General features: G+C 45.5%; 16 protein-coding genes across 16 annotated transcripts; 9 read left to right on the top strand and 7 right to left on the bottom strand.

Annotated features, from left to right (window-relative positions):
* Positions 1 to 186: 186 nt before the first annotated feature.
* F5147DRAFT_588718 (uncharacterized protein) lies at positions 187 to 690 on the top strand (the record flags this gene model as incomplete). Its single annotated transcript, XM_041432109.1, has 1 exon — positions 187 to 690. A coding segment is annotated over one exon (504 nt), but the record flags the coding sequence as incomplete, so codon positions are not given.
* A 402-nt stretch (positions 691 to 1,092) lies between these two features.
* F5147DRAFT_748650 (uncharacterized protein) lies at positions 1,093 to 3,532 on the bottom strand (the record flags this gene model as incomplete). Its single annotated transcript, XM_041440092.1, has 11 exons — positions 1,093 to 1,142; positions 1,478 to 1,499; positions 2,269 to 2,418; positions 2,484 to 2,591; positions 2,720 to 2,863; positions 2,921 to 2,924; positions 2,948 to 2,984; positions 3,065 to 3,081; positions 3,138 to 3,188; positions 3,289 to 3,382; positions 3,526 to 3,532. 11 exons carry the CDS (start codon positions 3,530 to 3,532, stop codon positions 1,093 to 1,095), a joined length of 684 nt encoding a protein of 227 aa, XP_041284816.1.
* A 1,522-nt stretch (positions 3,533 to 5,054) lies between these two features.
* On the bottom strand, positions 5,055 to 5,705 carry F5147DRAFT_659339 (uncharacterized protein; the record flags this gene model as incomplete). The annotated part of the gene is made up of 4 exons (XM_041434577.1): positions 5,055 to 5,282; positions 5,346 to 5,440; positions 5,496 to 5,623; positions 5,686 to 5,705. The coding sequence occupies 4 exons, from the start codon at positions 5,703 to 5,705 to the stop codon at positions 5,055 to 5,057; spliced, it is 471 nt and encodes a 156-aa protein (XP_041284815.1).
* A 2,185-nt stretch (positions 5,706 to 7,890) lies between these two features.
* Positions 7,891 to 8,642, top strand: F5147DRAFT_659338 (uncharacterized protein; the record flags this gene model as incomplete). Its single annotated transcript, XM_041434576.1, has 5 exons — positions 7,891 to 7,977; positions 8,033 to 8,081; positions 8,230 to 8,382; positions 8,470 to 8,512; positions 8,555 to 8,642. 5 exons carry the CDS (start codon positions 7,891 to 7,893, stop codon positions 8,640 to 8,642), a joined length of 420 nt encoding a protein of 139 aa, XP_041284814.1.
* A 2,381-nt stretch (positions 8,643 to 11,023) lies between these two features.
* Positions 11,024 to 11,841, top strand: F5147DRAFT_588714 (uncharacterized protein; the record flags this gene model as incomplete). Its single annotated transcript, XM_041432106.1, has 2 exons — positions 11,024 to 11,374; positions 11,413 to 11,841. 2 exons carry the CDS (start codon positions 11,024 to 11,026, stop codon positions 11,839 to 11,841), a joined length of 780 nt encoding a protein of 259 aa, XP_041284813.1.
* Positions 11,842 to 18,902: 7,061 nt separating this feature from the next.
* On the bottom strand, positions 18,903 to 19,338 carry F5147DRAFT_659336 (uncharacterized protein; the record flags this gene model as incomplete). Its single annotated transcript, XM_041434575.1, has 3 exons — positions 18,903 to 18,958; positions 19,028 to 19,188; positions 19,235 to 19,338. 3 exons carry the CDS (start codon positions 19,336 to 19,338, stop codon positions 18,903 to 18,905), a joined length of 321 nt encoding a protein of 106 aa, XP_041284812.1.
* A 4,371-nt stretch (positions 19,339 to 23,709) lies between these two features.
* F5147DRAFT_729582 (uncharacterized protein) lies at positions 23,710 to 24,187 on the top strand (the record flags this gene model as incomplete). The annotated part of the gene is made up of 1 exon (XM_041439367.1): positions 23,710 to 24,187. A coding segment is annotated over exon 1 (367 nt), but the record flags the coding sequence as incomplete, so codon positions are not given.
* Positions 24,188 to 25,644: 1,457 nt separating this feature from the next.
* Positions 25,645 to 26,572, top strand: F5147DRAFT_792349 (uncharacterized protein). The gene is made up of 3 exons (XM_041443096.1): positions 25,645 to 25,957; positions 26,150 to 26,246; positions 26,292 to 26,572. The coding sequence occupies exons 1-3, from the start codon at positions 25,730 to 25,732 to the stop codon at positions 26,537 to 26,539; spliced, it is 573 nt and encodes a 190-aa protein (XP_041284810.1). The 5' UTR covers positions 25,645 to 25,729; the 3' UTR covers positions 26,540 to 26,572.
* A 502-nt stretch (positions 26,573 to 27,074) lies between these two features.
* Positions 27,075 to 29,734, bottom strand: F5147DRAFT_659334 (uncharacterized protein; the record flags this gene model as incomplete). The annotated part of the gene is given in 11 exon segments (XM_041434574.1): positions 27,075 to 27,508; positions 27,557 to 27,732; positions 27,818 to 27,862; positions 27,911 to 28,116; positions 28,172 to 28,381; positions 28,401 to 28,879; positions 28,933 to 29,272; positions 29,311 to 29,403; positions 29,445 to 29,475; positions 29,513 to 29,615; positions 29,671 to 29,734. The coding sequence occupies 11 exon segments, from the start codon at positions 29,732 to 29,734 to the stop codon at positions 27,075 to 27,077; spliced, it is 2,181 nt and encodes a 726-aa protein (XP_041284809.1).
* A 969-nt stretch (positions 29,735 to 30,703) lies between these two features.
* On the bottom strand, positions 30,704 to 31,459 carry F5147DRAFT_781800 (uncharacterized protein; the record flags this gene model as incomplete). Its single annotated transcript, XM_041442701.1, has 4 exons — positions 30,704 to 30,916; positions 30,965 to 31,238; positions 31,289 to 31,348; positions 31,395 to 31,459. 4 exons carry the CDS (start codon positions 31,457 to 31,459, stop codon positions 30,704 to 30,706), a joined length of 612 nt encoding a protein of 203 aa, XP_041284808.1.
* A 776-nt stretch (positions 31,460 to 32,235) lies between these two features.
* On the top strand, positions 32,236 to 32,949 carry F5147DRAFT_781799 (uncharacterized protein; the record flags this gene model as incomplete). Its single annotated transcript, XM_041442700.1, has 3 exons — positions 32,236 to 32,688; positions 32,749 to 32,841; positions 32,890 to 32,949. The coding sequence occupies 3 exons, from the start codon at positions 32,236 to 32,238 to the stop codon at positions 32,947 to 32,949; spliced, it is 606 nt and encodes a 201-aa protein (XP_041284807.1).
* A 280-nt stretch (positions 32,950 to 33,229) lies between these two features.
* Positions 33,230 to 35,381, top strand: F5147DRAFT_781798 (uncharacterized protein; the record flags this gene model as incomplete). Its single annotated transcript, XM_041442699.1, has 9 exons — positions 33,230 to 33,469; positions 33,520 to 33,630; positions 33,680 to 33,820; positions 34,106 to 34,213; positions 34,270 to 34,327; positions 34,369 to 34,403; positions 34,449 to 34,684; positions 34,859 to 34,880; positions 34,941 to 35,381. The coding sequence occupies 9 exons, from the start codon at positions 33,230 to 33,232 to the stop codon at positions 35,379 to 35,381; spliced, it is 1,392 nt and encodes a 463-aa protein (XP_041284806.1).
* Positions 35,382 to 35,685: 304 nt separating this feature from the next.
* On the bottom strand, positions 35,686 to 37,081 carry F5147DRAFT_659330 (uncharacterized protein; the record flags this gene model as incomplete). Its single annotated transcript, XM_041434573.1, has 7 exons — positions 35,686 to 35,856; positions 35,946 to 35,989; positions 36,047 to 36,188; positions 36,233 to 36,349; positions 36,408 to 36,448; positions 36,660 to 36,711; positions 36,974 to 37,081. 7 exons carry the CDS (start codon positions 37,079 to 37,081, stop codon positions 35,686 to 35,688), a joined length of 675 nt encoding a protein of 224 aa, XP_041284805.1.
* Positions 37,082 to 43,865: 6,784 nt separating this feature from the next.
* On the top strand, positions 43,866 to 44,297 carry F5147DRAFT_588717 (uncharacterized protein; the record flags this gene model as incomplete). The annotated part of the gene is made up of 1 exon (XM_041432108.1): positions 43,866 to 44,297. A coding segment is annotated over one exon (432 nt), but the record flags the coding sequence as incomplete, so codon positions are not given.
* Positions 44,298 to 44,887: 590 nt separating this feature from the next.
* On the top strand, positions 44,888 to 45,181 carry F5147DRAFT_588715 (uncharacterized protein; the record flags this gene model as incomplete). Its single annotated transcript, XM_041432107.1, has 1 exon — positions 44,888 to 45,181. The coding sequence occupies one exon, from the start codon at positions 44,888 to 44,890 to the stop codon at positions 45,179 to 45,181; it is 294 nt and encodes a 97-aa protein (XP_041284803.1).
* A 2,645-nt stretch (positions 45,182 to 47,826) lies between these two features.
* F5147DRAFT_781792 (uncharacterized protein) lies at positions 47,827 to 48,258 on the bottom strand (the record flags this gene model as incomplete). Its single annotated transcript, XM_041442698.1, has 1 exon — positions 47,827 to 48,258. One exon carries the CDS (start codon positions 48,256 to 48,258, stop codon positions 47,827 to 47,829), a length of 432 nt encoding a protein of 143 aa, XP_041284802.1.
* Between the last annotated feature and the right edge of the window lie 2,693 nt (positions 48,259 to 50,951).

Below are 50,951 nucleotides of genomic sequence, written 5' to 3'. Positions count from 1 at the left end.
TGGCTGACCTACTGCAAAAACTTCAGTGAGGCGAGCAACAGCAACTAAGCTCCGAGCAGAACCAACACATCACAATGTGCATCAAACTCCCACAGATCTTGAGAATAGTCACGACCCTCCCCGCACAGAGCACTCAGGACCAACGAGGGATCATCAACCTCACCGTGTTGTCTCGGACAATCTCTTGTCACCGAGATACGGAGAGACATGGTACGTAGCGAATTGCCCACGTGGGTTAGCAGAGCTCCCAAGGCCCTCAGCTTGACAGTGCAGGGTAAACTCAGTGCGGATCAGTGGCGTGCCGCATGCACCATTAACATGACCATAACCCTTGTACGACTCTGGGGTGGTAAGAATGGTGTAGCCAAGGCTATGCTAGATAATTTTATGGATCTAGTCACTGCCGTCGAGCTTGGTTGTATGTTCATCATCTCCCCTGGCCATATTGACCAGTACAAATTTTATATGCTGCGCTATCTCGAGAACTTCAAGGACCTTTACAAAACCATACGACTGGTTCCGAGCCATCACATTGCTCTCCACCTCGGCAAATTCTTGTGTTCCTTTGGTCCTGTCCATGCTTGGAGGGCTTTCGCATTCAAGCGCTATAACTATCTCCTCCAGCGTGAGAACACGAATGGCAAATTTGGTACCTCTCTCTCTCTCTCTAATCTTTATATCTCAAACTAAATCACTGAGTACTACAGGCGAGATCGAACTTACGATGATGAATCACACTTTCCGAGTAGCAAATGTGCGCACGCTCATCCAGGAGGAAAACATCCGCACTGTTGTCTCTGAGATGGTCGAGGCATACAGCAACTTCACAGGCAAAGATAGGAGAGGCACTCTCGCATTCGCGATGTGCTTCAGTGGGACAAAACTGTCACTGCACAAGGTCAAACCCACCCGACCTTGAAAGAGGTCATCCTTGAGGATAAAATATATTCTGCCTTGCTCCGGTTGATCGACGCTACCAGGGAGCATTGTTATGTTGCTGAGGGCACACCTCATTCGTCAGAACAGCTTTTTCTCAGGCGCAAGGCGGTTCTATCAAATTGTATCCTTATTGGCGGCATTTCTTACCGGCCCTCAAATTTCTCCCATTGTGATAGCAACATCGTATTTCGGAGCGCCTCGGACTCAAAACCACAGCCTGGTCGCATCATCAAAAATTCCTTCACCATCGGTATTCACTAAGTGACTGTATTGTCGAAGAGACTTTCTTAGTCGTCCATCCTCTGATTCCATTGTCAGACATTGATGTCCCCATGATCCCTACCATCAATACCCTATCCCAGGGGGTTTCTTTGTTACAACCGGTATCATAGCGATTACTGTATCATTCGACCATCTGGTGTTATTTGTCATTTTGCAAAGACAACCATGCACGTTCATAATATATGTGAGCCCTGCGTACATGTCCTCCCGTTAGACCGTGTAGGTGCACCAGTGACAAGTGATTTTTACCTATTACTGATTGGACTAGTTGTTGAGGTCTGCCGAGCTCCCAGAGCTAGAAGTCCACAACGAACAAGGTATCGACATGTCCGAAGTGTCGCAATGAATTGAAGGCGAACGTGTTTAGAACGAGATGACATGATGATGGGCACTGTATAAGCCATTTTGCTCAATGTCTTTTGAAACAGTCCAGAACGCGTACTCAGCGCTGCATGTCCAGCAGAAATAAGCAGTAGGCAGCTAGAAAATATGAATTCTTTGCACGAAACAAGGACAACTAGTCGGGTATTCTGTGAATTACAGTCGATTTTACTTAAAATGCGCATCAAAAATCTCATACCTCCTACTCGATGCCTCCGGTGGTCACCAAACTGTCCACCAGCGCTTCATATGAAATCAAAATGCCTGCAAGACAGATCAGCCAGGCATAGGACGTGTCTGAAACACTAGAGATGAGTCAAAGCATCGATGTCTCGACAACAGAATGAGACAATTTGGAGAATGCTATGGTTGTACTGTCAATGTTACTTGTTCTAGTGTCAACTCCGATTGACTGACCTGTCGAAAAGACATAGGAGAACATCATCGTTCATGAACATGCATTGCCCTGGAAACATGTATGGTGCAGTGAGAAACTGAGAAAATGTTCTCCAATCTTATCTCTTGCAGTAATCAAATTTCAATTAGACACGTATAATCTACATCACTTGAACTTAGAGATCGGTACAAATGTCTCTTATCATGGTGATTCTTATGGACGCATCTTGCATAAAAGATGTATCTCCTTTCAACAGTGTGAGGTCGTACCGAAAATGCCCAGTTCAAGATCCAAATTGCAGAATCTAAGGGAATAAATCCCTTGACTCGCCAAACGCTCTCCTTGCTTAGAGAGGCAAGAGCACTCTCGAGCATACCCTTATCCACATCCTCCACCTCATATGTGAGGTGCATGATTCTCTATCATGATGTTCATGGTTGTGACAGGTCGGCAGGAATCCCCGGTATGCTGTGAGTGTCTTTACTTCATGATGATGATTTTCGATACCCTGGGGAATTAGGTCTCTGAAAAGCTTAGAGTCGATACCAAAAAGAACGTTTGGGTCCACACCGTTACGATCATTGCACTTGATCTTGGGAGTATCGAGATTTAGAGTATTAAGATTATCATCAGTATGTCCAGAGCTCGTTCATCAAGATGCTCGTGCTTGTTCTAGGCAGTTGTATAAGATTGCCTCATTATAACGAGGGAGATACGTACGATAAGAATAATATCCGAGTAGCTTGCCTGCATCTTGGCTGTGGGAGAGGTATCTTCGTACCTCGTAAAGTTCTTGGCATCAATAACAGTAACTATTGCGTCAAGTTGAAGGTCGTTGTTTGTCTGTCGCTCAAACTCACGGATCTGGAAATGCCAGGTGCGGCAGGAAAACGGATCCTCTGACTCCATGATAGTGAGTACCAAGCTAGGGAGATTTGGATAACTTACGAGCATTCAATGATGATTCGGTCAGGGCGGTATTTGTCTTATATAAGTGTGGTAAGGTTATGTTAAGTCAGACTGCAAATACCCTCGGGTCTCACGAAGGGCCCGTTTCCATCTGACCGACGAGTATGCAGCACCTACACATGATACGGTTGGATTAGGAAATGCAGTAAGATGATGAGTGTAGACATACATGCAAACGTTCAAGATCTCACTGACGGCAGTCAAACGATTGTTTAGCCGGCTGGCTATCCGCTGAAAGGTAATGTATATTCCCTAAATCTCCAGTGATCGCAGCAATTATGCACACCTTGGATGTCTCCAAACTCATTCTTGAGTAAGACCATTTGGGAAGTAGTGGAAAGAGTGACAAAATAATAGAAGTCTTTCCTGCGCCAAGAAATCCAGTGAAGATAGTGATCGGTATATGGTGGTTGTCTTGAATCCATCTTTGGCCCTTGGGTATCGATCGACAGAATGTGTGTTTATATTTGGCCGACATTTGATTAATCAAAACCACGTGACTGACGGAATATCGAACTAGTGACCTTCAGTAGACGCGAACGATGTTGAACTATTACTGGCCATGGTGGGTCGCAAGCAGCCGCCTACTAGCGTACCTGGTGTGAGAGCTCAACGACTTGTTATCAATGCATCCCATGTTGCTGCATTGCATACGTGCCTCATGCGTTCGGCCTTGCCTTGTTATTCGGCTGCGCACTGCACTACAAAAGAATGGGGTTGCTGGATACCCTGACAAGTGATTTCCATCGGTATCAGCCACGTATGTACGTTCAAGTTCTGTTAGCTCGAATATTGAACTCAGACATTTTTTTTCAGAAAACGCAGGCTGCACTTATGCTCTCTCGAGATGCACGAACAGTCATAGGTTTCATCTCAGATGTGTACTTGTGTGCGTGTCGTAGTCCAACGGATTACACAGTCATCGAATTTACCACCTTTACAGCTTACTTGTTTTGGTCCATCTTCACGTCCCTTATCACTACCCTGTTCTATTTCTCCACCTGGCGACTTGCACTTTCAGGCTCGGAGTTATCTTTGCTCATTCTGCTTTCCCCTATGCTTTTGGGCATCAAGCCGTTGTGCACTTGGGCGCTTATGCGCAGTGGTCAGGTTACGTTAAGGGCAGTGGCGATTCTGACAGACTTAGGGTCTTATGCCTTGAAGAGCCCCATGCAAAGGTTGATTGTAGTCGACTTTGCGAATGTGGTGCTCCTGGTAGGGCAGACCGCCGACTGGTCAGCTAGGAAGGATGGATATCAGGGTTTGCATGAGTATCAATTGCGTAGTGTAATAGCAGTGACGACTAACATGGTGTAGTCCTTGGTCTAGGACTTGTATTACTTTCTCTGGAAAAACACGCGAATCACTTCTTTGTGCCATCCAGTTCGACATTGCGTGTGTTATGAAACCCATAGGAGTAAAGTTGCACGCACATCTCATCATGTCGCACCACTGCTGCCCTGTAACAGAATCGAGTGATGTAGCCGGTGTCTGTTCGATGTGATTTGGAGGAGGATACCAGCTATGTAAAAGACATGCCTCATGGGTGATTCGGAATCAATTCAAACTTCAGCTTCATCCGTCAGGCCTTGTTGTCATGTCTATGGTGATGCAGCTCTAATAAGCTATGTGATCTTTCTGAACTCGGAAGTATGCCATTCTCTAATACTAATAGGACAGGAAGTTTATCAATTCATGACGCATGCAGGTGACCCTGTTTTGAACTTGTAAATGTGATGTACCAAGGATTCTCTGTCATCTAAGTCACGAAATGCCAATGCTGTATTCCAGAAAATTTGTTCTCTGACTTTGGGATTTTGAGCTGTATCTGAAATAGGCCTTTTTGTGAAGGAGCATTGCAAAGAATCCGTTCTAACAATGAATTCTCCATCCCACGTGCGATAAGTCCCTATGGAAACGACTACATGTTGAACCTCAGTGTTTTATGCACTCATTATCTCGCAAAGATATTGAAAGTCATCAGATTGCATCAAGCATTAATGTACATTCGGTGCGGCGAGAATCCATCACATTCATTGTAAGCAAAAGGCCTAAAAATCATCTGTGTAGCATAAGCTTGCGCCTCTTAAATATCTTCATATGAGAGCATTTGCCAAGGGCATTGAAATCCGAAGTTGCCAGGGACAGTAAAGTCCTTCCAAGCATCCGCGAGCATTTCCTCGGTGAGCCCAGAACCACGCTTGGGGTCGTAATACGACCCAGTCGCGATATGCATGAAGCACCAGAATACCGCAGGAATTGGGAGATAAATATGGAAAACTACTTCCTTTATCTGGAGAGATATCCCATGTGCCTGGAGGCAATAATATTTAATGTCATGGAGGGAAGTTTGAAGATCTCCAACAAAATCGCTTACCTCAGGCGCTTTTGATTGGTGGAAGGTGTCGTTGGCAAATCCAGCATCAAGTGAATGGACATGGACAGTGTCCCCAAACTTAATTAGCAGCCAAGCTATGACAATCGCGCATTGGTGAGAAATGGAGAAGGAAAGTTCAGGCACACTTACGATGCTGACCGATCCTTTCAGGAACAACCATGACAACTGAGGCAGATTGCGGGGGGCTTACAGGAACATCTGTATTAGCCCACATTTGAACAACCGCAGCATCAACAGTGGCAAAGAGGATATTGACACTGTTGGATATTGCGTCAAGTGATGCTGTACAAGTGAGTTGAAAAAGCAAGATAAAACTGACCGGTTGAGGAGGTCAGACATTGTCACTTGTCAGTGAATTTGAATCTCGCCGCAATGCTTATATATGCTTCTTGAAGTCATATCAACAAAGGCCTCTGTAATTTTTGAGGTGAATTTTCAAATGAGGTTGCATTAACTTACTTGAAGGACCCGAAATCAGGGCACTGGCATAGAGGCCAAATCGATTCCAATCGTAATCGCTGGAGTCGCTGCCCCTTTGTTTACTATCTCGATTTGAGATTCAAACTTCTGTGACCTGAAGGAAGGGTATTTTCGACTTGGAATCAGTAGCCGCTTCGCTCTTTGTATGACTGCCTCAAGCCTGCCAAACTAGTACACGTTTAACTGAAGCGAAGGCTGTGAACGTGCTGCATCATGGCTTGTGATTGATCTGGATCACTATGATCTGATGCAAGAAGCTGATTGGGAACATACAGATAAGCGTCCCAACGAGTTGGGTTGGTGGAATGTCTGAATTTTGAAGTACCTCGTTCTCACGCGGCGTCGGAGATGAAAGAATCCGAGTCGTGATGCTGGCATTATGCTGCTTCATCATGGGCATTGAGAGCTATGGCTCGTGGTATAATCCTGAGGGTTCATGAGTGTGTCTACTAAGTATGGTGATAATGGATGACACTTGTACAGAGAAGAGAGATAGCTCCGAGGACGACGATAAATTATATAGAACTTGGACCATCCATCGGACATGACCAATCATTGGGTGATGAAAAGATTTCCTAGAAAATGGATGCCATCCTAATAAATATATATATAGCAATGATCCAAAGACAGTGTCACAGAGGGCTATTCAATATTACAACTACATGTACAGGCCAGAATTTCGAATAATACTCTGTCAAAAAATGTGATCATTTTATCTGGGCGCATGGTGCACGTGACCATGTTACTCCAGCGGATTTCTCAACGAGGGAAAGACTTGCATCAATCCTTTGCTACTTTCAAAGCACATAATGAATTTCAAGTGTCGATTCGTTCATTCAGAGATGCCTGAGATGACGTGTGAATAATTCACTATTACAATCTAACCTCATAGCACTCACACCCCACTGGCACTATGAAGGTTCATCTCCCATAGCTTTGATGCAGACTCTATTTGAACATTATACTTATCATAGTTCGCCTATGTGCCCACCCTCTTGCGTCCATTGCTGGCCCCTCCATGTGTGCGGGGAGAGTTACACCCTGGCGACTTCAGATATTCCTTTGGACCAAGTTCCTCGCATATACGTGTCTTTTATGCATTTACTCTCATCCCAGGGCGACCTGGAAGCGGTGTGTATTGGTACTGAGAACGGGAAAGATAGAGAAAGCTGTGAATGAACTCGCACAATTATTGTGAACCTGCAGCCACCTTCTGTGTCATGTAACCTGTGCATCTCCATTCGTTATATGTCTTCTTTATCGTCTACTTGCACAGGTACGATACTCGCGGGTACCTCTGCGTTATGTGACCAGTGTGTCTCCATTCCATGCATATCATTACACGCCTTATTCATCATCCACTCGCACAGGTACGATCACCTTCTCAAGGCACTCTCACACATCCTATCCTCCAAGCTACCAAAACACCTCACACCCCTGAACAACTTTTTCTCATCATCAAGTTGTCAGTCACCTTTGCTGGTATAACTGACGCTGCAACTCTCGCAATTCTTGCTGCGTGGGCGTCATGAATATACACATGTCCTCCCTCTGTACGGCTGCACTAACATTTCATTTTATCATTTAGCATGCGCCTCTAGAGAAGGTGGACTTGAATTAGGGACTGTTTATAGTGCGTGATGCGCTAAGGTCACGTCCCACACGCATTGCACATGGGTATACTGTAGTTGCAAATTCTACCCACGATTAAATATTAAATGCTCATAGTCTAACAGATCATATCGGTCATGCTTTCTCCTTAACTTCCAGTAAATCAGCGGCCGGCTTGACAGCTTCGAAAAGGGTTTCTGTAAGTTGTCAATATGTGATATCCGAGGGCACGAAACTGACGTGAGAAATTTGGGTGCAGTGGCATTCATTTGGACCGGATGTCTTTCACTTTCTTGTCAGACAAATGGAGGTCCCATTGAGCTTGAGGTTTCCCCTTGAAATTGATGCGTACGGCCGCTCATTTTTCCATTATTAAATGAACGTGATGGCCAAGCAAACACGAGCATCAAGCCATCTATCGATAACTCACTCCATGTCTGTCAACGAGTCAGTCGTCTCTCCACATGAAAACGATAGTCGCTCAGCACTCCACCTTGAAGTAGAGCGTCCAATCTCATCTGTAAGTATGTGATTGCATGAGTCATATGGCCCCCCTGACGATGCTTTTGCTTCAGATTGAAATGCCGGTCAATGTTGGTGGTACAACGCAAGACATGAATGCAGGTCTGGTCACTCCTTTCATACTTGTATTGCTTGGGGACAACCCCATACAAAGCAGTTGTGGGTTTCACCAACGTTGAAATGTAAGGCCTTTCTGAACCTCGAGCTTTAAACTCATTCACAGTTTGCCCCTAGTGTTGCTTTGCCGTAGAGCAGTACCCTGATATCCCCTGCATTGCCAGAGCAGACCCCAATAGTAGCGACAGTGAGAATATGAGAAAGTCTCTTGCAGGCAATGAAGAACAATCGACAAAGAAATACGGTGATCGGCATGAGATCTGGGACCGGAACTTAGCTGTAGGCGGTGAAGTACCAAAATAGTCCTAGAAGGTTCCTGGAAGAGTATTGATCTAGTTCGATATATCACAATTATGTACATTTTTTGTTTGAGGTCGGCGGATGAAGCGAAAGTGTTCTCGATGTGAATTGGAACTGTAAGTCCTGCTGTTTGGATGGAATCATTGTTTTTTTCACAGTCAAATGATGGGGCAAGCCCATGGCCCAGAACCGAGTCACATTTGTGTCGAATATTGGGAAACATCTGTTGCATTGAGTCTACGGTAAGCATCCTTATTGCGGCGTTCACTTTTGTATACCATTGTGATCGACTTTTTTCAAGCAATAACTCTGCAGAGTTGACATAAATAATTTCTTGGCGAACATGATGGCTGCTGCCATATTTATTGTTTTCCGGCGAGCACTACATCGACATCCAAATCTATACGTCAAACACGAGGGAACACGTAGCACACTTCAAGGGCCAGATTTCAACCTTTCACTTCTGCGGACACCTGATGTGGTCCCTGATTGCCATGCGCGCCCTACCCATCATCCGTTTCAAAGTTTCAGACATCAGAAGTGAGCCTGCAGGCCCTGTGTGCTTCGTTCCCCAGGAGCCTAACTTGAACAGGAACAGATGGACCGAGCTATTTATAATATTAAGGAAAAACGGCGACGTCAGCGAGTTGTTTTCTGTAGATGGGTCCTTAATGTGATCATCAAAGGGTAGTTGCTTCGCCCTTTGTATGCGCAATCAAATTCCCAAACTTAGGGTCCCCTTCAATTCGGTGTAGGGATTCATTTCTGGCTAGGCTTGTGGAGACTGTTTTTACCTTACCTTATGTTGGCACTTTGTAGCTTACATAAGAAAGTTACCTTTTCACCAGTTACCAGTATGAGTCAGAGTCTTCAGCAGTTTTTATGACATTTCCCCTCCTCTGAGCCTTGAGCCTGGTCCAGAAACCCTTTAGGGTCGAATAGCAGCTAGGTTCTCAAGACCCAACATTGTTCAGACTCACCATCTGAATTGTTGTACCTTCATTGGGTCCTTCGACTCGTCTTCGCCGCCGCTCTCTCGGTAAAGGACATGTATTCCCTTCGGCTGATTGACTGATTCGGAGATGTGACCAAAACTTTCACAGAATTCTCGAAACTGTGTAGCACGTATCACGATGCATGAAAAAAAAACAAAGGATGCATACCACACTGCCACATATGGCAATTCATGCTGTATAACTAGTATCTATTGTGGCTACGGAGGATAGGAATTTGAACAATACCCGCGCAGTAGACTATCCTCGGGATCATGGCATCATCCAACGCGATTATCGACGAAGACGTGAATATGAATGATCCCTTACCGTTGGAAACCGATGAAAATTCAAGGATTCTTGGTAAGCGGCATCGAGACTCGGAGCGCGGAGAAACCTCAGAGGATGATTCGGAAGACCAGGTACGGTTCTGCTGCTCAAGTCATGATGGTGATTTACAATTGTTTGTTGCAGGAATATGTGTTGGCCATGACCAATCCTGATGCCAATAATTTGATGGTTGCGGAGTCCTCTGTATGTTGCCGAGTGGCATAACTCGATGCATCGCTAACCTGGATGATTATAGCGAAGTGGTTCAAAGGGTAAGCAACCGGAAGAAGTCCACCCTAAGAAGAGACCTAGGAGCACCGACGACAGCAATGTAAGAAGCATACTTTGGCTTAGCAGAATATTCAATGATTTAATGTAGGTTCTATCTACGGCTTTTTCCAGTGGTCCCAGGTGCGCTGTCTCTCAAATTTTCAGCAACATCTATGCCAGACAATTCTTTATCAGTAGCCCTTCAGTACTCAGTGGTTCTTCATCTCATTCTGATACCATCTTACATGATACACAACTGGCAAGTCGAGATTTCAATGTGCTTGGCGGTAGCTGACCATTTTGGTAGACTCGCCATGGACGACAGTCTGTGACATTCTCACCCCAGGTTCAAATCGTGTCTGAAGCAGGTCGCATCACTGCCACAGAGCCATTGGCCTCTGAGTCTGAAGCTACAGAAACTGGTGATGAAAGAGGCGGCGCAGTCCTATCAGATTGGCTGCCCACTACAGGTGACACCAACCTTCCTGCTGATCAGAATTCACTCGCAACTGTCGACGACCGGATTCATTCACAACAACGCCTCATATTGGCGCAAAGTGACAATGACCTTAACGACACAGATAGGACTGACAAAATCTGTTTGGAGACAAACGAGATGGACACTGACCCGCATGGAACTGGGCGTTATCCCTGGGATCAGCCATGCAGGCAGCGTACAGTGGGCTCAGTTGCTTTGATAATTGACTATAATTAATGTCCACTAGTTTGTTCCAGCGTCCAAGGATGATCTAGATACAATGAACACCTGGCTGGGTTGCATAGAAACTCAAATCACCAACTTCAGGACTGCTGTGGAGTCTCATCACAGCTCATCTCGCAATGAGACTCCTGATGACATTGCCAATGACACGGATACAGAAGAAACTTCAGCTCCACGGCCGTTTAAGAAAACTGGTCCCGTGAAGCATAGATCACAATGGTTAAATAGGTTTCATGTTAGTCTTTCATGTGGTGAATGGTATTGAGTAGCTAAATGGGCTATAGGAACTTATACGTGACCACACTTGAATTCTGATGAAACGAACTGATGATGAAGCACCCTTTACAGGTGTAATACTTCCACATGAGGCTTCTCTCGCCGACTTCGACCCTCGCTGCTGTCCTTGTTGTACTGCAGAGAACTTCAAAATTGACATATTAGGCACGCCCAAGTCCAAATGGAATATATCCGCTACCAAAGTGTTTGCGCGTGATTTTGTCGCTTACCATCCCAGTTTCAATATCGATTCCGTCCAGACTGTGTTTTCCACACATTTAAGATCATTGAAGCGCTCCTTTAAGCAGGCAGGACTCGACAACGTCGCATCGAGTGCACGTCAAAAAGAAGACCGGAGAAAGGAACACAAGCGTTCGGTATGTATTTGTGTTATGATAATTGGTTGTTATCTCCAACGTGTTTGCAGTTGTATCACAGACGTTTGGACACCGCCCATGCAGTTTCAGACCTACACCCACACATCACAATGCTCATGAGAATTGGTCCTGACGGGATGAGCAGCGACGAGACAGCCAATGAGAATAATGTCCCTCAATACCGTATACTTGGAAGGCACTGGCACAGTCTGGAAGTGACTGCTTGGCTACAGGTATTTGATGTGATGTACCGTCATAATCGCTGGGGCCCTGCGGGGATTGGTTCACGCGGCAACAATGCTCAAATGCGATTTGAGTCCATGTCCATGGGTCACCCACAGAGGGCTGTCCGTCGACTTCCTCGTAACACATACCGTGCTGAGTGGTATGATAGTCTCGATCAATATGACCGCGAAGAACTTGACAGGTGTGAGGCTGAGGTGTATGCCTTCACGCATGTTCCTGGCATTCAGCTGTAAGTTTTCGCTCTTTTCATGCAATTTCAACTTTCATAGCCTTATGCTATCATAGGGCTGCACAGAGGCCAACCAGCGAGCCAAGTCATCTTTGCCACTACACGTAAAACACACAGCTCTGCAGTGAAACATGACATTATAGAATATACATATTTACGCATGTAAAGTTGGACCTAGACCTCATACATAAACATTTTACAGGTCTAGATTATTGAGGGAAGGGTTGGACTTATTGTGGAATGTGCACTTTACATGGTCATATCTAGATCGAAGAGGAAGCGCTGAAGGTTCAACAATACAGATCATAGTGACGCTTCTGGAATAGACAATGACCAGGCAAAGGTTCACTACCTCACCAATATTTTGTTGATATTTGTTCTCGTTCTGGCGAACATGCATGAAGAACAAGGTGTTCTCTCTCAACAGAAGCCGTTCTTCAGATTCTTCTCCAGTCTCATTAGCGACCTGCACTCCATCGCAGAACATCTAGACTCAGCTTCGTGACCATCGCCTATACCCTTCTGTACCCAGCCCTCGCATTCTCCAGAGTCGTGTCACACAGAATCTCACTACCAAACTAGTCCACCACAGCTGGCCGTAGTGCTTCCGCCTCATTCCCGCCCCATTGGACCTGGCCATGCATCACATATCAGCCCATCCATTCCTATTGCACTTCCTCCTATTGCGACGCTGTCACCTACATCAAGCATCCCTTCGCCATCTGATGACCGTATGATTCTCGACTCGAACCATTCTTCTACTCCTCCATCACGAGGAAAGCTTTCTGAGGTCATGAACCCAGCAGCAGGCTCATCGATGCGGACGATGTCATGGTATAGAGTTTTACAATGCTGACCAATCATGGTTAAGCTCCCACGGTTGAATTCAACCAAGTGTGCAACTTCAAGTCCGCGTTCAACGATATGGACTACCCCCAGCCGCTGCTGTTTACCAACGACGACTCAATCAAATCTCATCTTCATGTTGCCATGTCTCTATGTTAAGCTTTGCAACTCGATTCTTGGTACCTTGAACCTTCGAAACCATAATCGAGTCACCAACAAGACACGCCTTTGACAATCGCCTCGACGTCATCTCACTATTTGATCCGGACATGTTTGCCTCGCCTCTCGTCATCTCTGCCAGCGCTCTCGTTGTAGAAGGCACATCATAAGTACTTGTTTCATTGTCATGATTTTTGATTTTTGATTTTTCTTGTACTCTACGCGGCTTCCATCTGATGTTGCCATTGTTTTGGATCAGGTTGATATCCCTCGCACTCAGGCAACAGTCAACAGTCTCATGGCCTGTTCTTGTGGCCGTCAACTATCATTTTCAAATTCATGAAAGTGAGTTTGTTCAATTACAATTTCCTCCGACTTTCTAACTCATCCTGTTGCTAGTCACCATTTGACAGCCGTGCTCCTGGTATCGACTTATGCTTGTGCGTCCGTCAGCTGTGAAATTCTATCTAATTGCATTAACATGTTCAGTGCCTAGTGCGCCTCACAGTTCTTGGGTGTGATTCTTGTTGGACGCGGTTTCCTAATACCAGTTGTGTATGTTTCACACTTTCAATTTTAAACCTGCTTCAACTATTTTCATTAGCGTCATGAAGAACATGTCGGCACCACAAGTACGGATGAGTTGTAGTGCGTAATACCATGAATATAAATATGATTGATGTTTTGCACTCAACCGAAAGTGACAGAATTCAACATAATCTTGATTTTTGGAAATTTTATTTTCAGGGTTCATCTCTTAAATTCTATTGTTCGTGCTCTGTGCATTTCTTGACATGATGATCGTGCTGTAAGGTAGGGCCAGGGCTTTGGAGCTTTACAATCGCGATGGTCTTGCACAGTTTTGAAACCCCGTGGCCGAAATGCCACCATGCTGTTGCTATCCTGTCGAAAAATCAGTCTTGAACAGGTCGTATGTTGACTGGATTTTGAGAATTTTCATCTTTTTGAACCGCACGTGAGTCAACTTTCTGAATGAACTGTAGACCCATATGACCTTGCAGTGCTGTCTCAGGCCCAAGGTGCAAGATCTAGAGCACCGATGCCTGCCTCAGATGCAACAATGACCAGTGGCGCAACATCCGTACCTGCAACTCACGAACAAGAAGTGATAGTATTGTGGGTGGGTGGTGATGAAAGGGAGATGTTATTGAAAACCATCAGGGCAAGTGGCCCCCTTGCATCACTCCTAGTCCTTGAGCTTGACCAAACATACAGAACCGTCCCTTCAATCGCCGGAGGTTTTCTGCTCAATTCCAACGCAGCATCAACCAAGAGAGCAGGAAAGTTGTATACAACGTCAAGCAAGTCGATGATTTTTTTCTTTACTTGACGAAGCTAATGTTGTGGTCATAGAACAACAAAGGCTACCCATCCATATTGGGATCAAGCAGCCTCGACATCACAGCAGATCTTGTCTACACCCTTAACTGTATTCGACAATGCACGGGAAGATCCATGACTAGTAAAACTTTCGCATCATCGAATGTCGCACCCCACCTCAGGTGTCCAACACTTTGATGCTGGTCCAATGGAACATCCTGATGCGAATTCCACAGGGGCACGGGTTCCGTTTAAGGTTTCCGGGACAGGATTTTTGAGTTCTCCAGGTATGTGGATGACAATACTGTTGTGAAGCTTGACAGGATATATTGCTCACAGAGTCTACACAGATTCTATAGACCGCAACAGTCTTCTGCCTGATTCTGATGTCGGTCAGCAGCCATCGTTCCACGAACATCCATTTTCCAAGGGCACTGGTACGGGAAGAACAAGATGGTTTCGCTCATCTTGTTACAGTAACATGGCATGAGTCCCCTGCCAGCAGACAGCCCTCTGCCACCGCACGGCTATAGACGATACCGGAGTCTCACCAGCTCTATGACGATAGATGACGATAGAAGATGATAGACGATAAGCGGCAACTGCTGGCTTAGATAAGCGGTCTGGACCGCATATGACGACACATGACGACATAGGTCTAGAAGACCTATTTATGTTATCAAGATAGAAGGCAAGCCTCATGCTGCCTCATGTACTGATAGAAGGATGCCTCATGGATCCTATCTACGATAGAAGCCCGCCTCATGGACGCTATCTCTGACTCATGTAGATAAGCAGATTAGAACCCAGCTTTAGGCTGAGCTTAGATACGAAGAGTAGCCTTATATAAGGTCGAAGATTAACAGTAGACGTTCCTTACTTTAATCTTACTAGGTTTACCCTTGAACTCCTTGTGCCGCTAAAGCTACCTGCCCAACATCGACTCGTACCTTCAGTGATGCCTCTCACTGTTTGTAAACACTGCTATCATCTCAGCGTAACCCCTCGTTAACCACCACGAGCTACGTTCGAGTACGCAACCTTTGCTTGTCTGTAAAGGCCGACGACTCTCAGCACTTGGTACCACTGTCGTGGTTGTCGCTGTTTAGATCATCCTAGTTGCACACGACCGTTTGTCATAACACATCTAGTGCACAACAGCTTCTCCATCCGAATGAGGACCTTCCCGCTGTAGTCGGAGACCTGTACTTACACACCAACACCCGCTCTGGAACCACATATATATGGATCCTGCATCCTGATGAGGGCTGGGTCCCTGTTAAACGAGGTTGCGACCATCCGGTTCAGACTGCACCTAGGAGGCGTTTACGAATTCGCAAAGATGGTGACCCAAGCTGGGTCACAATTCGATCATTAATTTCAATGCAGTCAAGAGAACACCATCGTTGATGTAAGGCTGATAGGAAAGTTGTTATAGTGGTAGAATTGCTCAAATGCTCCATCCTTACTATATGTAGATGTTCGAATTTTCAATTTATTCGGTTGCCTTGCTGGATTTTATATTTGTCTGGATCAGCCATGCAAACTTACACCGCAAACTGCCGCCAGGCTCTGGTATAGCTCTGAACTTCAGATATCTGCCACAGGGTTTTCTCGCAGCCTGTGTGAGAGGACTTGCTTACAAATGCGATTGGCTAGCACTATTCGAAAAAAGTGATCTGAGCAGGAATCGAATATGGTCCCTCATAGGCATTGCTGGTCCAAACCCTGTCCTCAAATGTTGGTAGTCTAATAAACAAGACATCCTTGCTTTGTTTTGAAGTTATCATCTGGAAAAAGCAATTCGGGTCGTAGTGCCACACCTGTAGGATTCAAAATTGAAATAGGTATGCAAGACAGGAAACAAACTGTAGTGACAAAACAAAGTTTGATTGAATGTAGAGATAATTTTTACTTTACTCTGTTAAAAAAACAAGCATAAAACAAAATCAGTTTCCTTTTTGTCACAAAATCAAAATTTGACCAAAGTCGACATTGACAGTCAACAGTCAACAAGTCAACAGGTCAATCAATATTGACTGGCACATAGATTGACTGTTGACTGTTGACTGTCAATGTCAACTTTGGTCAAATTTTGATTTTGTGACAAAAAGGAAACTGATTTTGTTTTATGCTTGATTTTTTTAACAGACTAAAGTAAAAATTATCTCTACATTCAATCAAACTTTGCTTTGTCACTAAAATTTGGTTTTTTCATGATGTATTAGAGAAAGAAAAGTGGGAGTGTAGGAAGAGAACAAGGTGATATAAATGAAAACTTGCCTAGAATTTGTTCAGAATGAAAGTAGCATGTTGCTTTCAATTACAGATACAATTCTCTCAGTTTAATTCTAATGACAGAAGAATACACACAGTGTTATTGCTGTTAAAATTAACTTACAATGAAAGCTTGAAAGTTATTAAAAATGTGATGACAATGGAGCTGTAAGGCAAAATGAGGTCAAAAACTTACAACAGAACAAATATAATATCTGATCACAAAGTGCAGACAGGCTGGACACAATTTTCATGTGGAAACACACCTCAAGTTGATATAAAGTAGGACAAATGTTGACAAAATTCTAATTGTTATCATAATTTTATGCAAGAATTAATGGTGATCTCAGTTTGTCTAAGATCACACTTTGTTCAACATTTGATACATGGGAAAATAGGTCTCTGCCCCCAGTGTATATCGGTCAGTACACCCGCCTGTCAACAAGCAGCCCGCAGGAGAGCGGAGCTCGATTCTCCGTCAGAGAGACATTTTTGCACTTCAATAAAGTGATAAAGGTATGTTTGCAGATGTAACTTGTTTCTACATACTTAAATAAATGAATACTAGGTTTATGATGGATGGTTTAGTAGCAGTCTGAGGAACGACGTATTGCGTAGGTTGTCGAACAGATGGATGTGGTCCCGATACGCATCAGCTTTTGCCGTCACTCTGGTACTATTGGCACTGGGTATCGACATGAGGTCCACTACTGTCATTTACTAGTAAGTGAGTTTACAGTTTTTCAATTTGCAATTTCGCTCTTGTGTGTCTTGGGTCCACTTTGTTGTTACACCAGTAGAATCTATACATATCTGTGACCTGATCCGGTGTGCACTGATAATAAGGGGAGATTCCGGACATCATACATGTGTCCTGGGCGTCTAATGATACACGAAGCACAAAAAGGTCCGGTACACGCACCTCTCAAACTTAGTTTAAGATTCAGGACGCCCGCATTTTCTAGCAAGTTGTGCTCAACACCATCCACCTCGAGCAGAATGACGGAAGCAGAACACCCCATCATTCGAATCACCACCCCCGGTCAAACATTTCAAGGTCATGGAAATAGTCTCTTTGTAGTCGCAGTCTTTCCCAATAGACGCCGTATGGTGACGGCCTCGTATGACAAGACACTTCTGTTGGAATCCAAGACAGCCGAAGGACGGAAGGCCAAAGGAGGGAAAGCCGAGAGAGAGAGAGAGCAAGCGGCCGAAGTTTAGGCACAGGGGGAGAAGTGGATAGCGAGCGCATCCAAAATGGGCAATGGCGAGCGACGTGTCGACGTCGGCTCGAGCCCTACAATGTTTCAGTTTATTTTTTCCTTTATATCAAGTTCCTGGCGCACTCACCTTATAAGCGCCACCCCAAACGTTGTAGCATCTCAGTCTTCAATCCAAATACTGAGATGTAAGTGATTAGAGTTGTATATCGTTTACAAAAGGCTAACGTACCGTAGTCGTACCTTTTGTCTAGGTAGATGTTCCGTTAACGGAGTCTTCAATCCGAATACTGAGATTCGTACCTTTTGTCTAGTCTAGTCTAGCCTCTGAGCCTCCCATTCGACGTAAACCTCCATAACTTCGTCTTTGGGACTTAGAAGACGGTGTTGTACTGAAGATAATGGAGGAGCATTCCGGACCAGTGAATGGACTTGCAGTATCAAGAGATGGGAAATGGATAGCAAGCGGTGATTATGGTGGAAAGGTCATAGCCTGGAACAGAGACGGCGAATCTCTCACCCAGCCCATCAAAGTCCACTCCCAAAGGATATCGTCGCTCGACTTTTCCCCAGACAGCACATTGCTAGCGAGTGGCTCATATGACACCACGGTGGAGCTCTGGAACACCAAAACATGGCAGGTGCAAGGAAATCCAATCAGTTGTGGTGCTCAAGTTCTCTATGTTCGGTATTCACCATCTGGTGAACATCTTGCCATCGCAACCTCATCAAATATCCAAATATGGAATCCAGGCAAGAGGGATTGCATCGCAAAGTTCCAGGGTCACTCTGTGTATGGAGCATGGAATCGGTCATTAGTGTGGACACCTGATGGCAAACAGCTTCTTTCGGCTGGTACTCATGCTGATCCCACCATAAGGATCTGGGATTCATCGACCTGGAAGCAGGTCGGTGAGCCCTGCAAGGGCCATGCTGCGACTATCCCCATGATTGCCTTCAACCCTGCCGGCACTCTTTTTGCGTCCACGTCTAGTGACCGCCAGCATCAGTAAATTCACACATTTCTTGGCAGACCTTTTTTCGAAAATTAAAACTTATTTTTAACTTATTGACACTTATTCACCTTTATTCACTTGGCTGTTTGTTTTCACAAGTCAAAAAAGGAAGTGTATGACACACAAGTGCCGAAAAGTAGCATAAGATCAAAAAAGTCAGTTCAAGTATTCGAAACAGAAATAAGTACAGCAAGTAAATAAGTAGTTCAACTTGGTATGTAACCTGCGGCAGGTAGTAACTCATGACCCATGTATTCATGTACTAGACATATGGGTGTAGGTACAATGTATATCAGTAGTAGCAACACAATAACGAGATCGACAGACTCACGAACTGTGAACAGTGGGAAATGACTTGGATCAGCGTGGCTTGAGCTCGAAGGGGGATCGACAGACTCATGAACTGCGAACAGCAGGAAACGACTTGGATCAGCATGGGTCTTGCTCGAAGGGGGATCGACAGACTCACGAACTGTGAACAGCAGGAAACGACTTAGATCAGCATGGGTCTTGCTCAAACGAGGATCGACACACTCACTTCCTGCGAGCGGTGGCAATGACTTGGATCAGCGTGGCTCGAACTCGAACAAGGAGGGTGCTGGAGGGCGCCAGGTATGGGTGCTGGAGGGTGCAGTCAGGCATGGTTGGATTGGGAGGATGCGAGAGATGTGCCGGGGGGTGTGTGGAGGGCTGCAGTTAGCAAAAATTGAAAGAACAATTGATAGATGCACGTACAGTACCCAAACCCAAACTATACAAACCGATTCCTTCAATCTGCATGAAGCTAAAGTCAGTATGACAAAGATGGGCGCATGCAGTTTCAGGATTTGTCAAAAATGAGCGCTGTGAACCATCACGCGTCACGTGTCATATTTGAACCACGTCAGTTTTTCACACGAAGTTCACTCTCAACGTTAACGTTCAACCTTGTCTGACTCTCAATCTAACTTCCATGCATCATCTCACATACCTCCATACCTCAGTGTCTGAAACTTCACTCTCATGGTCTCGCACCCTTTCGCACACCTCCCAGTAAGTTTTTTTATTTGTTTTTTTTCCATTTTACTAAAAATGTCTGTGTCTGAAACTTCGCCCGTCCTTTTGCATGGCCTCCAAGTAAGTTTTTATTTATTTGTTGTATTTTCTTTTACTAATAATGTCTGCTTGCCTCAGCATCTGAAACTTCGCCCGTCCTTTCATGTACCTCCAAGTAAGTTTTTTTTCATTTTTTTAAATTTCCCTTGACTAATAATGTCCGCTTGCCTCAGTGTCCAAACTTCGCCTGTCCTTTCGCATACCTCCAAGTAAGTTTTTTTCATTTGTTTTACTTCCTTTTATTAATAGCGTCTGCTTCATTGCAGTCTGCCGCTTGCCTCATGTGCCGTCTGCCTTGTATGCCGCCTTTCATTCCTCGCATCCCGCCTTTCACCCTCTTCAAAATTTGCTGCTGCTGGCTCCCCATTCTTTGAGTTCGTTTCTGCATCTAGTCGCCACTGCCACAAGTAGTTGTATTGTTTCCCCACTAGTACTTAGTAGTCCTATCATGTAATTATCCTTGAATGCAATATTTTGTCATTTTTGTCGAAACAAGTGTGAAATAAGTAGCCCCAACTTGCACTACTTGCAATGTGGGCTATTTTACAAATAAGTGCCAAAAAAGCCAACAAAAAGTTTGAAAAAAGTCGAAGTCAAGAGGAGGCATCTACTTTTTCGACTTAAATTGCCTTGTGGCAAGTTGATGGCAAGTTGGTGTCACCGTTCTTATGAATGACTTTTCCGCTCCTTTTTTGGAATTACCCGGCAGCAAGTTGCAAAAAAAGGAAGTTCAAGCAATGTGTGAATTTACTGATGAGGTTTACCTTTGGCGGCTCTCGGATCAACAAACCGTTGCCATATTCAAACACACCGAAGAGATGCATTGTGCCGCCTTCTCCATGGATGGCAAGTACATCCTGAGTGGAGGAAAAGATTTAATGATCTCGAAGTGGGAAGTACCTTCGCTAGAGGATGTTCTCGAGGACCAGGCAGCAGATGTAAGATTCTGTTCATTTTTCATCCCTTTTTCATCTTATTTCTCCGAGGATGCATTACAGAAAGACACTTTGAAGGAACATGAGGCAAATAATGCGAGTTCTTGTTCTTTGCTCATCTCCTTGCTTATTGATCCTCAATCTCGATGCCAATGCTCGACAGCCTGAATGCGAAGTATGTTTCTAGCTTTTACGCCTACCACTTAATTTGACCATGCATAATGCAGATCCTTACCATCAGCACGATAGCCCGCGATGCATGCATAGCCGGAGACTTGCTCACTGCTGACAAAATGTTAACACACGACATCGCCGCCGATGACAATGACTACAACTCTTATGCAAATCGCTCGTTTGTTATGGCGAGAAAAGCCAACTGGGACCGCGCACTTGATGATGCATTAAAAGTGACATTATTCTCGTCGTGGTTCCTTTAAAACTGGCTAATTTGTACGATCATATAGAGTATCAGTATTCAGCCATCCTTGATCGGGTGTATCTCCAATGGCATCGCCCACTGTGGAAAACGACAGTTCCAGGATGCGATGAAAGCATTTGACCTCGCATTCATGTACGTGGACGCGGACTTGGACTTGAATAAAACCCGTCTCCTACTCTTGATCAAGGTACGTCAATTGTGTCTCATGTACTCGCTACTCACACGACAGCTGTCAGGCCATCGCCCTTTTCAATGCAAATCAACATGACGAGGCAATTTCACGCGTCCAACAGCTAGCTACCACTCGTCCCAATCCAAATTCTCTTGCCTGTGGTATCGTAGAAGTGAATGTTCCTGACACGGTCATCTCCACATTCATGTATCGATGCTGATTTTGCGAACCTCGCATTTCAGGCTTATCTACACGTCCAAGTGGGAATGAATGCATTAGAGGACGCGCATCACAACGAAGCGGTTGGCCACTTCACTGCTGCTGTCAACACTATTGATTTCTCATCTATGTCGGCCATCCATCCTAGATATGATGTCTTCGTGGTGGTAAGTTGATCGCAATGCAACTAGAAATCATTTTGATGCCTCACTGTGCTTCTTGTAGTTATTCGGGTGGGACCTTCAGTCCTTGTGGCAAAACGCACACAGGAATTGGTGCCGTGCGTTCCTTCTGGCAGGTAGACTTCCAGAAGCCATCAAAGCATACCGATACATGATGGATAGGGCTGATGAGGCTACAAAAGCATGCTGCCTTGATTGGTCCACTGGCAAGTCTTCGTAATATCAACCACGCATAATTCTCAACCTCATTTTACTCAGCTTTCAAGCAAGATTGCAGCAAGATCTATGCTGCCGCCGGAGTGACTGACCTCGCTGTGGGCGGAAATGAAGCCCTCGCTGCGGGAAATTACGATAAGGCTATCGAGCTTTACTCTGCAGCGATCGATCTCGACTTTGCAACCCATACCACCTTTGCGAACCGCAGTAAAGCGAGGTCGGGGAAAATGCTATGGAACGCTGCACTCCTCGATGCGGAAAAGGTGGGATGACAGTTACCGTTTCGTACTCAACGCTAATTTTGGTGATACGCAGGTCATTGAACTCGACCCTTCATCTTACTTTGGATATCAGTTGAAGCATGCGGTACTTCATGACGCACATCGATATGACGAAGCCATTGAGGCGCTCAAAACCATGCTCTCCAAGTTGGAAAGTGCTGCCGATACGGAAACAACAAGTATGCCTCAAATCACACATCTTTCAAACATTGTTGACTCTCTGTCCAGACTTGCGCCAACAGTATATTAGTCCATCCGAAGCAGAACATGCTATTGAAGACAGCATTAAGGCTCAGCTCGACGACGCCCCGCACCGTCTAATCAACACCTCCACTGGGCGCTTATGCAATAGAGAGACCCAAATCGATGCCTTCAAAGCGAGCACGGAGTACAAGGAGCTTTTGTCATCCACACTGAAGGATGCAGATCTCCCAATGCAGCGCATCCGAGACGTGATGGCGATGTACTTCCGTTATGTCATGCTATCGCATAGGTGGGAAGGGAAGGAGCCATTGCTGCATGACATCCAGAACAAGGTGGTGTACGACTTGGATCCAGTCGGCGGCATCGCGAAGTTGCAGTCATTCTGCAAAACTGCTCGTAATAAAGGGTATCGCTGGGCATGGATCGATACCTGTTGCATTGACCAGACGAACAATGTCGAGGTCGAACAATCGGTCAACTCCATGTTTGTCTGGTATCGCCACTCAACACTCACCATCGTCTACCTGTCGGATGTTGCAACTTCATCGCAGCCTGGAGCACTCGCAAGTAGCGTTTGGAACATGCGAGGATGGACAGTTCAAGAATTCCTGGCTTCAATGTTTGTACTCTTTTACCAGAAGGATTGGTCATTGTATCTCGACGATCGCTCTCCCAACCACAAAGATTCTCTTGCAATCATGCAGGAGATGGGAGATGCGACAGGCATAGATGCACGAACCCTTGTTGCCTTCCGTCCGGGGATGAGAAATGCCCGGGAGAAACTCCAATGGGTGTCAGCGCGTGTTACCACGTTGCAGGAAGATATTGCATACTCATTGTTTGGTATCTTCGGCGTCAACCTACCTGTCATTTATGGCGAGAAGAAGCAAAAGGCACTAGGGAGGCTCTTGCAGGAGGTCGTAGCTCAGTCGGGCGACATCAGTGCCCTGGACTGGGTCGGAAAATCATCCGAGTTCAATAGCTGTCTACCGGCCAACATCACTTCATACACAGCTCCGCCGTGCACCCTGCCATGCCTGTCTGAAGATGACATTCAGACATCAATCTCCTCGCTCCGACAAGTCATGGCTGTAGATTTGGTCCTAAAAATTTACGCCCGACTTGACAACTTGAGCGCGCCTCGTTTCGGGAACTGCAGACTGCATCTTCCTTGCATCGCATTTCGTATCACAGCAGTCAAACGGAATCGCGCTGAAGACCAAGAGATATATAAAGTCAAGGCCGACGGGCTAGATGACCTGCTGATCACCACAAATGACAAGCTGAATCAATTCTCATCACCACGACCCACCATGCAGACATTGTTGCTCGTTCGTCCTTGGAATCGTTACCTCCTCGAGCTTCCTAACTTCTCAGAGCCGTCTGGCTTGGTAGAGCTGCCTGACGTTGATGACGACATGGAGAGCGGGGAAGGTTATCGGTCTGCGCCCGGGTCTCCATTACAGAATTCGCCTCGCGAGTTTCCTGAAGCACAGGAGTCAGTCGATTCGGAACTGAGCGATCGAGCCTTGCGATTGATCGTTCATCTTAAACAGCCTTTTAGCGCGTTTTTGCTAGCGCATCAGCGCGGCGGAGAATACAAGAGGATCGCGTCAGATTATGGTATTATTGCGCAAGTCAAAGATATTTCTTCTATTCCGGACATGATCAAGACGCTAGAGATACTGTAGCGACATGCATTTTGGGTGTTATTTATATCAATAATCCACATCTCTGTCCGAAGATGAGATTCAGACTTCGGTCTCCTTACTGCGAAACACCGAGGCCAAGGAATCAGCTTCAAAGCTTTATACCCTTCTCGATCAGATGAACGCTCCTCGTTTCGGGAACTGCAGACTGCATCTGCCTTGCATAGCATTTCGTGTAACAGCAGTGAAACGGAGTCATAGTACTCAAGACCAAGATTCACACGGCGCGTGTGAGGTCAAGGCAGACGGTCTTCATAACCTGCTAATCATCACGGAGGACAAACTGATTCTGTCCTCCTGGACATTTTCCACACGGCAGATGTTCTTACTCGTCCGTCTAGTGCTGCCGTGGTCCGGTTCTGCAAAATCTTCGAACCCCAAACCGGACCACAGAGAACAGTTCTCTGTGGTCTGGTTCGGTTTTTTTCTGGTCCGAACTCGAACCGAACCCGAAAATTTTCAGTGGTGAGCGTGAAAAAAAAATCATTGAAAGACTAGTTTACACATCAAGTAGCTACTCCAATGACATGGCTACATATGACTCTATGCCTCTGTAGCCACTGATCCAAGAGCTAACTGATTCGATCTATACAAATGGTGAGAATGAAATAAAACACAATAACAACCAATGCTTACCGTCGATGTTAGTGGGTAATGTGAACCTGCGGCGTCTGATCCAGACAAGCAATTTGAAGTAAGCTGCCTTGTAAGGCACGCATCAGTGAGAGTGTTTGTTAGAATTGAAATCATTTTACCTCCGTCGTCAGCGAAGGAAGACATTCAGGACAATGAGAGAGGTACGTGCGGTTTGAGTCGTGCCTCCATTCTCAGATGTTGCCATCACCTTTTTTTATACACAGAACAGGGAGAAAACACCTGCGTGTCTCGAGTGAGAGGCGGCGGGTGAGAGACAGCAGGGTGAGAGACGGTGGGCGAGATACAGCTAGCACGCCGAAGTGAGATAGTATCACGGCCACCGGAAAAAATGTGTTCGACAGCAACAGCTGAGCCTGGAATAGCGAGAATATCATGAGCCAGATGTGAGAGGTCATTGAGGTATGTTGGGAGTGGGCAGCGCACCTTGTTCGTCTCCTCGACAACTTTCTTTCTCCCATTCCTCTTCTCCTTTCTCTTTCCCCCGGCGTCTTCCTTTCTCCTTCACCAAAGTGTTGTCCGCATTCGCCTTAGCCACACCAGCATTTGCTGGCGTGTGCTGGGCACATGGGCTAGACACTGGTTGTTGCTGGAGTGGGGTAGTGGTTGCAGCAAGTGGTGGTGGTGGTGGCGGCATGGTTACATGGGATCGTGATCTCCTCGAGCCGCCTGATTTTGCGGAGCTGTTTGGCTTGGCAGGGTTGCCTGACATTGCAGACAACACACAGCGAGGAATATTGGTCTGCGCCTGTGTTTATGCGTATAGATCTATTACAGGATGATGGTACCCCTTAAGTTCGAACAGATGGGCACGTGCGTTGCGTAGAAACTCCTCGAACATCAATAAGCAGGAGCTCGCCAGTGTTCTATTATCGAACCCAAATCATATATCGTCATCATGATGGTAGTCGACTGCACCAGGAGAGAATGTGCATGATAGCCCACCGTACTGTGTATTTCTCGCACAAGCTGCTTCATAATGACATCAATCCGCTTTCCATCTGTCTGCACGTGAATGATCCAAGTGATGAGAGTGTCATACTGTTTTGGAATGGGGACGGAACACCTCCAATACGCCAAGCGATGCTCTGCGGCTGGAGATTCGCAAAACACATGGACCCTGATCACAAGAAGACAAGTTTCTATAGATTCTCGGTGAGACCTCTGAGGACCTATGTTATTTCAGCCACTAGAGGTTTTGTAGGAATACTTAGCAACAGAAATATTGTGGCACAAGAGTTGTTCGCCACGACGAAGACATGATTTGGAATCGTTCCTCTGGGTCATGCTTTCCATTTGCATCAATTTTGTCGGGCCTTATAGCCAAAAACGCACGGTACTACCTAGCTGCGTACCAACTGGCTGCAGCCAGATTGCCTGCCTTCCCATCGCCTAGACATATCTCAGGAGAGATTCCAGGTGGAGGACTGGTCTTCCACGTGCAGTGCGTGCTTTTCAGAGTACTTCAACCATCCGCCTATTGTGAAAGGTCTTGCAAATCTCGCCTCAAAGCTATCGCCTCCAGGCTCCTTGAAAATTAAACCCAATGGCAGCAAGTCTGCCACTTTCCCGGAAAATCCTGTCACGCACAATGACATGATCTTAGTGCTGAAAGATATTGTAGCAGAGCTCCCAGTAGAACAAGCACCGTCGGAAGATGATGTCCGAAAAGCAAGGGAAAGATATAGAAGTATACAGAGTTCAGTATCTTACCGTGCTCCAAATATCTACAACTGATCGCTATCGCCGATCACATAGATGAGATAATCACACATCGGTGGTTTCGGAGTTTTGACATGAGCAAGATTTGAATCAAAATGGGTTTGATAAATAAAGGATTTCCACTTTGAATTTTGAGTGGAGAACAAGATGAAATTTGAATGAACGGTGAGATGGCAATACAAAGTGACACATTTTACCGCACATTTTGAGTCTTGACTAATATTTGGGGTTTTCAGCCAGGAAAAATTACCATGCAATATGTAAAATTTGTGATAAAGGTAAATAAAAACTTTTGAATGAGAAAAAATGTTATGCAAAATATTATATAATAACTGGTGTTTCCCCATAGCAGTTAAACTCAAATTTTTCTGACATTAAAATGTAATAAGGAAAAATGCCAAGTTTTATGCATGGGAAAACAACATGGGCACCCAGCGGGCATTCATCGCACATTCATCGCACATTCATAAGAGCGCTAAGCAAGCATTCATCACGCATTCCTGAGGGATTTGATGGGCACTCAGTATTATGACAATGATACAGTAAGGTATTACATAGTGATGCGTGACTGTTCTACAAGACAAATCTGATCAAAGCGCAAATTGATAAACACTGATGGAGTAACTGCGATATCCACAGTGTTCTTCTTGAGGAAACACTTAGCTACATTAAAGACACAACCGCGATAACTTCCGTCGAGAACAATACACTGTTGGTTTTTTTTGCGCGGAGGGGCTGGGCTCAAATCCGTGGCAGGTATGTGATAGTGCTGAATCGCAGCACCTGCAGTATTTGACGAGCAGAATACTGCAACACAGCCTTCGGAGGCGGGTCCATTCTGACCGAGGAAGGGATCAAGACAAGCCGTTGATACGAATCGATTGTGCAGTCTGCCTCCCATGAAGGAGGGAGAAACTTTCAACATCGCGTGATAAGTGGTGAACTTGGACAAAAATTCCTTGCTCATCAACCATGCTAGCAGGCCTACAATCAAATAAGTGGATGCTACAGGGGTTTTGTTAGAGGACTCACTCTTTTCGGTTTTTTCCGTTCTAGCGTGAAGCATGTCATTGATATCGACAGTCCAGGGGTCGGCAGTCTGTGATGGATTGAGGCTAGAAGGGTTACCGGCCATGCCCAGATCCTCGGAGCTAGCGCCCCAGTTGGTCCACGTGATTGATGACGGATTTGCAATAGAAGCTGACGAACTTGAGACAACCTTTTCAGGGGGGGGTGACGCTTCTCAGTTGCGGGACCAAGTAAGATCTTCTCCGCATCTCGCAAAAAGATAACATGTCGGGTCCTTCGAGCATGGCGCCGTTCAACCTCATGCCATACCTAAATACATGTGACATCGATTCATGCAAACATGTGCGTATCACTTACCTGGTAGCAACGTCCTTGAGCTGAATCTTAGTGTGCTGCTGTCCATGCAGGGCAACGGTGCAATCCGTGGAGTTGAAACTGTACAACGTGGCTCGGTAGCCCTTACGGCCACCTCCAATAATGAAAACTTCTTGCCCAATGTCCTTCTTGAAAGAATCCAGGCTGACGTTGTACACTTTGATCACGAATCCAATGGGAACGTGAACCTGTCAGAAGTCAGGGAAGTCAGACATGCGTAAGTCGAGAAGAATTAGTACTGACGAGCGAGTGGTCGATCTCAGAGAGTAGAGTCAAGCAAGTGTTTGGAAAGTCAACGCTTCGCACGACCCCTTTCGCGGGATACTCTGGCCCACGGGCGACTCTCACGACATCTCCAGGCTTACGCAAGCACAGTTGATTTGAGGAAAGCTTGGTTCCACCCAGATTGTAGGTGGAGTTGTATGTCGTCAGCATGAGGGCAGACAACATGTTCTAGGCAATCACGGTGGACCTTTTTAAGTAGAAGACCCATATAATACCTCTCTCCATTGTATTTGCACCCTATGACTTCTTCGCCATGATTGATGTCGGAGACCGCGTCTTCGTTCGGAAGGCGGGATCGGTCCAGTAATGACCGAGACCCTCGAGGCATGGGATAAGGGAGTTCCCGTGGGGGAACTAAAACTGCGACCACATCGTTTGGTAAGTCAGAGTCGAAGACTTGGGCTATATCGCCCTTGTATTTGTCATGTTTAAACCTTACCCACGCTGGGTTGGGGAATTGTCTGCAAGACCGCTTGACTGCCTCACATTCTTCATCCGATATACGATCATATCGTTTAACGGCGAGGTGGAGTGAGAAAGGGAGGGATTCGGAGATGGTTTTAGGGCTGTCTGCTACCACATAGAGCTGCCCCGCTAACCAAGCTGACACCATGACGCAGAAGTTCTCCTTCCGGAGGTGTTCAGCAATATAGTCTGTAACATTTCCTGTGACGGATGAGTGATGAGTGATAAATGATAATATTGTTGGAAAGACTTACGGTGGACATGAAGAAGATACATCCTCCCATCATGCGATCGAGCCGAAGCCGAAGCCACCAAGCCAGGTATCGAGTAGGGAAGAACTTGGTGATCTAGCAGCGAGTTGCGCTGTGTATCCTTGAATCTATTCGCGAGGCTATTGATCACCGCAGTGAACCTAGTTGCCGATGATGACCCTGGTAAGTGTGTAACCTTCCACGCATCATTGTCGTCCCCACCCTTCCCATCATCGTTGTCTTCATCTTTCCCATCCTCGTCGTCGTCGTCATCCTCCCCCTCATCCTCCTCATCTTCTTTTCCTGCATACAGATCAAGATAGGGATTTGGTAACTGCAGATACTGTTCAGTAGATATAGATAAAGGTACATTTCACTTACCTTGGCGGGTCTATGCGAAGGTCGAACGTGCGCCTGGGACAATCGCCTGTCTGGAACTTTGGGTGCACAAGGAGCTTGAGACATGTGCTTTGCCTTGACAACACGAAGGTTATCCAAAGCGACAGTGTTATCACCGTCACCGGAGAACAACATATCTCAGGCTTCCTTCCATTCATTTTCAGAATATTGATTGCTGAGGTACGCTAGAAAGGCTTCCTCCATCCGAGGATATGTCATATCGGTCGTAAGAAACTCCTCCAAAATTCTCCATGCACGCTCATCCGCCAGGGGTGCTGTCTGACTTCCTGTAACATGCGTCAATAACGAGATCGACAATATCATATCACGAACAATACTCACCTTCATCCATTCTGATGCGCTTCCCCGTAGGTGCGTCATCACTTGACGCAGCACATTTGGACATTGTTATAATTTAGTTCTACATCATTGGCTTCAGTGTCATTACATAGCAATCTTAGAAATGACATACAATGTATTCAGTCTATACGTCGAAAGTCTATGCTAAGTTCAAAATATCTGTTATGTTATCATCAAGGTAGTGGTAGCGGAAAGAAAATCATGCAGGTGCAAGTTCGATATTTATAGTGAACGACTTAATGTGGATTAGCTTATCATTGTGAAAACCCACGAATTTGTGGATGAATGCAACATTCTATTGTATGAAGGACAATTGTGGACCTTGTACTTTTGCTTACAGTGTTCAGTCCCGCCCGCTGATATATATAATCAGCAAAAGCGTGCTTGCCTGCACGAATATATAATGGGAGATCATCGATCATCATGTGCTACATAATCACAAGTACTACGTAGTCAAATAAGTCGGAGGAAAGAAGGGCAATATCAAGAAGAACGGCCATGATATAGAGAATGACTGGCAAAATTGAAACCCAGCTGGCTGGCGCGATTATGTAAACCGACCGCTTCAGTAATTCTCCGGCAGAGTTTGATTATGTAGTCCTTCACTATATAACACTTCTTCCAAACTTCGAAGTGCTTGTTTAGCTACGTACATGTAGAATTTGACTTAGCATGGAATGTACTTTGTACTTTGTGCTCTATGATACATAATTCCTTAATTCCCGAGAATAATCACAGCCTGTGTCTCCTTGTCATGCGCCTTCATTTTAGAACTTACTACAGTCGTTCCCGGTCCAGTAGTACGTTGCGTGTTTTCATTCAAACTTCCTACAATTTCTCCTCGGTCTTCAATATATTGCTTCAGGACACAGATGTCATCATTTGTCAGCTCATGCGGTCGAGTGCCCCAGTGTTGCCAAATATGTCCGAGCGACACGAATGAGCTCGCTGATGTGTTCATTATCATATGTTGGCTGATAAGCTACATCGTGGTAAGTCTGTGTGCAGCTTAACATTAGATCCAACTTATGACATTGCTAATGTATATCAACAGAGCCATTGCGATGGTTAGCTGAACAATTCCCCACGCGAAGTGTTTGAGTGCGGTTCCTAGGCGATGTGGGGTCGCATGATTGTCCCGTTGGCGACTCCAGATGGAGATAATGGCCTCTGCATCATTCTGTGATGTTGCCCCAACAATTACACTATAATGTGCGTCATCGTAGGTCTTACAATCTGTTAGACATATGTCATCTAATTCATGGAAAGAGCATACTGTCACAGTTTGCACTCGCGCCTTGTTTGCATGTTTTAACACTTGCTTAAGTGTACCCTTGTTCTTGTCAAAAACGTAGATGACTCCTGCGTCACTGCCTCCAACCACTACGTCCATATTTTCGCCAAACATTACCTGCTTAGGAAATGTCTTGACAGGGTTGGTATGGTAGGTTCGGATGCACGCTCCGTCGTCCAGTCGGTGCAAGCTGAATCCGTTCATCACATTGTCGATGAGGAATAATGTTTGAGTGATGTCTACGGAGGCATGTCCGCTTTGGTGAAATTGTAAGGAACGCCAACTATATCCAATTATATCACTGACATCAGCGGTCCAGCATTGTGTGTAGCAACAATAACTCCATCCGTGCCGCGGAGCTGATGCCTAGTACATAGTCAGAATCATTTTGAGGATAGCTATATTGACCTACACCTCTCCATCATACATGCCAAAGACCAATATGTGTCGACTGTTGGTGCGATTGAAGTTAATCATGTGTGGGATCGTTGTAGAGAGCTCAATGCTGAAGATAGGAACTAATGGACCCTTGAAGTTAAACGACCAGACTTGAACGTGTTTGTCGCGTGTCCCAGTAGCAATTCAGGTGTCGTTCCCATAATGATCATAGGCAAGACACATAATCTCTTTGCCTGTGCCAATTCTTCTTGATATTTTGGCGTCAAAGTCTTGTAAACCTTTGCCGTGCTGTTGCCAAATGCCAATGAAGCCCAGTCCTGTACCGTAGCACAATGTCTCATGCGTCACCTCTTGGCGGGTGATCCAGCATGCGCATGTTACGGGATCCGCTGGATTTTAAATGCCTATGACATGACGAGGAGTTGGGAGCTGAAGTCACCGTTTGAGGTCCCAGACCCTCATGCCATCCAAGCCTAGTCCCTAGTGAGTTTTGTTGTAGGCTGACATATACAAAACTCACCCCCGCTTGCCAATAGAGTGCCTTTACTTGAGACGGACAGGCAATTAATCGCATTTTTGTGTCCAATGAGACGCCCTTCAAGGCGATATTCCTTGTGATCGTTTGTGCATAGCAAACACATCGGTGGTCCGCGATGTAAGTCAATCCCTTATATGTTGACGGTCTTTAACGGCTGACCACACAATTACACCAGCGCAGATGGATATACAATAACAACACTTGGTGGCAAGATCTCCTTGGCAACTTTGTTCTCCCATCAGGCGCTTGTTTCATGATCAGACACTATTCTAATCATTTGTGATAAAGCATCACTTGAGTGTTCGGACAGTCAGTCATGTCTCATACATCTGTGCCTGTCCCTGCTTTCCATCAGGCAAATGGTCCTCCACAGTTGCTTCCATTGTTGACATATCACACAGAATTACTTTATCCAACTACTTTGTTTGTCTTGATATCCTCGCAAGAAGAGATATTGTTTTCTACACTTAGGGGACACGTTCTTCCTCCTCCTTCGTGTATCTTCATCGGCACATCGTTTCGTACAACCACACCTATCTCTTCTCGCCCTTCCACTCCCAAAGTCACCAAAGCAGTTTCCTTCTCAGCCGAGCATGTGTCGCAGCTCGGTGAGCTAGACCAGTTGTCCATGTGCTCTTCCATCACGTCCATGAATTCCAATACATCGAAAATTCTCAAACCAGAGGGTGAGGCAGGGTGTCCGGGTCGTGGTGGATATAACTTGGAAGATACACTCCATTGGGATGCTCTTCGCTTCAAACAGTTCAAGGTAAGATATAGTAAATTATCGATGCGTTCCTATGTATATTCATGATATTCATGACGTTAGGAGTCCGTTCACCGATATATCAACAAGCATTGCGACACTCACAAGAGCAAAACGCACCAATTACCTACTGCATTAATTTCTGTTCAGAATGATGTACGTCTATGGAATCTACACTTCTTTTTAACTTACTTCCATTTGAAGTCATCGCACACTTTCCTGAATTACATGACTATCAAGACTGTTGGCCAGTGGGAGATGTAATTCAGATGCAACTTAAAAATCTCTCTGCCAAGGAACGACAAAAAGCAACTAAGAAGAAATAGATGGAAGTGGAATTAGGAAATAGTTTGATCATGAGTGGTATCGGATTCATTTCATTGTATATTGTACCAACCGAATATCAACCTGCTGCTTCTTACAACCCCTGTGATACCGGATATTGTTGTATTTGTTATGAATGTTGTATCATCTATTCGGCCTATTAAGTGAGCAATTCTTTTCAAATAAATTGCGGAAATGCTGACTCGTCTTCTAAGACAAGATGTCCCGTCTGATGACTTTTGTTTCCTCCCATCCTGACGATGACAATCCTGATCCATCTGTTGAGTCGTACTCCCTCCATGAGCTTCGTCCTGTGCACACATATCCACCCCAGCCTATTACAACCTCAGTTCACGCTTACCCACCCAAGCCTGCTGCCCTGCCCAATGAGGACTTTGCGATGTCGCTATATAACCCCTGGGAGACTGTCCGTAGGCCAAGAGATGGTGATATTGATCGTGTCAGCCTTACAATATCTATGTATTTGTATCCCAGCTAACAAATATTTAGCCTACCAAGGTCCTTCTTAAAGAAGTTGATCAGTCAGCTAGGCTGCGCGATAACGTTCATGAACTACAGTACAGCAAACATGAACTGTTACTCCGAAAGCGCTATGCTCAGGTAAGGCGTTGTTTCAAGTAGCTTATGTTCTTGTCTTACTCGCCTCCAGAGAAATGCCAACTCGCAGGAGTCGGAGATGCAATCAGTCATTGATCAGTATCGTCAGAAACTTGAATCCCTTGAACTCAAGAAAGTCGAGGCCATTACCTCGTTGGAGCAGCAGCACCACAACAAAATTGTCACACTCCAGGTAAACCAACTTTATTTAACAATGTGGACTGTCGTAACATTCATGTGTAGAACCGGATGACACTTGGCATTGATGAAGTACAAAATACTGCACACGTGGAGTGAGATCATGTATTGGCAGAGAAAGAGGCTGTATATCTGCATGAGACCGCCATAGCAAGAGAAAAGATGTTGGTCAAAAACGAGATGGAATTGACCCGCTTGACTGCTCAGTATAATTTCAAGAATGCCTCATTGGATGTGCATATCATAATGTGAGCGGGATGAGGTTCTGATAATTTTGCAGAGTCAAATCCGACAAGCACAAGTTGCAGTGTCTGTGTCACCACCTGCATGGCATCTCACAGGTAAAAAGCCTATTGCCACATGCACCAACATAATCAGGTATTCGCCAGTAAGGCAATACTTGTTGCACCTCCGTATTATAACTCATCACACTTTATTTCCCAGATTCTTGATGAGGATTCAGATTCTCCTGTAGACGAAGAGCCTCAGATCGCCGGCAGTGGTGACGCTGGACGTGACATAAGAAGGCTGACTGCCCTGTAGAATATTTCACTGATGTTCAACGTCGAGATAACAAGGTGCGCAACTCGCTCTTTCCGATGACATCGCTAATACCACATCAGGCGAATGTCTGTGAACTATTCAAAGTGATGTTCCATCTCACGAAAGATGAGGACTATATGCTTTATAGTGGGGCATCGCGGGAAGCCGTCACATCTTTCATAGACGGTACGGGTCATGGTCCAGATCCACTTATGCTGCAGTGGGATATAACGGCCACACACAAATCGGATTGGAACCAACGAGCCACTGACATACTCTTGTCTATCTATATATCCATGGAGGAGAAGAACCACTGGTCCGCAAGGTCCCATCAGTCGATCACAAACAATATCATATTAAAATTTGATCAATGTCGCAAGTGCTGGAGAAAGGCCCAGCCTCTCCTCCGCAATGATGGCACTTGTGAGAGTATGCAAGAAGTGGGAGATTGTTTGGTAGATCGGACAAACAAATGACTGCGACTGGCTAGGGTCCTGACTTGTAGGGCAACAGTAAGTCATTTTTTTGGTTTTGTTGTTGATCGAGTTGTTAATAGTTGAGTTGCTCCTTAGAAGTTCGAAACTCGCCAAAAGGTCACGTCGACCCTGCTCAGTGATCGGAAAGTGACGGGAAAAGATGATCTACCCGTATGGGTGTATTTGAACTCCATTGTGGAGACGCTGGGTAAAGATGGGATGAGCTCTGATGAGAGTGACGTCGATGACTGCGAAGTTCAGGCTCTTCGGTTGAAAAGCATGCCGTGGAGAGCTGATTTCAGTCATGAGATGAAAATTGTTGACGCGCAACGTTTTGCAGGTGCTGCGATCTTCACTCCAAGGGGAAGCAAGCCCGCAAAGTGTCTTCACAACCCTAAGCGGGAGTCCTTACAACCGGCAGTCGCAGCTCTACCTAGAGCATTCTACAATCCATTGTGGTTGAGTAAGCAACGTTCAACATTCAAGGTATCTAACACAAAGTTCCAGAGGATGGAAATCATGGTTGCACACAAGTGAAATCAGTCATTGTCAGTTGTATTGTACAATATCACATCACTGTATGCCATCGCCATCGCCAATTGTACTACCTATGCTATGTCTATCATTATATGTAGGCTCTGCCATTCAAGCGGAGTTGAAATGTATCAGTCATTCTCTATATTAAGTTGATCTCCGCTTACTTGGTCGTTTTTGCATCTCCTGGCATTACTTTGTACCAAGTACAGTAGATATGCTAGCCTGCAAGTAATTGCAGTGCTCATCGTCAGTAGCTACTAATTCATATTATACAGTCTGCGTATTTGTGCTGAGAACACGTGTCTCACTCTCTGGGTATCCTACTGGCATCCTTTTTGTGCAGCGTCTCACTCTCTGGGTATCCTCCTGGCATCCCTACCGGGGAGCTTAGTCGGACTGAGCTTGCAATTGTTTTAGTAGATAGGGATTGTACTGCCGCAGGTGGGCTACTGCCATCGCTAATTGTTCTAATCTTCTGATAATAAATCTCATCAGCGATTACCGTGAAATTAAAATCGACCGCCTTACGTCTTTTGGACGATGACTAGGCATGATCTCACTGACCCTGATATCCAGCAGTACAACTTCGAGCGCCGTATAGATGTGTTCTCATAAAAGGTCGGTTGTAGGATGCCCTCCTTCACAAGAACTATCAATACACTTACTAACTGCCTTCTGCAGGGAGCGAATAAGTATTCGCTTCTTCGGACACAGATATTTCGCAGTCCGACTGCCCCCAATGTCTTCGCCAACATCGGCCATTGCATTTAGTTCCGGAACGATACGGAAAATGTCCATCTTCAAATTCTGTAAGTTTCGTCAGAACCTAGCAATTTGGTGGTGTCACTAACCTCGCCGCCTGCTGGAATACTTGTAGTTGAGACGTATTGTGCAGTTTCCAATGAGCTACTGTAAGTGGGTTCATCAACGATCATCGCAGATCCCATCCACAAGTGTTGAGTATTCAGCTGAGAATAATGTCCAGTAAGTTATTCTCGAATCACGAGAATGGGGATCTTCACTTACAACCCCCTCATAGCCATCGAAATATAGGGCAAATTCCCTTGCTAAAGGTACAGTACGTAGTGCCGTATTTCCGTGGTTGGATGTTTGTGATTTGATGCAGGCCGAGTGTACAGATTAAAGTGTCTTCTATGGGTTGCAGCAGTCTTGCGAGGCGATGACATAGTGACTTCAATTGAAGTATGGCTGACTTCTACTAACTTTCGAGATTTTATTAGCAACTAGTGCATGACAACCGATAATTGTCTCCCTTACTGGCTAGCTTGCCTACAATTGTCTCCCCTACTCGCTTGAGTGTCTTGTATCTCTGGATCCCAAAATGCAATCAGAGCGCATATCTCCACGCGTCCAACACAATCACCCTTACCGCTCTGGGATCCAACAATCACTTTACCTCCTGGCACGTTTAATTGCACGACACTTAAAAGACATGCAAATTTGTCGTCTTCAGGTTCTCATTTTTTTGGGCTAGGGCATTCGATATACATGCGAATGACCAACTTTTTAATGGTGGGCTTTTTACTTCTAAATCAGCCTTTAGAGGCCTCAACATCATCTAGGACATATACTATCCAGTTTGCGTCCAGGAGGGTGCTGCCGTGGCACCGACGTTGTCCCTTCTTAGACATGGATACCAAAAACAACATGTAAAGGTACTTGCACATGATCTTACACATGTTGTCGACTGATGTTGATGCAGACCCCATTCAAATGTAAAATTGACTTGCCCGAGTCAACATCCCCTCGAAAGCAACGCATCTTGGAATCATATTCCACAGGCAACTGTGAGCCAGGTTGTCGCCACGGTATGTTCAAATTTCCAATAGTTACATTAGTGTTATTGATGTTCTAGCCGAGAAAAATACATCGTCACGACACCGATTTCACCAGTCCCACTGCCAAGCGCTTGTATAGGGAGGTGGTATGAAAAATCTAGCGATACATATTTATTTTCACTAATATTGACTGCAGTCAGATGTTTTCTTGAAGCGCAAGGCGGATGGTCAACTTGGTCCCTTTCCGATCACACGCATAAACCGCTATAAGCCGTATAACACCGCCACAATATTCATTTGGTTACTACCTGCAGAAATCCTCGTTGCTATCGTTGCTCTTTCTAGGCGCACATGATCTACACTCTCTTACACAAGTTTGTTCTCTGTTGAGAGAAATCACTGGCCCTATCTTCTTCGTTAACAGGAATTTTCCAACTTCACCACAGGATATGTTTCATATCCATGTTGATTCCCATAACTTTGATGTTCTGGCTACTTGGATACGAATGGATACCTTTTGTCCACCTCGCATGATGTTGTCTTGGTTAAATTCTGATCTGGGAACCTCACAGCTCTCTGCATTTTTACACTTCCTCCACTCCGTTCCCCAGAAATCTATACGATATATCACCCTCTTTTGGAACTTCAACATCGTGACCTCCCCGATTCTCCCTCAAATCATCACATTTCTGGAGAACATTGTGCCTCCAGTTGCGAAGAGCTGACATGCATGGGTTTCTGTGATGGCGCTCGTCCGTCAGTCTGTCGATGGACTTACCCGAATTGGAGATTACATGGGTACCAACCATCTCAAAGCTGTTTGAGGTATCATCACAGGCAGTTATTTTCCCCACAGCTTCTTCCATTTACAGTGCAAACCATCCGCTCTGCCTCTCTGCAAAAGCTTGCACCTTAGTTCTGTCAAACTCAGTCCCTGCACACTGGGACAAACTCCTGCGGTACTTAGCCATTCCAACACTCGTCGAATTCCGAGCCGATGCTGATTGTGCACCATCCACACTCATTCGTTTTCTGGCCCGTCACCCTACTGTTACCAACCTCGCCATCATGCCACAACCTGGTAATTCCTGGAGGATCAATCGAGTCAACATTCAGTTTAACACTTTCTTTGTCTGTGCTAGATGGACCTGTTGACCCACATCCTCCCGGTCCTTCGGAGTCACCATAATCCACCCTCCCTCGCTTGCCTTGGTGTTTTATTGCAAGCCAATGACGCATCACCCGAATATATCACCACCATTCTACAATGTGTCAGCTGTTGCAACAGTGTTTCATATCTTACAATTTCCTTGCCTCCTCAGAGCTACTCCCGTTCGGCAATGATATGTCCCCCGGGCTCCCATTCGGCAATTCGCATTGAACACATGGCTATTGATTACTCAGTATTGGGCGCCGATGCTGCAGGAGATTCATTAGTATGTTGTCATCAAATAACTTGTTTCAATACTGATCGTGGTCATAGATGTTATCTGCGGCTTGGATCAGAGTGTTCTCTCAAATCAAGTGTGTTAGTCTGCGAGGCTACTCGACCTCCACTGCGGAGGACCTTCTCGACATTATGCGCAGATTTGCTGCGAATGATGTAGAGCTAGCTGTAGTACTGAAAGTTTCCCTGGCTGGTGAGCCACACCAAGTTAAAATAGTGTTGTACGAGTTGTATCCTTGTATGTATTATTGTACTGTAATTGAAACACGATGATCTGTGTCGGTAATACCCATGGACAGATAACAATGTAATTTGCTGCGTTTCAGGGTTCACATTGTTCGGTTGTTTGGAAGTGTACTTGTAAGTGCCCACTGTCATTAATTCTCATACTAATCAACACTTTGTTCAGTTTTCGTCTTGCTGGTTATTTGCATTTATATTGAATGCAGGTGAACGGCCCACCTAGCGGGCATTATACAGGCCTCGCCTGAAACGAACATTTGTAAGTGCCCACCATCATTAATTCTCAGTACTAATTTCCTACTTTGTTAGTTTTCGTCTTCCTTGTTATTTGCATTTATATTGAATGCAGGTGAGCGCCCACCTAGCGGGCATTATATGGCCTCGCCTGAAATGAACATATTTCCTAACAATGTATCCCTAGATGGACAGATGATAATATAATTTACTGCGTTTCAAGGTTCACATCGTTCAGTTGACTTGTAAGTGCCTGTTATTAATTCTCAGTACTAATTAACTACTTTGTTCAGTTTTCGTCTTCCTTATTATTTTCATTTATATTGAATGCAGGTGAGCGCCCACCTAGCGGGCATTATACGGCTTCGCCTGAAATGAGCATGTTCCCTAACGTTGTTAGGTTGGGCTGCATTGTATTGCTACCTTCACCCGTAACCCATTGTTAGGTTGTGCTGCATTGTATTGCTACCTTCACCCATGACCCATTACTTCTGAGTACTTTATTACAACCTCGCACTTCATTCTACTCACTCAGATGCCTAGCCGAATATTTCTTTGTAAGTGTGCGCGATGCTGTGACGTTGGAGGAGACAATGTACCTAGGAACCCTGGTGGAAAAGAAGTGCCCATTGCTATGAAGAGCGCTCACATGATGCAAAGTGCCAACATGGCATCTTCCAGACGCGAGGCATCTGTCCTTCACCTTACTCGCCAGGTTCAGCCTACTGAGTTACTCCATGCTACAAATAGTCAAGCATCGTCCTTCGAACATCAACCCAGTACGTCGACGTCGGTCGACGATCTCGCCGCAGAGCTATTTTCCATCATGCTCACCGACGACGAGACCGACCCAGACAGCCATAGCAAACTATGGGTTCCTCATTCAGAAGTGCAGCAAGACAGGGGACAAGCCTACTCATCTCCAGAAACTACAGATGATACGGGAGCTGGACTCACTCTAGATGATACACAGTGAAGTATTACGCCTGGCCTCACCTTCAGGTCACTAACTTGGCTGTTTCCTAGACATATCACCCGTGCTCTCCAGGTTGTTGAAATGTGGCGCCGGTCGAGGGCTCAAATGACCTTGACAATCGTAGAGTCACAGATGAACAGGGTTCTTGCACGAATTTCCTCTGCAACGTCTCATAATGTGTTGCGCGCCATCCGAGGTGAATTGTCTATGATAACCAGCACTCTCAGCAAAATAAAGCACAAGGTCGCCTCCATCCTTTCTCATAGACGTCAGCTAGAGATGTCATGCGATGAAATCTGTAGACTACTTGCTATCAAGGAAGATGAACTTTCCGTATCATCTGAACTGTTCGAGTTCGATTCTTGTAAGTTTTGTTCATGCCCTTGATGATGCCCTTTGGACTGAGACGTATGAAGCACACCATTACAATCTACCAATCGAGCATTGTGACAAGGTTGCCCAAGTGTCCCTCTTTCTAGCGGCCGTCTCTGTTGTCATTTTCGGCATCGGTCGCAGACATGGGGAGTTCCTCATGGGAACTTTCCTCTACCACCACTTCCACGACTACCTTGCTGGATTGCTGTCATGTCCTGACCTGGAAGCATTGATGGACAGGCCTTGCAATGATCTACTAGCTTCCATCGGAAGCCCACCACATATCATCAAGGATGTTTGGGATGCGGACTTTTTTCGCACTTTCAGCGGTCCTTCGGGACAGTCTCTATTTATTGATAGAGGCGACGAGGGCCGATATGCTTTTACGCTCAACATTGATTTCTTCAACATCGAAGGCAATCTGCAGAGAAATGCCTTAACGTCCACTGGCATCATATCTTGTGCTTGTTTGAACCTGCCCCTTGATATCAGGTACAAAGCCGAGAACATGTACTTAGCCAGCATCATTCCCAGACCTTCGGAACCTTCAGGAGATCAGTTAAATCATTTCCTTGATCCCATGGTCGATGACATGTTAGACAGTTGGGAACACAGAATACGTTACAACCGCACAGCTCTCCATACTCGTGGTTGGGTTACACGCAGCGCCATAGCTTGTTTAGTGTGTGACCTCCCGGCAGCAAGAAAGGCCACTCAGCTGGCAGGTCCAACGAGCCACTTTTTTTGTACCACCTGTCATTGCTGGCATAGGTCAACTTGCGGCAGAACAGATATACAGTCCGAATCTTGGAGACTTCGGAGCAAGAGCGAAGTGCGGCACTATGCTGAGCTTTGGAAGAAAGCCGGGACTTCGGCTGAATACAATAAGTTATTCTCAGCACACGGGGTGCGGTGGTCGACACTATGGAGGTTACCATACTGGGATCCATCTCGTCAGATCGTCGTCGACACCATGCATTGTCTCCTGGAGGGTCTCGCACACGCTCATTTCCACAAATTTTTAGGCCTCACTGCTGACTCTGCACATTGCAAGGCTGATCCTATCCCTGCTTTCGATCATCTCTTTCTCGATGTCGAGCTTAACAAACCCCAAGACTTCAGCGAGAAAGATATCAGGGTTGTCAAGTCAATTTATGGCCTCCTTACAGAAGCGGTTCCCAACCTTGAGGGAAATGATGCGCAGCTAATTGAGGACCACATCTCCAACTTAGAGAGGAAATTATTGTCGAAGAAGGTCTCGTGTCTTCGATTCGTGTCAGTAGGCTTGGGCATTGGGCCAGGTGTCACACACCCTGGCAAAAAAGTATACAAAGCCCACTGGGTTAGATCTCTTATCGCTTGGGTCAGTAATTTATCTTATGGTGTTGGCATTCTCGCACCCTTTTAAGCATCCTTTGTAGCATCAAACGGAACCGTTCACTCCTGGGTCAACGACATTGCGTATCGCTACCCCAGAAGTCATGCAACGTATTACTGATGTCATTCGGACAGCAGATACGCCCTCTTCATTGAGATCAGTTCCCTATAACTTTGGTGAAACCAAAGCTGGGACTATAAAGGCCAATGAATGGCGCACATTAACGACTGTATACTTGCCCATAGCGCTAGTTAGTTTATGGGGCGAGGGGTCTACACACCGCAACTCAGAAATTGCAGCCAACTGTCGTGCAATCCTCAACCACACGATGGCCCTTGTATCTGCTGTTCATATTGTATGTTTACGATCTATGATGACGGCTTGAGCAGCAGTGTACCGTGGATACATTGTCGACTGGGTGAGGGACTTACAGACACTACTCCCTCACGCACCACATCGCACTAATGGTCATATGGCCTTGCACGTGTGGGACTACCTACAGCTCTTTGGTCCCATGTGATCATGGTGGTGCTTCCCATACGAGCGCCTCATTGGGCAGCTGCAGCGACTGCCCAGCAATCATATTTTTGGTATGATTTCAACTTCCTTGTCAACGATGAACTTACGCTGGCTCACAGGTCAGCAAGAATCAACTCTCCTCCGCTCATATATCCAGGCTGCGAAGCTCAAATACTGGCTCAACCGACCTTCTTGTCCTCCCATGTTTAGGGATGTAAAGGCTTTATTTGACAGATTTGTGTCACCCTTAATTGATACTAATGATCTGTGTGAAGATCGCAAGACATCCCCTATATTAGCAAATGCAACACCGGAAGACCTCCACAAGCTCATTCATGTTCGGCGGGTAGTCTTATGTGCTCGCACACTCTACGGGGGTCAATCTATACCCGTTATTCCACCCATGTGGGTAACAGCCTTATCCTCTATTATCCTTCCGGCGCCAGGAACGTGCAATGAACTCCAGGAATCATCAAGTACATTTTTGAAATGGAGCAAGGAGTGCGCTTCGCTGTGCAGCGCCACCTCCTGCTGGACTCTCATCCAGATCCGTTTCACCACTATCCTCACTTCCCTGCTTGTTTATATTCATCGGCCCTCGCTGAAAATCTTGAAATTGTCATGCCGGAGTGGGTGGTGTCGCATTTCGTGCGGTGGAACTTCTCTGCATGTCATATTGTTGTTGTTTCCCTCTGTCTGGTGCATCCCTCTCCATGATATATTATACTATTCTCACAATGAATAGGATTGATCTCTTCATCCCTAAATACTACGAATAGGGTTCATTTTCATGTGTCCTTAAATGCTGTACATTTTATTTAGTCATCATTGCGACGGTTGTCGTTTATTGAATCACATAATCACGTGAGATACCGGGAACATCTGGACTGAGTTCTACTCTCTATATAAAGCTCATCATGTGTTATTCGTACTCTTTTCTCTTTCTCACATATACCTCGTAGCATACTTGTTACAAAGCACTGTCCGGTGTTGGACACCCATACCCCATACCCATATGTACATACACACATACATATCTGTATCAAATTGTATATATCATGATCGGCCCTATGATAGCTGATGGCTCATGTTGTAGATGTTGTAATACCAGTACAGGTTGACGTGCAGGACTCGCAACCAGCTCCTGCTACCCCCAACACCGTCGAACGTGCGGATGACTTAACCATTGACACTCCCATCAAACGGGACAGTTCCACTATATTACCTTTTACGACTCTTGCGTGATGCCGAATAGACACTCTTAATGCCATGGGCAAGGAGATCAAAGAGAATATTGTTGGCCCGATGCCAGTGGAGATCTTTCTCGATGTGTTTCTACCGAACCGGAAAAATCACGATCCCTCAGACTTCGCTTCAGCCTCCCAAACTGGAGTATTTGACTTGGAATCCATTTCAAAAGAGCAGGATGCTTATGAACCATTCGTGCAGTGATCCTACCCCTATGATATTAAGTTCGTTGACAGTCTAACTCCAGATTAACGCTATACGACCATTTGCTCCCAAATTATCATTTGTGAACACGTCCAAACATGCAGACACGAATAACTGCTCGGCATTCACATTTAAGGTCAAGCCGGATTTATGTGTATATGTGGATACAACATCCCACGGCTGCGACATTTCCAAATTCGAAATCGATATCAAATTCAAATGGAATGACAGGCATGATGCATTCGTCAAACGTCCTGGAGTCGATAAATCAATTGTATCTCAGACTGACAATGCCTTCGATACATTGGGTCAAATAATGAGCTATGCTGCTGCTCAGCTGGCCGCTCAATATCGTACCCACGCATTCTCCGTCCTTATTATCTGTAATCGTGCTCGCCTCATCAGATGGGATAGGGAGGGAGCTATTGTCACAAACACCTTCAATTACCATCATGAGCCATACTTGGCCGATTTCTTCTATCGTTTCGGATGAGCATCGCCTGCACTGCGCGGCGTCGATACTTCTGTAATGCCCGCTAGTGATGAAGATGCTGCCCTCGCAAGGACTGGCGTTAAGCCTTGCTACTACTACGCGCATGTTCAAAGTTGCAGTCCCCCAGGATCCCGATGTCGAGGACTCTGACTGGTTGACGTTAATCATTCCCCAGCCTGTTGCTAAAGGTTGGCCGCTTGTTGGCCGCTGGACTCGCATGTGCCCTGCATTTGACAAATTCAATAACAAGGTCGTAATGTTCAAGGACTCTTGGCGCGTGACGATGAAGGATGTCCTGCCAGAAGGTCAGACTTACAAATTACTGAAGTCCCACAATGTTCACAATGTCGCAACGTGCATCGCATTTCATGATGTGATTCATCCTATTCCTCAGCAAGACACCCAGACTGTCAAGTATGGGAATGCTGAATGGGCTTGTCCCAACAATGCTGTCACTCCCCACACTCTTCACCGCCTGGTTCTCGATCTTGTGGGTGAGAAGTTGACTGATTTTGAGAACACTCGTCAACTTGCCCAGTCTGTTCGTGACACATTGCTTGGTATGTATCTTCAAACTCCCATATTATCTGATGTCCATACTCACGGTCCACACAGCCCATCAGGATGCGTATCAAAACGCAAAAATATTACATCGAGACCTTAGCGTCGGGAACATCGTCATCTACCGAGGGAAGGGCTTCCTCATTGATTGGGACCTAGCAAAGCTAGTCATCATTCAGGGTCCTCGACAAACGACACACATGGTAAGTTCGTTTCATGCTCAAACTCATTGTATTAATTTTTTTGGTATCCAGGGAACCTGGCAGTTCATGTCTGCTCACCTCGTCAAAAATACTCACTGCTGTCCACAGTATCGAGGATGACCTGGAATCCAGTCTGTATGTTGTTCTGTGGACGGCATTGATGTACAGGGAGAGCCACATGACTGTCATTGACTGGACACAATTCATTATGCAGATCTTCGATGCTGATCCATTGGTGGGATCTGGAGGATGTGCAAAATCGAATTGGCTTGTTGCAAGAACAGATTTTCCACAGGATATATTTGTCGACTGTAAACCGCTTGACAACCTCGTCCTTGAACTGGCCCAGTTCTTCTCGCATTGGTACTCCATCATCACCCCTGAGGCACAGGAGAAACTTGTACGATTGCGGCTCTCATTGCAGGAACTTGTGGACGAAGTTGGGCCTGTGTACACGGCTGTACAGCAGAAGATGATAGATGTCGCAGAAAGCTGCGTGCTGGAGTCTGCTGCATACCAGAAAGAGATGGGTATGCAGATCTTGCACTCACACAAGGCCGTCATCAATATTTACAACAAGCATATGTCATCCGACTGGCCTGACAATGACATGGCCGCCCTGCAAAAATTGTATCCGATTGACAAGTCAAGCGGACATCGTTTATTCACGAAGTCACAGGACACATCCGTACGGGTACAAGTCACACCATCTGGCAAGAGACATAAGCTAGATCCTGTGGATGACCTTGAAAACCTCAGCTCGGTAGCTGGCCTAGATAACCTTGTATCCTTCGGCCAATGATATTTGTCTAAGACTTTGCATGTCATGTATTTATCTTACGCTTACCACACGTGTCAAGTTTTCCGTCCGGTATCCAGTAAAATGAAATTATGTTCAGCAGTGCCTCTCAAGTTTTTTTTGTTCATTTGTCTGATGTCCGATGGGAAGACCTGGACTCAGGGTTTGAATGGTTCCCAGTTCCACAGTAAGTTCAGTATTTCTTGGTGATACATATTAATACTGATATAAAATCAGGTTCAAGGAGTGCCCCTTGCTATTCTGAAGCAGAACGGTTGCTGGACCTCTGTGCATATTCCACCCAGTTTCTTCAATTGAAGAATCTCAAGGGTGCGCTGTTGATTCCATCCACCAACTGGATTTAAAATGATTCAGAACACCATGGCTGGTCAACTCAGTGCTAAATATGTTCTAGTGTTCCCCCATTTTTGAGCATTTGTATCGGGCGGGCGAGATAAGTATACATTTACAAATTACTTTTTTTATTACTGACACTTCAAATAGGTGTCACTGCAACGGCACTTTGGCACAGGTCTGCTGGGAAGTGAGCATGTCAAGCATGTGGCAGATGGAGAAAAGAAGGTTCATGAACCGCGCAGGTAAGCCATCCAAGAGGTGGATGGCATTCCAGAAAAGAAGGTTCATGAACCACGGATAGCATTCCATACAAAAGGTTTATTGGTTCATAAGTAAGTCGTAAGGCAGATCTATATGTCACTTCCATTCCCCCCGGCTCTCCGTCCCACACATCCTAGATGTGCTCTAAACCCAACAGATGTTCTATCTCGTTCAACGCCTGCCATAACTGCAAAACCTCTTCACACCTATCCTCCACCATCAACACTAGGAGGCATTTTTCACGACGTGACATTTGGATGGGGGGGTGGACGGGAAGTGGCGTGTCCGGATGAGTTTGCGCGTAGTCCATATTGTCTTGTACAATTTCCTGTGCGTAGTCCCATAGCGCCTAGACACATCATTACTTGCTAATGGAGATGGGCAGCAACAGACTTACTAGTGCCAATGGCATTACTGCAAAGGTCTCAGTGTGCTCAACGCCTCCCGCGTGCTCAACGCCTCCTGTGTGCTCAACGCCTCCCGCGTGCTCCATGCCCCCAGCTTGTTCCTCTACCCCATCTCCAGCTGGTTCTTCCATGACATTCCCAACTTGTTCTTCCACCTCATGAAAAGACTGGTATCGTAGAATTAGTGTATTCACTTAGGCATCTCACTCAGATGCTAGACTTACATTAATGTCAAATGCCTACAGATAATGCATTAGTTCTGCGTGTAATCAGGGCTACCGACTTACATTTGTGTGCACTTCAGCCATCATTGATCAAAGCAGCAGCAGGATTAAGGTGATTTAAAGATGAACACTTTCGATGTTATCTCGTCTCCGCCACACAAGGTCACGTGTCACACTATGGACATCAATTCAAATTCAAGTCAATTCAACCATGGGATGGACTCGCAGGCGTAGTTGAGGGGTTCTCGGCGTTACATTCTCAGTTGTGCGCTCAACATTCAGTGAGCGCCCAATGAATGCCCACTATAATTAAACTTGACATTTTCCTATGCATTTTCCCAACTCATTTAGATACAGGGCAAATGCAAAATTTCCCAGAGTGGCAAAATGCCCGTTATTATATAATATTTTACGGAACATTTTGCTGCACATCAAAATTTTGGATTTATTTTGGATCTAAGAAGTAAAGTACGACGGTTTCAGAAACCCACAGGTGCTCGCGTGGCTTTCGCGTATTTCGCTAAAGGCCACATGGGAGCGCTTAGCTCGCTTAAACCTCTTTTTGGAAACTCGCGTGGCTTTGTCATGTGTTTTCAAGCGCCAACTCAATTTCCATTGCCCATTAGAGTAGCACACTACAAGTACTACATTTACAAAATTCAAGTGTTTTCCTTCCTGTAATTGTTTATGGTACATACATACAGTAAATAATAAAACTTAAAATGGAACAACAAATATGTGGTGAAGGAGATAAAAGAGATCAGGAAAAAACGACAGAAAACAGTTGTGAAAAATCAAAAAGGGAGCAAAAGACAATGTAGAGACTTGAAAATTGGAGACAGGAAAATGGGAAAATGGGGGAATGGGAAAATGGGGAGACGGGAGACGGGAGACGGGAGACGGGAGACGGGAGACGGGAGACGGGAGACGGGAGACGGGAGACGGGAGACGGGAGACGGGAGACGGGAGACGGGAGACGGGAGACGGGAGACGGGAGACGGGAGACGGGAGACGGGAGACGGGAGACGGGAGACGGGAGACGGGAGACGGGAGACGGGAGACGGGAGACGGGAGACGGGAGACGGGAGACGGGAGGATGTAGGAGACAATTGGGAGATGGGTAGGTGTTGGAAAAAAGTTAGGTACCATTGTAATACTGCCGGATTACAAGTTTGGCTCAGCACCTTAAGAGGGCCTTACAAGGCATTTTAACGGGCTGTTCTGAGGCACGGCGAGGCAAAACTCAATGTAAGGTCATCAAAAGGGCCCTTATAAGTGCCTTTTAATGGGCATTAAAATATTATCTTACCTGTTTAAAAGCCCTTATAAGGACACCCTCCAAATAGAGCATTAAAATGTCTTGCAAGGCCTTAAAACCCTGGGAACTTTTTTCCGACAGGCAAAGATGGGAAAATAAATACATTCAATGATACTGTTATATATTTTGTAATTTTGTCAGAATCCTGCTCAAAGAATGTAGAACTGACTGATCTTACTATGTACTTTTAGTTTTTTTGAACTGCTCATAAATGTATTTTCAAAATTATTCAAAATGCACAATTTATTAGGATGCAGCCTGAGGCCAGGAAGCCAAAGGAGGGCGTAGCCCTCCTTGGCTTCCTGTGACGAAGGAACAACACTCATTTTCCTCCCCTGAAGGAGCGCGTAGCGCTCCTTCGATTTGTGCTGAAGGCACAACGGGCGTGAGCTCGTAAAATAGGATTGTACAAGTTTACATTTGGACCAATGATAAAACTTCGAGTATTTTATACATTTAAATGGACTTTAAATTGGTGTCGAAATGCATTATTGTGCTTTGTCATTTTCCTCTCAGTCGCAATTTGTCGTTGCCCTGGTAGTGAAATTCAAAGTACGAATGACTAATTTATTATTCTCATTTCGATTAAAATCTTGCCTGAGGCAAAACTCTGAAACCGCCGCTGTGTGATATCTCGGGAGAGGTTAGACAAGACAGATCAAATTTAGTGGGAGAAGGCATCAGAGTCGTAGCGAATTGAAGTCTGAGTGAATTGAGGACCGGGGGCTGTGATTCACGCATGTGCACTCGAAGAGGGCTGACCGGTTAGTCATCGAATCGATGGCCGGACCCGCGGAAACAAAATTAGGGCGGATGAGCTATGATTGGGTGGCGGTACATTATCAAGTACTTAAGGGAGTGAATAAGTTAAATAAGGAGCGGCCATGTGTTGGCTTTTCATTTCCTTGTCGACATCGTCTCGTTCTCGTTCGAAGCATTCAGGCCATTGTTACAATGCGTGTGCTGCAACTCGTTTACTGAACGATCAACGATACACGAGTGATCATATCTCGACAGCGCAACTCTGTGATTGGGCCCGGTGATTCGCAGAACCCGGTAACTTTGCATACAACAAACGCACGCTAGGGGAGCTTACTAGGAACCTCAACCATCTTCCAGGACGACCAAGGGTGGATTTACTCTGGATCTTAATCCCAACACAAACGTCTTATCCCGACTACCCTACTAAAGCTATCAGCATCTTTCACGACCAAGACACGATATACGAATCCGATTTGCGTTTAACTCTATTAATCCAAGACATTAATTCAGTCGGCATGTCTACATCAGTGAATTCATGAGTCCGTGATATTGTACCCGTGATAACTACAGAAAGAAATAATTATGTTTCTGCCATATATCACCATTCATACGCCGATAAATTTGACTTATTGATATATAGGTATATACATCTACAAATTTAGAGTACCTTCAAGCACTCATGACAAGGGTACAACACAGCAACATGACGGCCAACAGGGGATCGTGTTGAATTTGGGTCCACTATGTTAGCCATGCTCACTTGTCATAATTTCAATTTTCAATAAAAAGCTATTCATGACTTTATGATGAAAAGCAGCACTAGCCTTGGTCATCAAATATATATGAACATTACAAGTCATGACTACGTTGTGACATTACACCATCATAACCTGGAAGGGATAGCAGGGTAATTGTGTCGAGGTTGTCGAGCGTTCGCATTTTCCCTTATCATGTCTCGAATTACAAGGCTATATAAGGCATTATCGTAGCAAATAACTTTAGCATTGATCTTCGAGATTAAGGTAGCGTAGAGTTGGCAAAACGAATGTTGCATTGTAGCATCACAGCCTGTAAGGGAAGATATGTGACTCCCAGTGAAAACCCACTATGGCGTGGCATGATGAGAACGGGCGTGATATGTTTTTTTTCTCACCTATGCAAAAAATCAGAGACAAACATACAACGTCGGTAGGCATCACATATATTGCATGATGGGGCACGATCTCCTCCGATGGGATAAGTTTTTCGTTTGATTTTCAGATGTAGTCTTATCACAACATATCATGTAGTGCAGTAGAAACCATGAATTGATAAACGACGTGCTACGGACAATATCACGGCGGCATAAAGCAGGTGCGCGGGAACAATACAGTACTAGCGGCATATATAATCTATTCAGCCTCCAGGCTTGATCCCTCGCTTCCATCTTCGACATCTGGAAGTAGAACGTGAAGGTGGTCATCAGGGCAGAATCGACGAATATCTTACCGTCTACGAAATCACTTCTGTCATACATTTGCTTCCTCAGTTGTTCTGGCTGTATTTCAACCTCGTCATCCTCGTCATCGCATGGGGGATTTGCGATGATCCGTTTTCTAAAGGATATCGACTTTGCGCATATTCCAGTGGTGTGAGGCCGCCTGACATTGCCCTAGGGAGAGCCGCCTGACATTGCCCTAGGGAGAGCGCTCAGCACTTCGTTTGACTGAGACGCGAAGAACGCACCGTTTGCACTCTGCGCCACAACATATTAGTTCTTGAA

This window comes from Suillus discolor (assembly GCF_016758755.1).
Source record: "Suillus discolor strain FC423 chromosome Unknown F5147scaffold_154, whole genome shotgun sequence".
Taxonomy (NCBI): Eukaryota; Fungi; Basidiomycota; class Agaricomycetes; order Boletales; family Suillaceae; genus Suillus; species Suillus discolor.
The sequence above is the reverse complement of the archived record's forward strand: the minus strand, read 5'-3'. Positions and strand labels throughout refer to the sequence as shown.

Coding starts and splice junctions, on each gene's coding strand:
- F5147DRAFT_792349 (XM_041443096.1), top strand. CDS start 25,730: ATGTGCATGATAGCCCACCGTACTGTGTATTTCTCGCACAAGCTGCTT. Junction 25,958..26,149: donor CAAGTTTCTATAGATTCTCG/GTGAGACCTCTG, acceptor GGTACTACCTAG/CTGCGTACCAACTGGCTGCA. Junction 26,247..26,291: donor GGACTGGTCTTCCACGTGCA/GTGCGTGCTTTT, acceptor CTATTGTGAAAG/GTCTTGCAAATCTCGCCTCA.